The 67010-nt window shown below is 37.5% G+C and overlaps 10 protein-coding genes, 2 long non-coding RNA genes and 1 other non-coding gene across 20 annotated transcripts; 9 read left to right on the forward strand and 4 right to left on the reverse strand.

Moving 5' to 3' along the window:
- The first annotated feature begins 4051 nt into the window (after positions 1-4051).
- On the forward strand, positions 4052-10398 carry LOC9324000 (nucleolar protein 6). Of its 2 annotated transcripts, none has more exons than XM_021035856.1 (27): positions 4052-4161; positions 4267-4445; positions 4539-4700; positions 4789-4954; positions 5036-5152; positions 5247-5380; positions 5451-5601; positions 5693-5760; positions 6114-6212; positions 6328-6443; positions 6768-6942; positions 7027-7137; positions 7203-7281; positions 7370-7513; positions 7616-7729; positions 7853-7974; positions 8070-8152; positions 8238-8362; positions 8451-8571; positions 8649-8786; positions 8892-8988; positions 9076-9201; positions 9296-9388; positions 9481-9586; positions 9673-9815; positions 9917-10000; positions 10078-10398. In XM_021035856.1, the coding sequence occupies exons 2-27, from the start codon at positions 4293-4295 to the stop codon at positions 10198-10200; spliced, it is 3150 nt and encodes a 1049-aa protein (XP_020891515.1). In that variant the 5' UTR covers positions 4052-4161; positions 4267-4292; the 3' UTR covers positions 10201-10398. The 2 variants fall into 2 exon arrangements, with proteins under 2 accessions (XP_020891515.1, XP_020891516.1); XM_021035857.1 differs by having other exon boundaries at positions 4060-4161; positions 4282-4445.
- Positions 10399-11947: 1549 nt separating this feature from the next.
- Positions 11948-13494, forward strand: LOC110230845. Its single transcript, XM_021035031.1, has 2 exons — positions 11948-11954; positions 12779-13494. Exons 1-2 carry the CDS (start codon positions 11948-11950, stop codon positions 13492-13494), a joined length of 723 nt encoding a protein of 240 aa, XP_020890690.1.
- Positions 13495-15560: 2066 nt separating this feature from the next.
- On the forward strand, positions 15561-17301 carry LOC110230677 (putative ribonuclease H protein At1g65750). Its single transcript, XM_021034182.1, has one exon. It carries the CDS (start codon positions 15603-15605, stop codon positions 17172-17174), a length of 1572 nt encoding a protein of 523 aa, XP_020889841.1. The 5' UTR covers positions 15561-15602; the 3' UTR covers positions 17175-17301.
- A 1468-nt stretch (positions 17302-18769) lies between these two features.
- LOC9322450 (ubiquitin-conjugating enzyme E2 5) lies at positions 18770-20256 on the forward strand. Of its 2 annotated transcripts, none has more exons than XM_002886338.2 (6): positions 18770-18885; positions 18994-19073; positions 19327-19441; positions 19528-19580; positions 19672-19800; positions 19882-20256. In XM_002886338.2, exons 1-6 carry the CDS (start codon positions 18842-18844, stop codon positions 20016-20018), a joined length of 558 nt encoding a protein of 185 aa, XP_002886384.1. In that variant the 5' UTR covers positions 18770-18841; the 3' UTR covers positions 20019-20256. The 2 variants fall into 2 exon arrangements, with proteins under 2 accessions (XP_002886384.1, XP_020891288.1); XM_021035629.1 differs by having other exon boundaries at positions 19732-19800.
- Positions 20257-20392: 136 nt separating this feature from the next.
- On the forward strand, positions 20393-20464 carry TRNAT-UGU. The gene has a single exon. It is a non-coding gene; the product is annotated as a tRNA-Thr (tRNA).
- Positions 20429-23378, forward strand: LOC9322451 (U3 small nucleolar ribonucleoprotein protein IMP4). Its single transcript, XM_002886339.2, has 9 exons — positions 20429-20855; positions 20948-21031; positions 21322-21431; positions 21567-21617; positions 22082-22225; positions 22327-22416; positions 22549-22655; positions 22872-22959; positions 23081-23378. Exons 1-9 carry the CDS (start codon positions 20744-20746, stop codon positions 23177-23179), a joined length of 885 nt encoding a protein of 294 aa, XP_002886385.1. The 5' UTR covers positions 20429-20743; the 3' UTR covers positions 23180-23378.
- Positions 23379-23537: 159 nt separating this feature from the next.
- On the forward strand, positions 23538-30766 carry LOC9322452 (puromycin-sensitive aminopeptidase). Of its 3 annotated transcripts, none has more exons than XM_021035626.1 (33): positions 23538-23614; positions 24458-24532; positions 24613-24657; positions 24762-24902; positions 24991-25066; positions 25237-25313; positions 25462-25578; positions 25658-25732; positions 25819-25926; positions 26017-26229; positions 26318-26379; positions 26503-26530; positions 26615-26701; positions 26787-26812; positions 26986-27049; positions 27130-27210; positions 27296-27343; positions 27435-27453; positions 27596-27600; positions 27695-27706; positions 27785-27841; positions 27935-28044; positions 28127-28207; positions 28372-28540; positions 28663-28811; positions 28890-29028; positions 29120-29266; positions 29416-29497; positions 29590-29765; positions 29850-29960; positions 30041-30157; positions 30265-30336; positions 30512-30763. In XM_021035626.1, exons 4-33 carry the CDS (start codon positions 24840-24842, stop codon positions 30590-30592), a joined length of 2652 nt encoding a protein of 883 aa, XP_020891285.1. In that variant the 5' UTR covers positions 23538-23614; positions 24458-24532; positions 24613-24657; positions 24762-24839; the 3' UTR covers positions 30593-30763. The 3 variants fall into 3 exon arrangements, with proteins under 3 accessions (XP_020891285.1, XP_020891284.1, XP_020891286.1); XM_021035625.1 differs by lacking the exon at positions 23538-23614 and adding an exon at positions 23761-24072 and having other exon boundaries at positions 30512-30766; XM_021035627.1 differs by lacking the exons at positions 23538-23614; positions 30265-30336; positions 30512-30763 and adding an exon at positions 23825-24072 and having other exon boundaries at positions 29850-29964; positions 30041-30123.
- On the reverse strand, positions 30687-34571 carry LOC9322453 (disease resistance protein RML1A). Its single transcript, XM_021035624.1, has 4 exons — positions 34007-34571; positions 32812-33916; positions 32395-32694; positions 30687-32305 (listed from the first exon to the last, which is right to left on the reverse strand). The coding sequence occupies exons 1-4, from the start codon at positions 34471-34473 to the stop codon at positions 31025-31027; spliced, it is 3153 nt and encodes a 1050-aa protein (XP_020891283.1). The 5' UTR covers positions 34474-34571; the 3' UTR covers positions 30687-31024.
- Positions 34572-34632: 61 nt separating this feature from the next.
- LOC9324001 (disease resistance protein RML1A) lies at positions 34633-38250 on the reverse strand. Its single transcript, XM_002887892.2, has 4 exons — positions 37679-38250; positions 36352-37447; positions 35928-36227; positions 34633-35830 (listed from the first exon to the last, which is right to left on the reverse strand). The coding sequence occupies exons 1-4, from the start codon at positions 38143-38145 to the stop codon at positions 34796-34798; spliced, it is 2898 nt and encodes a 965-aa protein (XP_002887938.1). The 5' UTR covers positions 38146-38250; the 3' UTR covers positions 34633-34795.
- A 1572-nt stretch (positions 38251-39822) lies between these two features.
- LOC9324002 (zinc finger CCCH domain-containing protein 4) lies at positions 39823-41570 on the reverse strand. Its single transcript, XM_021035998.1, has 3 exons — positions 41347-41570; positions 40864-41072; positions 39823-40623 (listed from the first exon to the last, which is right to left on the reverse strand). Exons 1-3 carry the CDS (start codon positions 41407-41409, stop codon positions 39975-39977), a joined length of 921 nt encoding a protein of 306 aa, XP_020891657.1. The 5' UTR covers positions 41410-41570; the 3' UTR covers positions 39823-39974.
- A 14132-nt stretch (positions 41571-55702) lies between these two features.
- Positions 55703-57729, forward strand: LOC110224264 (pentatricopeptide repeat-containing protein At1g64100). Of its 3 annotated transcripts, none has more exons than XM_021010230.1 (3): positions 56063-56202; positions 56307-57350; positions 57497-57729. In XM_021010230.1, exons 1-3 carry the CDS (start codon positions 56155-56157, stop codon positions 57518-57520), a joined length of 1116 nt encoding a protein of 371 aa, XP_020865889.1. In that variant the 5' UTR covers positions 56063-56154; the 3' UTR covers positions 57521-57729. The 3 variants fall into 3 exon arrangements, with proteins under 3 accessions (XP_020865888.1, XP_020865889.1, XP_020865890.1); XM_021010231.1 differs by having other exon boundaries at positions 56120-56202; positions 56327-57350; XM_021010229.1 differs by having other exon boundaries at positions 55703-57350.
- A 2277-nt stretch (positions 57730-60006) lies between these two features.
- On the reverse strand, positions 60007-60735 carry LOC9324004. The gene is made up of 2 exons (XR_002333780.1): positions 60592-60735; positions 60007-60319 (listed from the first exon to the last, which is right to left on the reverse strand). It is a non-coding gene; the product is annotated as an uncharacterized LOC9324004 (long non-coding RNA).
- A 216-nt stretch (positions 60736-60951) lies between these two features.
- LOC9324005 lies at positions 60952-64548 on the forward strand. Of its 2 annotated transcripts, XR_002334206.1 has the most exons (5): positions 60952-61054; positions 61149-61221; positions 61776-61849; positions 63882-64141; positions 64295-64548. It is a non-coding gene; the product is annotated as an uncharacterized LOC9324005 (long non-coding RNA). The 2 variants fall into 2 exon arrangements; XR_002334205.1 differs by having other exon boundaries at positions 63882-64548.
- Positions 64549-67010: the final 2462 nt, after the last annotated feature.

The raw sequence follows: 67010 nt of genomic DNA on the forward strand, positions 1-67010 counted from the left end.
ACTAGCTGTTTGGCCGACGAATTGGGAGCTCGGCGGTGTTGTGTGGAGCAAAAGATCGTCGTGTACTCTCTATGTTAGCGTTTGGATTCCTGACACAACTTGATATTTTGGTATTTATACCGAGTTGTGTCGGTCCGTCCCTTGATGATTTTCCGAAAGTACCTTTTCTGACCTAATGACGTGGTTCGTCCTATTTTATGGGCTTTCTTTCGAGCTGGATCCAATTATTTTAAATTATGGATTTTTTTAGTTTTGATCATTGATCGGAACTTTATAATACTGACGAGTAACAATACAAAAGTCAAGTCACAAATCAAGTTTAAGCATTTCTCAAATCCGATACCAAAAAACTCAGTTTTGCTTCCTTCACATTCTTAAAAAAATATTTGAAAACCTCAGTTCTAATTCAAAAATCTAAATCCAATATACTTCCTACTCGCGGAATTGAAGGATCCCGTACTTTGGAAGACTCTCAAACTCGAACACGACTCCGCGGTGATGATCAAATCATTCCACCCGATGGTCACCTCCAGGTGACCAAACTCTAGAGGGACTCGGAGAAACAAACGTCCAACGTAGTGGATAGCGAGAAGTGTGGTGGTCTGGCATCTGCAAGAATATGACGCTTTCAACCACAACAGATGCCACTCGCTGTATTCCACGAAAGTCATGGTCGGATTTAAAGTCCTACGCAAATAAAAAAAGCTGTGCTTTTTATATTTTTTTTTGCAAAATTACAAATAATAGTAATAAAAACAAAAACATACTAGAACTTGATAAAACAGTTTTTGAATCCATAAAATTATTTTCTTTCAAATCTATTTTTTAAAACAAAGTCTTCTATTTTGTAGCTAAACTCACGTAACTTAACTACAATGGAATCCAAACAAACGTAAGAGAAAATAACAGTAAAATCAACTAAATTTTTTTATTTGTACAAACGTCTTCTTTTGGTGAATATATTTTAACATTTATACAAAAAGTAAAAAGCAAAATTTTTTGTTTTCGTTTATTTTTTTTTTTCTAAACCAAAATTTTACTAAAAAATCATTTATAAACCCACTTAATTAAATATTTTATTAACTTAAAAGTTTAAAGCTCATGAAATATGGTAAAATAAAAGCCCAATAAAAAATGAATTAATAAAAAAACCGATAATATTTTGTGTTTTTGCATAAAATATAATTTATAAAATATAGCTTTTCTTTTTGGATAACTTGTGATGTGGATCGAACTTATACATATACATGCATGCATATGTAAATGTATATGAATACAAATGATTAAGGCATACCTACATAAAAAAAGGCTATATTTATATAAAAAGGAGAGATGCCTTATGTGGCAAATTAGTTCCAAAACACAACTTTCTCTGAATTGTGACCTCAAGAGGATTTGGTCGTTCTTTACTGCAAATTTTATTTACGCTCATTTGTTCCACTTGGAGAGTCTTCAGTTAGAAGGAGCACATATTAAATTGAGTGTGTGTTTAACAAATCTATATATACATTTTTGAATCACTTTTAACAAATAAATCCTGGACTTGGAACTTATTTACAATACAATGCCATTGGCATTTAATGTTTTAACAAAAAATTTCTCAAATCTAAATATTAATCGATTTTGTTACTAAAATTTAGGAAACTAAAAGAAAAAAATTACAAAAATCATTTAAATTTTTCCTAATTCTTCATTAAAAAAAAAATTTGTTTTAGTTTTATGTTTTATTTTTTATTTTTTCATATGTTTGATTATGTTTTTTGCCAATCATGTTTGTTCAATACAATATCACTCTTCTTGAGAAGATCGAAATTGATTTTATTTTATTTTGAATCACTTTTTGGAGAGTATGATCTTCCTCTTATAGTAGTAGTTCATATGTAGAAGCCATCCATCACAATTTAAAAAAAAAAAAAACACTCCCTAAAACTTTCTTTTCTGATTTTTTAATTCCGGCGTTCTAATTTTGTTTTTCTATATACTTTTTTCTAATTTGCAATTGTACAAAATAATTATCACTCCCTAAAACTTTCTTTTCTGATTTTTTTATTCCGGCGTTCTAATTTTGTTTTTCTATATACTTTTTTCCAATTTGCAATTGTACAAAATAATTATCACTCCCTAAAACTTTCTTTTCTGATTTTTATTAAATTTTGTTCTTTTTCTGGTAAGAATAAATTGTACATGTATTACGTTGATATTGCTAATTCAAATAATGTTAACAAAAATGCCCAAATATAGGCTATATTAAAAGAAAAAACAGTTAGTCAAAAACACAAGTATATCAATCCCAAGTTATGATTAAACTAAATATTTATTTATAATATTTTTTACCCAAAACAATAAATTTATATATACTAAAAAATTTGAAGTACCTTTTTTAAAGTACTTTTGTGTTAGTAAAGTAAGAATTTACAAAGAATGTCATCACATTAAAGTCAAAAAACAATTATTATTTTTGAAATATTATTATTGATATATTTTAAATTTATAAAACATTATTAATTAAAATATCATGAGACGAGTTATATAGCGGGACGGGTTTCGATTAATATAACATGGGTTATATCTATACTTTATTATTTTATCATCACTAATTTTTTTTAGTTACAACATTAATATAAAATTATATAACTTTAATACTAAATTAAAAACCATAAAATTTAATATTTATTATATATATGAATAAAACATTTGCCCCGTGGTGTACCACGGGTTAAATTCTAGTGTTTATTTATAATAACATTATATATTTATAACTCACACGTACATTACCAAATTTGAAACTGAGTTATGACATGATAGCCGTATTGGTACAAATTACTTAAAACAAATATCTTTATTATGAATTCTTAACCAATAATCACTATTAGTTGGTTTTATATACTTGGTTAGGCTATCAATTGTTAAACAAACATCAAATAAATAGCCAAGGTAAAAGCGAATTTATTCTTGCTATTGAAGAACAAAACAAAACTATTTTCTTAGTTAAATGAATCATATACAAGTCTACCTTCTTAAAAGTGCCTTTTTTTGATATTTACTTAATAAAAATAATGATTAATTTCCCAACCAATAAGGAGTTGGCATTTCGAAAGATGATTTGATTTATTATGACTTAATGCATATTTTATTAAATTAATGAATAAGAGTTAGAGCACTTTTGGAAAAGTAGTCAAAATGCTACCTGCTTAATTCTTCGTAGCCTATTAAAAAATAATTTGTACAAAAATATGAATACGAAAATGTAAAACAAATGTTCTTTCAAAATGTGTGACGGAGCTTAGTAATATTGTTTTGCTTATTGATTTGTTTAGCTAATCTCTTATGTTTTTCTTTTCCTATTTAATTTGCGGGGTATCTTACCAACTTCCTCCACAAAGACAAACTAGCTTCAAAAGATAGTGTAGTCTTTTTTTTTTGTCAACCTGGCAAGTACTTTATAAATAAATAACGAACCGTCAAATTGGCGAATCAATATTGAGCATTAGTGTCGACATGAATGTTGTTATTGTACATTATACAAGTTAGAGGATAAACAGTGCATATCCATTGTGCTCGAGCAGGGCTGACTCTAAAATATAGATGGTCCAAGCCAAAAAAAAGAAAGTCTTTTGGATTTTTAGATAGTTTTAAAACAGTGAGAGAACATTTTTAAATATTCAAAAAATTGGGGACTTATTTATAAATAAAAATTGAGAGCCTATTTTAGTATCCGATGGGCTCAAAAAATTTGGGGATTTTAGACCAATATTTTGTATTATGTTGCCTTTGGGCTTGAAACCAAGCAGATTCATATGAAAGAACATTGAATCTAGCTTAGTCCTTTGCCTTTTTGCTTTGAAAAAGTTCTGTTTATTTGGAAACTTTGTGGGCCATATTCTTGAACTTCATCACTATTTGGGCTTTAACAAACTCACGATGGCCCGATGAAATATAGTCTTATTCAACGTATGATATAACCCTTACACGACAGCGTATCAATGAAAAAGAGCAAAAACTGAAAAGAAAAAAAAAAAACAAATAATTTTAAAAAATTCAGACAAGGTTTTAACTTTTAAACTTAAAACCCAACCCTGGTTTCTTCGTCTTCCTCGCGCCGCCGCAAACAAAGCTCCGCCGTCGATTTTCTCAGAAGGAGAAGAAGAAGATAATCTAAACGTAAGTCTTTGTGCCCACATAGGTCTTTGTGCAATTTGAGACGAACCCTTTCTTTCAACGTATAAAAATTGCTTTGCTCTTCTTCTTCTTCTTCTTAAACCCTAGTCCTCGAGAATCCAGTACCAGTAACCATGGAGGCAGATACTAAGACAGACTCTCGTACTCTGAAAGTTAACGACTTGTTAAAAGACGTTCGCTTAGATTACGATTCTCTCAGCAAGCTTGTCGGTGATGCCGTTTCGTCGATTAAAGAAGCTATTGATGGAATCCCTGAAGATTTTAAGGTAGTTTTGTGTGCATCTATATAATGTTAAATGTTCTATGGAAATTGAAAAGTTTGAGCTTTTTCAACAATTGAATAACTGTTTTTGTCTTAGGTTACCTCGGAGTTAGCTCCTAATTTTGTTAAGGATATTGGGGCGGATAAAGTGGACTTCAGTTTTAAGAAGCCAAATGGTTTCAGTCTCTGTGGAAGTTACTCCATTTGTGGCATGGCGAAGCCGGATACTTGTGTTGATCTTCTTGTTCACTTGCCTAAGGTCAGTGTTTATTGCTCATTTCCTAAGTTTTAAATCGAATGTTACGGGTTGGTTTCGAATATGTGTAACTATAGAAAGGTTCTTGCAGGAATGTTTTTATGAGAAGGATTACATGAATCATAGATACCATGCCAAAAGATGTCTTTATCTTTGTGTTATTGAAAAGCATTTGTTGTCGTCATCGTCCATCGAGAAGGTTGTATGGTCAACCTTACAGAACGAAGCCAGAAAGCCAGTCCTAGTTGTTTTTCCAGGTGTGTTCTAGTTTTTTTGCTAAGAGAATTAGTATTTTTTACATTGAAAAGTATTTACGTCGAGAATCTGTGTGTTTGCAGCTAAGAAAGTTGATCAGTTTCCTGGATTTTCCATAAGGATAATCCCTTCAGCAACATCGCTGTTTAGTGTTGCAAAGTTGAGTATGAGCAGAAACAACGTCCGTTCTGTGACTGCAGGTAATGAGGTTTATTTCAAGAATGTTGAACTCTACTTGGATAAATATATTGAGGCATCATTGTATTGACATTCTGATTTGTCTTGATGATAAAGATGGTGTCCCTGAGCCCACACCAACTTACAACTCAAGCATATTGGAGGATATGTTTCTGGAGGAAAATTCTGAGCTTCTCAAGAAAACCTTCTCTGAGTGGAAGGAGTTAGGCGATGCTTTGATTTTACTGAAGGTATGGATAGTTAACAGGTATTGTTAACCTGTGTATATTGGGGTCCTTAAACGTCTCTGGTTGTGTGCAGATATGGGCAAGACAAAGGAGCTCGATATACGTCCATGATTGCCTGAACGGATTTCTAATCTCTGTGATACTTTCATACCTTGCAACCCATGCCAAAATTAACAAGGCACTAAACGCATTGGATATATTCAGAGTGACATTGGATTTCATAGGTATGGTAGTACAGTTTTAGTTTATTCGTTGCATTTGAAGTATTTGATTCTGCAATATGGATAACCAAAATTTGTCAATCCTGTTTGGCAGCCACTTCTAAATTATGGGAGAGGGGTTTATATCTTCCGCCACAGAGTGAAATTCGTGTCTCGAAGGAGGTGTGTTGACTACTTGCTTTTCTGTCTGTTTCATTTTTATGTTTGCGTATCAGTATGACGTGCACCGGTAACTACTGGATTCGTCTGCTGGTGTATACTGTTATTGTAGTATAAAACATGAGACATAAGGCATCTTCTGATAATCCAAAGACTACATATGGAAGTCTTGATACTGTTGAAAAAACCATATGTAGGCACTAGATTTTTCTTGTATGACAGTCAAGCACTATAAGAAAACTTGACTGTCATACACGAAAAATTTAGTATTATATCGAAGAAATTTTCATGTGCGCACACAGTTGTCCTGTTCTCTGCATACTGTTGTTAACTGATCATCAACGTTTAAAATTCAGGAGAAGATGCAGTTCAGAGAGTTGTTCCCTGTTGTTATATGTGATTCATCTACATTTGTGAATTTGGCTTTCCGGATGACCAGTGTTGGATTCCAGGAGGTACCTTAAGCTGGAGGAAAACTCTACACTCAATTTTTTTCGTTTATCTGATATTTCATCAAGGCTGGGGTTGTGTTTGTGACTTTTCATGGAATTTGTTTGTTGGTCAGCACAGCTCCAAGATGAGGCTTCTTTGATGCTTAAATGTATGGAGAAACTCAGAGATGGAGGATTCGAGGAGATTTTTATGACTAAGATTGACTATCCTGTTAAGTATGACCACTGCATAAGGTAAGCTTCGCTTCTCACTTCTCCTGATTGATATGTATTGTATTGTTAAGGATGGAAGTGGCTGGTTATGTTCTTACTTTTGTCAAAGTGTTGTGGAAGTGGCTGGTTATTTCTTACTTTTGTCAAGCCTTTCGTGCATGTGCTAAGTACAAGACTAAAAAGATTAGATAAGAATTTTTTTTTCACATGTTCATACTCACCTCCATGGTTTTAAGATAGGTGGATATTAGAATTATTTGATAGTCTTAATTTAGTTTTTTAGTATTTTTCTGAGCTAGTTTGTTCCCTTTTCAGCTAGCTATCCTAACATATAAGTTCTCTTAGGTTACAGCTCAAAGGGAAAACAGCAGTGTCTATGTCAGGGTTTTGTTTGGACAAGGAGTGTTGGAGACTCTATGAGCAGAAAGTGCATAGCCTGCTGCTAGAAGGACTGGGTGACAGAGCAAAATCAATCCGTGTTGTTTGGAGAAATACCAATCAAGATTGGCATGTAGAGAGTGTAAGTTTTTTCCAATTATGAATCATACTGTTCGTTGCAACTAAGTGGGCTCTTTTCTAATACTCTTAACTGCCATTGAACCAGGGCTTGTCAGTTCTTGACAGAGAACCTCTTTTCATTGGCATATCTGTCAGCTCCACTGAAAAGGCTTATAGAACAGTTGATATTGGGCCAGATGCTGAAAACAAGATAGAGGTATATCCAAAATTTCTGAATCATTGCTGTCTGATTGGGTCGTACTGAGTAATATATTGGTCTAGGCACTTAGATTCCGGAAGTTTTGGGGCGAGAAGTCTGATCTAAGGAGGTTTAAAGATGGAAGAATAGCGGAAAGCACAGGTGTGTTATCAATACATTGCTTGTAGCAGAGTTAACTATGAAGTTTTGAGTTAATGCAAGCTGAATATTGCCTCATTCATTTTCTCAGTTTGGGAGACTCAGCAGTGGACCAAACATCTTATCATGAAACAAATTGTTGAATATATCCTTAAGCGGCATCTTTCCCTGTCATCCGATGACATTGTACAATTAGTGGATCAACTTGATTTCTCTCTAGACTATGGGGGCAAAGGTACTGCTAAACACATAATAAAAAAATCCTCTTTTTCTCAATGCATTGCGCGCTGTCTGCTTATAGTTTCAATCTAATGCAACAACGGTTGTTATGTCTCAGACCCAATATCTTTATCTGGAAATTTGCTTCAAGCCTATGAAGTTTTATCGAAGTGCTTGCGTGAGATTGAAGGAATACCTCTCAAAGTCTCTAGCGTCCAGCCTTTAGATTCAGGTTTGTTTTTCTGTAATTTCCTTTGCAATTAGCTGTTAAAATTTAGAAACTACAAGAGTGTACTGGCACTGATTTTTTCAGTATCTGTAGTTTTTTATTTTTAATCTTCCTCGTGACTTGCAGCTCTAAGGTTCACATCCGTATTCCCTCCTGAACCTCACCCAGTGGCTTGCGAAAAAATCGATTCGCGAAGATTGCAAAAACTTTTGCCATCCTGCATTCCAGCAATGGAGGTCATGATTCAGGTGTGATCAATACACCAGATGGTTACTGACATAGTTACTTTGTCTTAATTAGTTATCTTAACACTCCTGTCATTATTATTCCTTTGCTATCTCAGCTAGAGGGTTCTGGTAACTGGCCCATGGATGATTTGGCAGTTGAGAAAACAAAATCTGCCTTCCTCCTGAAAATTGCAGAGAGGTGGGTGAAGCTATTGTTTGTAACACTTCAAACTATTAAGTCACAGTGTTTTTATCTGAGTACTTACAAACGAAAATACTGACAGCCTTCAGAACGTCAAGGGAATACCATGCACAGCTACTGAGGATAATGTCGATGTTTTCATGGGTGGTTACGCATTTCGCCTGAGAATATTGCATGAAAGAGGCCTGAGCTTGGTGAAGAGAGAAAGTGAGTTTTCTTCTCGTACACACTATCCTCTATTTATGAATAGAAAGCCTATGTGATGCTAACTTCCTCGATTTCTACTGAGTTGCAGTTGGAGTGGACCCGGTGAAGCATGTTTCCTCTACCGATAAAATGCTTTTTATTCGTAGTCAACATGCAAGTATGATCAATGGTTTGCAAGGTCGATTTCCTATATACGCACCAGTTGCCAGGTAAAGTCAATATAATCATGTGTTTACTTTTGTTTGCTTTGAAGTTTCATAACCAAGACCTTGTCTGCTACCTTAAGGCTTGCAAAAAGATGGGTTTCTGCACATCTCTTTTCTGGTTGCCTGGCAGAAGAGGCCATTGAACTTTTGGTTGCTCATGTCTTCCTCACACCTCTCCCACTTGGTGTTCCTTGCTCCCGAATTAATGGATTCTTAAGGTATCTTTCCCCGCTACCATACTTTTGATTTGACGGAAAACAACCAAGCAATACTGTTGCCAACAATCAAAACGTCACATCTTTTTCCGCTGGACCGTGTAACAGGTTCTTGCGATTACTAGCAGACTATGACTGGATGTTCTACCCGTTGATTGTTGACATAAACAATGACTTTGGTAGAAATGACGAGAAAGAGATCAATGTGAGTCCCAAGTTTAATAATGGGTCTAGTGTTGGGCTAGATTTTTAGAACTGTATGTCATTGTAAATTTTTTCTGGTTTTTTCTAGGATAATTTCATGTCAAGTAGAAAAGGCTACGAAGAGGACAGACAAAACATAAGTTCAGCTATGTTCTTGGCTGCTCCTTACGACAAGGCATCAGAGGCATGGACAGCAACTTCACCAAATTTATTGGTTAGTAATTAGAATACGCTTTTGAAATGCATATCTTCCGCCACTCTGTTTTTTTTCTTCATGTCTGAACTCTCTTTTATTAACTCTGTTAAAGGAACAAAAAAGGTTGGTGGCTTATGCTCGAAGCAGTGCAAACGTGTTGAGCAAATTGGTATTGCAAGAACATAACGATTCTGTTCGATGGGAGGTGAGTGAGATGCATTGAAAACCAATTGTATTGAGCTGGTTATTATGAGAACATTATATCGACTAATATTATATGCATATACAACGTTGCAGTGCCTTTTCAGGACACCCTTGCACAACTATGACGCAGTTATTCTTCTCCACAGAGACAAATTACCTTATCCACGTCGTCTTCTGTTTCCATCTGAACTTAACCAAGGTTCCAAACATAGCTCTCTCTGTCTCTGTTTCTTTGTTTATATCGTAACATCCACCATTAAAACTTCTCTCCCAATTATTGAACAGGGAAGCATGTAGCACGGGGAAAAGCGAGTAGATTGTTTAACCCATTTATGCCGCCTGGAGATTTGAAGAGAAGCCATGAAGAGCTTAAGAATAAGCTAATGGTGGACTTTGAGCCGACCAAGTGCTTGTTGAGTGGGTTGCAGGCAAGTGCTGTAATCAGAACATAAACGTTCATATTTATTCAATTTCTTGTTAAAAGAAAGGAAGCTATCACACGATTCTTATCGTATGCGGTTGTTTGCAGGAAGAGTTTGGGACGTTGAAGCCGTGGTATGATCATATAGGAGGTGACGCAATTGGTTTAACATGGAACAAACACAATTCAAAGGTAAGAAATCTTCTTAGTGTTTTACTTCAAACAAAAACGAAAGGAAAAATCATAACAAATGTAATGTTTGATTGCAGAAACGAGAACGAGATGAAGAGGAAGAAGAAAGTAATCCAATGGAGATGTTGAAGGCGGTAGGCGAAATGGGTAAAGGGTTGGTAAGGGATATCTATTTGCTCAAGCCTCCACGCTTTGTCTAAATATCGACCACTCCAGAAGTAAGCTGCGATTAACAACTTGTCTTATTAAAATTAGGTACAATTTTCCTTAAAATTTGTATGTCAATTTTGTTTACTCATCATACTCAAACTGTCTAAAGAGACCAACCAAACACATTACCAGTTTTCCTTCTTCCATTGAGTTTAATGTGAAGCTTAATGGCTTATTTCGTTCTACTATTTTTCTTCTTTTTTTTTTAATCAAAGACATTTATGAAAAACATTTATCTCTAATACCATTTACTTTGGAAATCCTAGATTTTTTACATATATTATAAATGTATAATTTAATTTTCTACAATTCGAAAATTACAACAACGTTTCTTTATATTTGAAAACCAGAAGTGAAAAAATGCCAAATTAATCAGGAACGAAGTGCTAAATTTTACATTTGTGAAGACAGATTGTACTTATGTTTGCCTCTACTGATTCAAAAGACAGAATTTGATATCATATGTTTTTATAATTTTGCAATTTAACGTACAAGTTTCTTTATAATTTACCTCAAAATATTTTATTACCAAAAACATTATATAAAATATAGAAATGTATAATTAAGTTTGTATAATTAAAAGGGAAAAAAACTAGTTTGACCCAAAAATAAGGTTTAATTACTAAAATAACTCATAAAATGTATGAGTTAATCTAGTTATTTTCCGGACCAAAATACCCTTTGTCTCTTTGTTAGGAAAAAAATAAAGTCAATATTACCCTCTGATTTTTCTGGAAACGTGGGTGAAATTTTTTTTTTAAAAAAATCTGCCGTTAAAAGTCTGTGGGCGTCGTTGTGACAGATTTATTTTTTCCGACAGATTTAATAGTCTACGACAGATTTTCTGTGGCAGTTTTTTTTCTCCCACAGACTTATTTGAATATGGTTACGACAGATATTTAATTTGTAGCAGATTTTTTTCCTTTGCCAGACTTATTTTATGATGACGCCTCGGACTTTCGTAATTTTGACAGTTTTATTATAATATGTAGCAGATTTTTGTTTCTAGTGGCGTCAGACTTATTTTTTTTGGAAAAGAACTGTCATAATACAGCAGATTTGTTAATAAAAAATAATTACTAGTTTGACTTTTTAGTGCATACAGATTTGTTTTACGTTATGACAGACTTTTTAATTTTAACAAAAAATCTGGAATGTTATAGCAGATTTGTTTAAAAAAAATTGAAATTGCTAGAATGACATATAGTCACAACCGATATGTTTAACGTTATGACAGATTTTTTTTATGTTATGCCAGATTTATGTTTAATTTACAAAAATCTGGTGTTTCATAGCAGATTTCTTGAATTAAAAATAAATTATTGGAATGACCTATTTAATGATAACAGATTTTTTCATGTTATGACAGATTTTTATTTTATCATGACAGATTTGTCAGATTTTATTACTACAAGATTATGTTTGGCAATTTAAAAAAAATATCTGCAAAATTAGGATACGGCAGACTTTATTTTAATGTAACAGACTTGTTAAAATTAACTGCCATATTTGATTTTTAATTAAAAAAAAACGAATTTAGTTTTTATTTTTAAAGGAAATGGCATAATGAAAGGTTAAATAGTCTTTTTACATAAAATTTGGGTTAGTCTAGTTATCCATTTGGATTGAGAGTCATTCTAGTTATTTTAGCTAAGTTTTGAGTCAAACTGGGTAAATTTAACTAATTAAAACTATAAAACCTGAAAATCAATAGTGAAAAATTAATATTGTACAATTATGTTCGGTTTGTTTTCACAGTTTTGTAATTCAACACTCATGTTTCCTTAAAATTTAGCTCAAAAATTTCTTACCAAAATATTGTAAGTATATAAATGTATAAATGTTAAATTATATAATAAAAACTATAAAACCTGAAAATCAATAGTGAAAACATTTTTTTTGCCAAATTAATGAGTAACTATTAACTAAGTGTTAAATTTTATTGTGTGAAAACATATTGTACTTATGGTACCTCTAATGACTCAAATAAATTTGAACCGGATATCATATGTTCGGTTTGTTTTCACAATTTTGTAATTCAACATTCAAGTTTCCTTAAAATTTAGCTAAAAACATTTTCTTACCAAAATATTGTAAGTATATAAATGTATAAATGTTAAATTATATAATAAAAACTATAAAACCTGAAAATCAATAGTGAAAACATTTTTTTGCCAAATTAATGAGAAACTAAGTGTTAAATTTTATTATGTGAAAACATATTGTACTTATGGTACTTCTAATAACTCAAATAAATTTGAACCGGATACCATATGTTCGGATTGTTTTCACAATTTTGTAATTCAAAACTCAAGTTTCCTTAAAATTTAGCTAAAAATATTTATTGCCAGAAAACATTTTTTTATAAATGTAGAATATAGTTTTGAATAGTTAAAAAACTGACTTATAAACCTGTAAATCAGAAGTGAAAAACATTTGATTGCCAAAACCATTATATATAAATAAATATATACTTGTAAAATCTAGTTTTGTATATTAATCGAGAAAGCTTTTAAACCTCGTATTCGGAAGAATTTGGGTTGAAAATTGTGAAATTCTTCAATGAAGATGGTTTTGTACCTGGTTTTGTACCTGTTAAGCCAGAATTGTCATCGGCTCCAATCTGGCTTGAGCTAAGGAATGTTCCTCTGCAATTCTTCAATGAAGATGGTCTGGAGCATATTGCGGGGCTAGTAGGAGATCCTAAATGTCTTCATCCTTTGACAGCAAGTAAGGCGAACCTCGAGGTTGCGAAAGTTTTTACCATCATTGATCCTCGTAAGCCGCTGCCTGAGGCGGTCAATGTCAAGTTCCAATCTGGGGAGATTAAGAGAGTTCTGGTCTCTAGCCCTTGGATGCCACCCGTGTGTGGGCATTGCAAGGAAATTGGTCACAGTGTGAAACATTGCAAGTTGGCTCCGGTCTCATGTACGGGTTGTAATTCTACTGCTCACTCCCTGCAGAAGTGTCCTAGAGCGAAGAAAAAGAAACAGATGGTTTATCGTGTTAAGCCAGTGCAAGAGGCTGTTCCTGTTTTTCAACCAGCGGTATCCCCTCAGGTCATCACTGCTCAGTTAGAATCAGGAGTCTTGGCTATTTCTGAGTCAAAGCTAACAGGTAAGAAGTTAGCTGGAGAGTCTAGCAATTCAAAGGCTGCCTCCGCGTCTGCTTCTGCGTGCTCTTCTGAAGCTGAGCCAGATTCTTCAGACACGCTTTCTAGCGACAATGGTGGGTACCAAGAGGACGATCACAGAAGTGGTGTCGAAAAAGCATCGCAGAGGTGAACGAGGCAATGGCCTCAAAATCTGATATCTTCAATGTGTGTAGATATTTTTTGTTGGAATGTCCAAGGCTTTAATAAGCTATCTCATCGTACCGGATTTAAGAAGTGGCTTCGAAGAAATAAGCCCATTTAATTGAAACTCATGTGCAGCCGCCAAAGAGAGATAAGTTCATCAATTCCCTTATGCCTGGCTGGCTTTTTGAAGACAACTATGAGTACTCGGATCTAGGCAAGATATGGATCCTCTGGGACCCCTGTGTTAAAGTCTCCATTATCTCTAAATCCTTACAAATGGTTACTTGTGAAGTGGTTTTACCTAACGCAGGTTTTCCAATGGTGGTTTCTTTTGTGTATGCCTCTAATATTGAAGAGGTTAGGAGTTTGCTTTGGGATGAGTTGATCAGTGTTTCTACGTCGCAGGCTGTGGCTGGCAAAGCTTGGACAGTTCTTGGCGATTTTAACCAGACACTGAATCCAAATGAGCACTCGAAATCGGATGGCTTCAGGGTTAACAAAGCTACTAAGGACTTCAGGGACTGTCTTGCTAGTGCAGCTCTCCAGGACCTTACTTTCAGAGGATGTTCTTTTACTTGGTGGAATAAGAGGGAGGCAGATCCCATTGCTAAGAAGCTAGACAGAGTACTAGTAAATGATGCCTGGGCTGTGAGTTTTCCTTTGTCTTTTGGTCTCTTCAGTGAACCGGACTTCTCGGATCATGCTTGTGCTACTGTAAACCTTGCTATTGGTGCTCCTAAGCAGAAAAAGTCCTTCAAATTTTATACTTTTCTCCTACAAAATCAGGACTTTCTCCTTCTCATTGGGTTTCACTGGTTCTCTTTTAACTTTGTGGGATCGGATATGTTCAGAATTTCTCATAAGCTGATTACCCTAAAGAAGATTATCAGAGAGTTTAGCAGAAACAACTACTCAGGTATCGAAAAAAGAGTGCAAGAAGCGCATGACATTCTTATTCAGAGGCAAGGCATCTTCTACTCTGACCCTACTTCTCTAAACGCTGGAATGGTGGTAGAAGCAGAAAGAGTATGGCATGTTCTGGCCTTAGCTGAGGAGCATTTTTACAAGCAAAGGTCAACTATTACTTGGTTAGGTGATGGAGACTGCAACTCTAGATACTTTCATAGGATGGTGAATAGCAGGATTTCCTTGAATCATATTCACTATCTTTTGAATGAGTATGGGGTAAAGGTAGAGACTCCTCAGGGAATTCAAAAAATTTGTGTTGATTTTTTTGAAACGCTGCTCTGTCCAGTTATCTCTCCTCTTTTATTCATTCAGGCAGATATTACCAGGCTGCTGGATTTTAGGTGCTCTCTGGTCCAGCAGAGGTCGTTGATTGCTCCTTTCTCTGATGATGAGATAAAGCAGGCTTTTTTCACATTGCCTAGAAATAAGTCTAGCGGTCCAGATGGTTACCCTGCAGAATTCTACATCAGTCTCTGGAACATTGTTGGTGGTGAGGTCCTTGCTGCAATAAAGGAATTCTTCATCTCGGGAAAGCTGCTGAAGCAATGGAATGCTACTACCCTGGTTTAGATTCCAAAGATCTGCAATGCTGCTTCTCCTTCAGATTTTAGGCCGATATCTTGTCTTAACACTCTTTACAAGGTAGTTTCAAAGCTTCTCGCTAATAGGCTAAAGGCCCTGCTGCCTGATATCATTTCTCCTTCCCAATCTGCATTTATCCCTTGGAGACTATTGTCTGAGAATGTTCTGCTGGCGACCGAGATTGTTCATGGCTACAACAGAAATAATGTGGATCCAAGTGGCATGTTAAAGGTGGACCTACGAAAGGCGTTTGATTTAGTAAGATGGGATTTTATTGCTGAAACTCTAAGAGGAATTCATCTGCCAGAGAGGTTTGTTTTGTGGATTGTTGAGTGTATCTCTACCCCGATCTTCTCTATCTCTGTGAATGGTGCTTCTGGTGGTTATTTCAAGAGTACAAAGGGGCTAAGGCAAGGGGATCCTTTGTCGCCTTACCTCTTTGTGTTGGCTATGGAGGTGTTCTCGAAGCTTCTCTTATCTAGGTACTCCTCATGCTATATCTTCTATCATCCTAAAACATCAAACTTGAATATCTCTCATTTGATGTTTGCGGATGATGTGATGATATTTTTCGATGGCGGCAGCTCTTCCCTTCATGGAATTAATGAGACTTTGGATGATTTTGCGGGTTGGTCAGGGCTGAACATGAATAGAGAAAAAACAGAATTATTCTTGGCTGGAGTAAATGAGGTTGAATCGCAGGCTATTGCAAATTATGGTTTCACACAAGCTTGCCTGCCAATTCGTTACTTGGGGCTGCCTTTAATGTGTAGGAAACTGAAAATTTCAGAGTATTCCCCTCTTGTGGAGAAGATAAAAGGGAAGTTTACTAGTTGGGCAGTGAGGTCGCTCTCTTTCGCTGGCAGGTTACAATTATTATCCTCTGTGATTACTGGCTGTGTTGTCTTCTGGATTACTACTTTCAAGCTTCCAAGTGGCTGCATCAAAGCAATCGAATCCTTGTGCTCCCGTTTTCTTTGGTCTGGAGGTATTGAGAACCACCATAAGGCTAAGGTGGCGTGGGCAACAGTGTGCTTGCCAAAGTCAGAGGGAGGTCTGGGTCTTAGGCGGTTCTCTCAGTGGAACACAACTCTCAGCCTTAAGCTTGTTTGGCGGTTATTCTCTAATGGAGGGTCTCTTTGGGTTGACTGGCACAGGTTTCACAATCTAAAGGTTTCTGGAAGCGATAATATCTCTACCTTCTGGACCATAAAAGAAAAGGCTAATGATTCTTGGAATTGGAAGTGTCTTCTTCGGCTTAGACCATTAGCAGAGCGGTTTCTTCGGTGTGACATTGGCAATGGGCTTTCTGCTAGCTTCTGGAGAGACAATTGGACCCTTTTCGGTCCTTTAATAAAGCACATTGGCGATGGAGGCCCGTTAAGGTTGCGTATTCCTCTTGATGCTACTGTTTCTGTGGCAGCTCAAGGAAATGTTTGGGACCTGCCTATGACACGCTCTTCTCAGGTTCATAGTCTCCATAACCACCTAAATACTATCTCGCTGCCTCTGCGTCCGCTCGTTGAGGATGTTTATGGCTGGTATGTGAATGATGTGGATTGCAATAGTTTCTCTTCCTCGAAGACTTGGCAGGTTATTAGACAACGTGAAGAGAAGAAAGGGTGGGCTGCTGCAATCTGGTTTAAAGGCTCTATTCCTAGAAACGCTTTCAACATGTGGACCACTCATCTTGATAGACTGCCCACACGGGCGAGGCTGCAGGCATGGGGGCTGCCTGTCTCGCCTCTTTGCTGCTTGTGTTCTGCTGAGACAGAAACAAGGGATCATTTAATGCTTCGTTGCGATTTCAGCACCGCTATTTGGAATTTAGTTCAGTCGAGACTTAGGCTGCATTCCTTACGTTTTATGGACTGGGCTGAGCTGTTATCTTGGATCAGAAGGACAAGTCCTACTGCTCCTTCTACATTGAGGAAGCTGATTACTCAAGCCGTTGTTTACGCAACCTGGAAGCAGAGGAATAACATGTTGCACAATTCGAATCACATTGCACCTGCTGCGGCCTTCATGATCATCGATAGGGAAGTCATCAACTCTATAAATGCTCGGAGGCACCGACGAAAGTTCCGTAATCTTATGAGCCTATGGCTCATATAATGCTCCTACTTTGAAGATCTGTTTCTTCTTTGTTTACTTCCTTGTTTTTTATCCTAATTTTTGCCAAGGAACTAAACCTTAGGTATTGCACATGTAATTCCAAACTTTTTCATTTTATATGATATTTACCCACTTAAAAAAAAAAAAAAAAAAAAAAAGAATTTGGGTTGAAGCTGCAAAGGCACAGTCCACTAAATCGTTGTTATCCTCTTGGTTCCTTCCTGCAATAAATATAGATGGTGAGGACGTAGATCTGAATATAGCCAATGTACTAGATAGAGTCTAGAGCACATACAACTTTCAAGAAACAATTAAAGAAAACACAAGTTTCAGTATAATATTTAATGATAATTCCTTTTCATGTCCTATGGAAACTTGTTTTGATTAATCTGGTGGTGATGAGCTCTATATTGAATGATTGGCAGGGACTTAGCAATTCTCTTAAGTTCCTAAAATATCGATAGTGAATTAAAAAAGTAACTGAAAGAAACACACACTTTTTTGTTGTTGTTGTTGTTGTAATGGACCAATGCTTTATAAATTACGATCAGGACATGAAAGTTGTTTGAGTATGCAAAAAGATTCAATCTTTAGTATAGAATGTTTGAAATATACCTGATAATTCTGATAAGTTAATAGAAGTTCTTGCACAGTACGCTTTGTAACAAGTTGCTACATACCTCCTTAACAGTCTGCAAAATCGTACATGATCTTTCTTCATCAAAACAAAACAGAGCTATGGACTGATCGTTCATGCGTAGAGAAAAATCAAAAGTATATAACATGTCGGAAAAATGGGGAATACGACTTACCATAGGAGAAGAAACGAGAGATTTGACGGCGGAAGTAACTACAGAACCACCGGAAAATTAAACTCTGTTTCTGTTACCATCTCTCTATATCTCTTCTCGTTCTTTCTTCAAAACAAAATCGACCCTTTCGAAATCACTGGCTTCCTTTTATCAGAATTCAGAACGTGTATTTTTTGTTTCTTCACTTGTATGAAATTTCTGTGACCACTGTGTAATAACGGCTCTATCACGCAAACCCATTTTTTTAAAATTTATTAATTAATTATTTACCCGTTTTATTTATTTTATTAATTAACTAACCTAATCGTTTTATTTTATTTTTCTCTGAAAACAATTTAAATTACGATCGTTGATTTATGAAGTCACTCACAAGTTTTTATTTCACTCATAAATTTCCATTATTTTAACCAACACAAAAAATACTCTCTTTTACAGTAACAGTTTACAGATAAGATTAGTTACATGCTTTAACAAAAAAAAAAAAGATTAGTTACATGATCCCAAATATTTCGATTTAATACTTTGATGGTTTTTATTTGATTTGCAAATAGCTTCATGTACATAAAATTTGAATTCTATATTTATGCGTAATTATTCAATTTGAGTTACTACTACATCTACGAGCCACAGTTTTTTTTTTCCCAATACTTTGCCGTCGAAACTTGGAATTTGAAAACTTTATTTTTTGTCAACACGGCAATAAATTTATCTAATTTGGAACATCTCACATCATCATCATCATCATCGATATCTGTAATAAAAATAGTATTTAAAGATTCTCTCACTTTCTCCTTTTCTCTCCACTCGATTCCCGGAAAAAAAAAAAAATCAGCAAAAAAGAAGAAGAGAGAAACCATGTCTTCGCCGAGCAAGCGTAGAGAAATGGATTTGATGAAACTGTATTTTTTTTTAATTCTTATTATCGAATCGGTTTATTCTTGATTTTGAGCTCGGATTTTGTTTGGTGATTTGATTCGAAATTTTTGCTGATTGATGTGAGAGTTTAGGATGATGAGTGACTACAAGGTGGAGATGATCAATGATGGCATGCAAGAGTTCTATGTTGAATTCAACGGACCTAAAGACAGTAAGTAACTCTATTCTTCTTTGACTATAAATCATAGAGAATTGGTTCCTGGTACTGATGATGATGATCATAGGGTTTTGCATCGTTTATATTTTAGGGAAATCAGATTATTTGGTGTTTTTTCTTAGTATCAATTTTGATTATGAAGTCATTTAAAGATTTGGTTCTGCTACTGTTGCTGATAATTATATCAGGTTTTGCATCATTTTTAGTAACAAAGAATTTGTTCATTTGGTGTTTCGACTATGGACAGGTATATATGAGGGAGGTGTGTGGAAGATAAGAGTTGAACTTCCTGATGCTTATCCTTATAAATCTCCATCTGTTGGTTTCATTACCAAAATATACCACCCGAATGTCGATGAAATGTGAGTTTAGGAATCGGTGATTATGTTCCTTATCCAAATCTTGAGTGGTGCTTATTTGTTATGCTTCTTTGTTTGCGATTGTGCAGGTCGGGTTCTGTGTGTTTAGATGTTATTAACCAGACCTGGAGCCCCATGTTCGGTATGATCATAACAAATGAACAATATACAAGATAGTTTTAACTCTTGTTAGTTTTTGTTATGTTAATTGTGATATGGATTTAGTTATTCAGACCTGGTGAATGTGTTTGAGACATTTCTTCCTCAACTTCTTCTGTATCCGAATCCGTCAGATCCATTGAATGGAGAAGCAGCTGCATTGATGATGCGTGATCGTCCTACCTATGAACAGAGAGTTAAAGGTTGGATATTGAGTTGCTTTAGATTCTTGTTTTTACTCATTCACAAACCTTACATTTTCTTATCTTCTTGCGCGGTTTCAGAGTATTGCGAGAAATACGCAAAGCCAAGGGCGGATACTGAGGAAATGTCTAGTGATGATGAAATGAGTGAAGACGAATATGCCTCAGACTGTGATGATGAAGATGATGTTGCAATCGCAGGTAAACTTGATCCTTAATCCGCATTGGTCTTGGTATGAATCATGTGGCTGGCTTAATGGCTAAACCGGGGTGACAAAAAGAAGCCGGTGACTTTGTACATATGTATATGAATAATCAATGAATGTTTAAAGTTCCATCTTTAAATTGAACTCTAAAATCTCTCTCATTCTCTTGTTGTTTACTTTGTGCCTTTTTATCAAACATGTAAAATATTGAAGCTCCTTTTATCTTCATGTTATTGTGCACCTCTGATTATGTGGTTAGATTGTTTGGGTCTCATAAGCAATTTCAAAGTTTAGTTTGTTGTTAATCATGAATCTGCCTTTGAATTTTGGTTTAACAGAGTTATAGAATAAAATAATAAATTTACAGTAGTATTTATGACAGAAATGCCCTTATAGCTCAGTGGTAGAGCGTTAGTCTTGTAAACTGAAGGTCCGTAGTTCGATCCTGCGTGAGGGCACCTTTTTACCGTTTTTCCTAGTTTTGTTATTCCTTTGGGCTTCTTTAGGCTCAGATAATAAATAAACGGCCCAAAATAGCTTGCTGTCCTCCGTTTCACGTATTCAAAGACAAACACCTTGCCGTTTTTATAACTTCTCAACATATTCGCTATCTTTCAGTCGCCTTCTTCTTCCTGCTTTCTCTCGAAACCCTTACCTAAAACCCTAATCCGCCACTACCAAACAAGTTCGTCTCTTAGCCTCTCTCTCTCTCTCTGAATCACTCACGACGAATCACGATGTTGCGCAGAAACGTAAGGTTAAGAAAAGAGTATCTCTACAGGAAAAACTTGGAAGGTGACGAGCGTTTGGTCTATGAGAAGAAGCGGAAGATAAGAGAAGCCCTTCAAGGTCTAGTGATTTTTTTTCCGTACCTGTCGAAACAATCATTGATTCGATGTTTATTTTTCGTTGTTGTGATTTGGGTTTTTATGGTTTAACAGAAGGAAGGCCGATTCCTACTGAGCTCCGTAACGAGGAGGCCAGGCTTCGACAAGAAATTGATCTTGAAGACCAAAACACAGCTGGTAAGAATTCGGGAGCTAAACTTTTCCGATTGGTTTGATCAATTGATATATTGTAATTGTATGCATTTACATTAGAAGCACAGTCGTGTAACTTATGTTTTTGTTATATTGATACTGAATTAGTGTAAGCATTTTTCGGGAATTCATTTATATATTTTGGGGTTCATTGAAAGAAGACGAATTCGTTCTTATCTTTGTATTCAAAAGCTATGGTTTGAACCTGTGGTATGGGGATATAAATGGTTTGTGGCATCAGCTAATGGTTATCTTTCTAATCATGTTGTTAATAGTTCCGCGGAGTCATATCGACGATGAATATGCAAATGCTACGGAAGCAGATCCTAAGATTTTGTTGACAACGTCTAGGAATCCAAGTGCTCCCCTCATCCGATTCACAAAGGTATTGTTTAGTTTAGTTTCGGTCGTTGAAGATGCTGACATTATTGTCTGGCTTGTTTTCTTCCGGGTTTGTTTTTGGCTAGTGATTTGTGCCTTTTCTTTGATTTATCCTTTGATTGTGTAATTTCTGTAACAGGAATTGAAGTTTGTGTTTCCTAACTCTCAGAGAATAAATCGTGGTGGTCAGGTATGTGTGTTGTTCTGGCTTCTGTACTTTAACTCATTTGGAAATATCCAATCCTCTTTTTCTGTAACCTGGTTTTGTTTTACTTGGTCACTGCTTGTGGTTTCTTATTGATGTTGTTAAATTGATTGCTAATGGTATTAGCTCCCTTCAAAACATTTTGTTTCCTGGGTATAACTATTGCATGTGCATATACTTGAATCAGATCAGTGTTGAACTTATGTGCAACACCGGTCCTATCAGTGAACTGCATATCAAATCAAGCTTCATAATTTAAAAAGTAGTTGAGTCTGTCCAATTCTGCAGAATCTAGATTTCAAATCGAAGCTTGACTAATATAAACCATCATTTGGGCTGGAGTTGTATTGACACTTATATACAACACAATACCTCTCTATGTTAGTGGAACATGTAAACTATGTTGCATTCAAATCGTAATATCTAAGTTTTCCCATTGTTATTTGCAGGTCATTTCTGAGATCATTGAAACTGCCCGTTCGCATGATTTTACTGATGTTATATTGGTTCATGAGCACCGTGGTGTGCCTGATGGTCTCATTATCTCTCATCTCCCATTTGGACCAACTGCATACTTTGGATTACTTAATGTGGTAAGTAACTCATTGTAGAACTGATTTTTTTTTTCCAAAACTTTCTTCTTTTCAACTCCTAGTTTAGCCTTTTTAGTAAATCCAAAGTTCCCTCTGTTTAGGTAACAAGACATGATATCTCAGACAAGAAAGCCATTGGAAAAATGCCTGAGCAATATCCTCATCTCATTTTTAACAACTTTACTACTCAGGTATATTCGTAGAACCAATTCACTTTTTTCTTACTGCAATTTGGTTTCATTGCGTCTCATAGATTGATCGTTCTGATTTTTTCATTTCTAATGTAAACATAATTTTAAATTTGATTTCCTTTTGTTTCGTAGATGGGTCAAAGAGTTGCAAACATCTTAAAACATATCTTCCCTGCTCCAAAACTGGATGCAAGACGTATAGTTACTTTTGCTAATCAATCTGATTATATTTCATTCAGGTAAATTTTTCTACTAAACTTTATTGGTAACATCGTTTATAGTTTTCAAAGCCAAAACCCTAAAGCTTATGTTGGTAGTTGGTAGTCTGATTCTGTTCCTCTTGGTGAAGCACGTCAAACACCAAGCAATGACACATTTATGAATTGAACAGACAGATTATACTTTATTTGTTTTCTCCGTTGATTCTTCTTTGAAAATCTTGTTGGAATATATAGGAATCATGTCTATGATAAAGGAGAGGGAGGTCCGAAATCGATTGAGCTTAAAGAAATTGGTCCTCGATTTGAGTTGCGGCTCTACCAGGTATGCATTCAGCTTAACCGAATCAAAACTGTTTTCCTCGAGTAAAATAATGGTTTGATAAAGAATCAATCAAGTTCCTTAGTAACAATGCTGTTTCTTTGTAACGCAAATTTTTTTGCAGGTGAAATTAGGAACCGTGGAACAAAATGAAGCAGAGATCGAGTGGGTTATTAGACCGTACATGAACACCGCTAAAAAGCGCCAGTTCATCGGTGAATGATGACTAAACGAAACTGTCATCTAGATTTTTTTTTACCTATCAATTTGTTGGAAGATTTTTGTGTCGTTAGAGAAAATTGCGATTTTGGTTATTCGATGACTGGAAAATTAGCATCGATTTTGTTGTAACGTTTCGCTTCTAAAACAAAACCTTCTTGTCTTAAAATAGTATCTTCAACCATATACTGTTTGCATGAGTCGATCAAAAATTTGTTAGTACTTAGTGGTATTTTTAATTCAAACAAAAATTATCTGAGCAGCATCGAAGTGCTAAAAAGGTATTGGAAAATGGATAATTACAAACTATCATCATTGTGTTAATTTTTTTTTTTTAATAATTATTATAAATATCTACATCGTGTTGCATATATATCAGTACCAGGTTTCGTCTCATAGTTTCAGTTGTCTCTCTTTCATTTGATCATCAGATCTCTCGGTAATTTACTTCTTCGTCTTCCTCCGATCGATTTCCCCAGATTTGATCTCTGTTGAAATCGCGAAATCGAATTTTAATTTCGTGTAATCATTTGCTTGCTTCACAATTTTTTTTTTTGTTTTTTGTTATTATTAAATCGAATTTTCTCGGCCATAATTTTTTCATTTTAAAGTCTATCCATTTACTCATCTTTATAAAAGTCCATAGCCCTAACTTACCGCTCTGTGTTTTCTCTTTGATTCTTCTCTGTGTAGAGTGAGTAGAGAGAGTTTATCTAGGGTTTATAGATTGGAGAATTTAGCCGCAACAAGGAGCAAGTGTTTTAATTTAATTTTATAGTTATTGTTGGTTTAGGGATTCTGGAATTGGGTATTTTTTAAATGGCTCGGTTGATAATTCCTTGTCGAAGTTCGTCTCTGGCGAGAGTCAATCTTCTGGGTTTGCTCTCTCGTGCTCCTGTGATTACCCTTTTAACTCTTTTGTTTTTTTTTGGTTTGGTTATAGATATAGAAACTTGTATTTTGGATTGATTCTGAACAATGGAAATGAAATAAGTAAAATGATGAATTTCTTGAGTTCTGTTCGAATTATATGATTTGTTGAGGGTTTAGTTTTTACATGTTTTACTTTGAATCGGTTGTGTGCACAAACCTTAGAAAGAACTTGTGTAAGAATAAGAAATTGTTCTTGATTCTTGTATTCCTATCTATGATTTCTGTTTTCTTTTACTCAAACCATTTCCTATCATTATTTTGTAGTAAGCGTTCTCGTTTCCTTAGTTTGTATTCATTTCCGTTGACTTACCCCTTTATATGTTTTGATTATTTTAAACTTTCTCTACAGGTTCCTGTTAGAAGCAGTTGTCTTCGTAGTTCGGCAAAGAGACTTACTCAATACAGACCGTTTCTTACTTCCGAGGTTTGTGTTTCTTTGTTTCTACTACAAGTGCCACGCTATTTGAAATAGAAAATGATCTTTACTATAATTCTTTGTTTCAGGCCATTTGTTTGAGGAAGAATCGGTTTCTACCCCATTCTGTTGATGTAACATGCTCTGTCCTTCCCTTATGTGATAGAATCCAAAATTAATTAGTTTAGTGCCGTATTTGTGTAGCAAAAATAAACGTATATTCTGTTTTATATGTCAGAGACAGAAGCAAAACAGCAGGAGGCTCATTTGTTCTGTTGCCACAGAATCAGTTCCGGATAAAGCTGAAGAATCCAAAATGGATGCACCAAAAGAAATATTTCTCAAGAACTACACAAAGCCTGATTACTACTTTGAAACTGTATGCTAGCCTTCTTTTAATTCCAATTGAGCATATGACTAGAATCATTTTGTTGTTATTTGAAGCCTTTTTTTTTTTGTTTGTTTAGGTGGATCTGAGCTTTTCTCTAGGTGAAGAGAAAACAATTGTTAGCTCTAAAATCAAGGTTTCCCCTCGAGTTAAAGGTACAAAAGTCTAGTACATTACTGTTTTTTAAAATCAATAGTGTCTTTAAGCTGAACGAACATTCAAGTTTAGTTTCTTTTGCATGCACTGTTTGCATGGCTCCAGGATAGAGTTTTGCTTTTTTTTCCTTTTTCTCACATCACATCTGAACAAGTATCATGTTGGCCAGGATCTTCCGCTGCATTGGTCTTGGATGGACATGACTTGAAGCTACTTTCAGTTAAGGTTGAGGGGAAGCTTCTAAAGGTATCCATTCAATACTTGTCCTTCTGGAAAATCTATGTATCTCTAGGCTCACTCTGTTATTCTTAATATAGACTTTTCTCTAAGACAAGCAACTCAGTTTCCTCTGTTTACTTGGTCTCTCTTTTCATATGTCGTTCACTTTGGCCAGGAAGGGGATTACCAGTTGGACTCTCGTCATCTCACTCTTCCTTCGGTTCCAGCTGAGGAGTCCTTTGTTTTGGAAATTGATACTGAGATATACCCCCACAAGAATACTTCACTTGAGGTGAACTTACTTTGCTTTCTTTTTAAACTCTCAATGATGTAAATGTTCTCTTCTAACTTTTTTAGTTTTCTTCTGTTAGGGGCTTTACAAGTCTTCTGGGAATTTTTGCACACAGTGCGAAGCAGAAGGTTTCCGCAAAATTACATTTTACCAGGTTGATTGCGACTTGTTGATAAGATGACTGGTTGTTAGATAGTATAAATGATGTTCTTACATGGTATTCTTATTATGCAATGACAGGATCGTCCTGACATAATGGCAAAGTACACGTGTCGTGTGGAAGCTGACAAGACACTTTATCCTGTGTTATTGTCCAATGGAAACCTCATTTCTCAAGGAGATGTAGAGGTTAGCAAAATAATGCCTTCTTTTTTTTGGTTTGCCAAGTGTCTCTCGGCTTGGTCTTTACTGAAAGCAGAATTGTTTATTGTAATGTAGGGTGGTCGGCACTATGCCTTATGGGAGGATCCATTCAAGAAACCGTGCTATCTATTTGCTCTGGTGGCTGGGCAGCTAGTGAGTAGAGATGATACATTTACCACACGTTCTGGTAGGCAGGTTTCCCTGAAAATCTGGACTCCTGCAGAAGATCTACCAAAGACTGCCCATGCCATGTATTCCTTAAAAGCGGCAATGAAGTGGGATGAGGATGTAAGCACTTGCATTTTTTTAATTGTAGTTGTTACTTGTTAGGTTACTGAATCTGATTATTTATTTATGTGTACCCTTTTTTCACTAGGTGTTTGGGCTTGAGTATGACCTGGATCTCTTCAACATTGTTGCTGTTCCAGATTTTAACATGTATGACCAAATGGTGGATTCTGTTACACTTATAGTATTAATCCATTTGCAAATATATTCAATCCTTTTTCTTTTTCTTATTGTCGATACCAGACAAACTGATTGGTTTTGCTCGATTTGCAGGGGAGCCATGGAAAACAAGAGTTTGAATGTAACCCTACCTTGCTTTATAAGAAATCATGTAATTGTAAACATATTATATTTTGATGGTAATCCATGAGCTTCTACCTTACAGATTTTTAATTCCAAGCTTGTCCTAGCATCTCCAGAAACTGCAACAGATGCGGATTACGCTGCAATTTTGGGTGTTATTGGTCATGAGGTATGTAATCATATCATATGTTGTTTGTTGAAATATCTTCTGGTGTTTCAGTTAATTTTCAATAAACACATCTTTCTTTGTGCAGTACTTTCACAATTGGACAGGGAACAGGTCAGCCTCATCTCTCCTTCCCTTTGCTACAATTGATTGATTCTTGATTATTGAATCTTCTAATTTTGTTTGTCTGGTATAAGATAGATGCTTGTCTGTGCAGTATATTTTATATAAGAAACGTTGTTAGTACATGGCCTAATTTATGACTAAAAGTCTACTTGTAAAAACAGGGTGACATGCCGTGACTGGTTCCAACTCAGTCTAAAGGAAGGACTTACTGTTTTCCGTGACCAGGTATATTTTATCCTTTTGCTATTTGAAGATGGTTATGGGAATTTTTCCTTATAATGATAAAATTTGCAAAATCTATACAGGAGTTTTCATCTGACATGGGAAGCCGAACTGTAAAGCGTATTGCTGATGTTTCAAAGCTTCGGATCTATCAATTTCCGCAGGTACCTTATTTTGTACTCCTTTCAGGGCCCTTCATGGGATTGTTTCATCTTCTCATGCCAAATTATCTGTCCTCTAATTTATCAGGATGCTGGTCCTATGGCACATCCTGTTCGCCCACATTCATACATCAAGGTCAGAGATTCTCTTATTTTGCCTTGGAAATGTTGATGTAACATGTTATTATAAGTGTTGCTAAATGTGGCTCTTTTCCTTTCTCTGGCAGATGGACAACTTCTACACAGGCAAGTTTCTGTTCACAAGAAGGAATTCCATTAAAACATTTTATTATGTTAATCTCAGCATTGTTTTCCAATCTAACGTGCTTGTGCTTTTGTAATCTGTTCGAACCTGCATTACATCTCTGGCCATCACCTACTCTCTCAGTGACGGTAGGGACTTGAAAATTCCTTTTTATTCATAGTTTCATTTCCTATCAATCATATTATTTTTAACAGAATGATTTGGTTTCTGTTGTTGTTTCAGGTTTATGAAAAGGTTTGGCTCGTTACCAATAGTGTTTCTGTTATATGCAGTAAGCAAGAAACTTTATTTGACTCAATAATGTTTTCCTAGGGAGCTGAGGTTGTTAGGATGTACAAAACTCTACTAGGAACTCAGGGGTTCCGAAAGGTTGCTTCCAACGCTACATTTTTTGTGTGGATCCAGTGGCAAAAATTTCCTTCTAACACGTTCTAATCATCTTTATTTGTCCATATGTTACAGGGAATTGATCTCTATTTTGAAAGACATGATGAGCAAGCAGTGACTTGTGAAGACTTCTTTGCTGCTATGCGTGATGCAAACAAAGCAGATTTTGCTAATTTCTTGCAATGGTTAGTCAGATTATTATTGTGGATTTCGTGTGAAGATTCTTGTTTTCATACTTTTAAGTATATACCATATACAACATCTTAGGTACTCTCAAGCTGGAACGCCAGTTGTCAAAGTGGTTTCCTCTTACGATGCTGAAGCTCGTACTTTCTCTTTAAAATTTAGGTTCGGTTCTTCTCATATCTAACTCTCTTTTTTTTTCCCAAATTCGCGCGGAATTGATTGTTTGTACACCTGCCCTGTATTTGAAATTGAACCTTTATGGATCTTACCTCTATTGAATTTGTTGTTGATACATTGGCTTTCTTTGTAATTGATCACCTTCCCAGTCAGGAGATACCTCCGACTCCAGGCCAGCCAACAAAAGAACCTACATTTATACCAGTGGTTGTAGGTCTTCTGGACTCGAGTGGTAAAGACATCACACTCTCCTCTGTTCATCATGATGGTACAGTGCAGACCATTTCAAGCAGCAGCACAATACTTCGAGTGACTAAGGTTAGCTGAGAATTCCTTCTCTAAACACCCTCCGCTCTTTTCTCGCATCCAGTGTTTTCAATTTTTATACCTTTTGTCCTGATCTTCCTCATTTATCTTTTCCTGACCTTGTTAATGTACAGAAAGAAGAAGAGTTTGTGTTTTCTGATATATCAGAAAGACCTGTTCCTTCCCTATTTAGGGGATTCAGTGCCCCAGTTCGTGTTGAGACTGATCTCTCTAATGATGACTTGTTCTTCCTCCTAGCTCATGATTCAGATGAATTCAATCGGTATGTGCCTTTCTACAACATATTAGTTCTTCTCTATGCTCTTTCCGCATTTCGATCATTTATCTTTCTGTGTTTTAGGTGGGAGGCCGGTCAAGTTCTGGCAAGGAAGCTGATGTTGAACTTAGTTTCTGATTTCCAGCAAAATAAACCGTTGGTTCTAAACCCAAAATTTGTGCAAGGTCTCGGCAGTGTTCTTTCTGACTCAAGCTTGGACAAGGTATGGCTCTACATTCCCTTATCTCCCGCGTAAGCATACATGTAAGTGTAGGATAGGACTTTCAAATCTGTTTTCTTTATCTATTGTGTAGGAATTTATAGCCAAAGCAATAACACTGCCTGGGGAGGGAGAGATAATGGACATGATGGCCGTGGCGGATCCTGATGCTGTTCATGCTGTTAGAAAGTTTGTAAGAAAGCAGCTTGCATCAGAACTTAAAGCTGAGCTTCTAAAGATAGTATGTCTTCTTCTCTCTACATAGTGAATCTTTCAGGATTGGGGACTATAGTCGTACTGTACTCCCCACTGAAGCGAAGACGTTCATGTCATTATATAAAATTGTTTGCTGCTTATTAACTGAAACTTTTTAATTGTTTTTTTGTGCAGGTCGAGAACAATAGGAGCACAGAAGCTTATGTCTTTGACCACCCAAACATGGCGAGGCGTGCTTTGAAGAACACAGCTCTAGGTTTGTGTTGCAGAGCCATTCTTCAATAGAAGGAGATGCTCCCCGATCTAGACGCTAACTTGACTATGTTTTGCTTTGTTGAAATACTCCAGCTTATCTTGCATCTCTCGAGGATCCAGCATATATGGAACTTGCACTGAACGAATACAAGATGGCCACCAATTTGACCGACCAATTTGCTGCTTTGGCAGCTCTTGCCCAGAACCCTGGTAAAACCCGTGACGACATTCTTGCCGACTTCTATAACAAGTGGCAGGATGATTACTTGGTATGGATCTTAATATCATAAGTTACATTCTTCTGCCTCCAGGATTAATATACCATACTAAGATTTATCGGCTTCTGATCTCAGGTTGTTAATAAATGGTTCCTCCTTCAATCAACATCCGACATTCCTGGCAATGTAGAGAATGTCAAGAAGCTTTTGGATCACCCAGCTTTCGATCTGCGCAACCCAAACAAGGCAAGTGAATTCTCAAAACCCTCATTCCGCAACATTTTCACAGTTGTATGCTTACGACGAAACCGATAACAATCTTTCAGGTTTACTCGCTTATTGGAGGGTTCTGCGGTTCCCCAGTGAATTTCCATGCCAAGGATGGATCAGGTTACAAGTTCTTGGGTGACATTGTTGTCCAGTTAGACAAATTGAACCCTCAGGTTAAACTCTCATCTGAACTTGTGTCTTTGCAATTACTTACCTAATGTAACTATCCTGGCAACAACAAGAAGCTTAACGACCTACTTTTTATTTGGTCTGATTATAGGTTGCTTCTCGTATGGTGTCTGCCTTTTCGAGGTGGAAGCGGTACGATGAAACCCGTCAAGGTCTAGCCAAGGTATATCGTCCGGACATTAAATGCAAACAAGTCTTGAATTTTTCCTTAAGCATTTCATGGTTCTTTTGCCTCATTTAACCACTTTGTCCAGTCTCGAAATCTGTATCCATGATTCGTTTTATAGCCTGAGAAGATCATTAGATTAAGCTGTTGTGTTTGTGTGTTGTTTTTGCAGGCACAACTGGAGATGATAATGTCTGCAAATGGGCTGTCTGAGAATGTCTTTGAGATTGCCTCCAAGAGTTTGGCTGCTTGAGGGACACTTTAAGAGAATCCTTCAAAAACTTCTACTCGAAACTGTTTAGCTACTGAAAATTAGCAGTGGAATATATTAAAATGATCACAGATTGTTTTGCCTCTGCATATGAGTTTTACTATTACACAATAAACGCTTGCATTATATATTACAGACAATGTTATTTACTCATAAGCTGTCATTTGCTTTGTCTACATTGAGGAACTTGGTTTCTAGCCCAATGTTGTCACACTTAACAAGCTGCTTCACGTGCTTTGTATCGAAATGTCTCAAAAATGTGATTTAAGATGCAGTAGCTAGACATTAGGAGAGGACTTTCACACTGAGGATGCAATGCAATCTGCCTCTGAATCGCAGCACTATTCAACATCCACGATAAGACTACCATGGCTAGGCCATTTCTGAGAAATTTCATGAACGGCTGCCACATTGTCAGGCCATAAAACATCTCAAGAAGCCATGAAAAATTCCACAGAAACCCCACCTGGACAAGGACTTTTGTTCATGGAACTCAAGTCTCCTATCAGAGTGATATCCGTCGTCGTCTTCATTGCTTCCCTGACTGCTTATGCTTCCGTCATAGAGAGATTCATCTTCGTATTCAGAGACTTGCTCTGACCTGGATTCATAGCTTTCATAGCTGCTTATGTTTCTGTTGGTTTCGCCTGTCAATATCTGGATACCACATTCAATAATGTCTAGTTCCTGGGATGAGGTCGTGAATTTGAACAATACCTCGTTGTCCTGTTCCAGCCATCCGTCTTCCTCAAGGAATTCAAATTGAAATATAAACAGATGTTCCGCTTGGACTTTACGGAGCCGTGCCTTAAATAAGTTATCGCCATTGGGGCAACCGTTTATGCGTTTGCGACACATTAAATCAACATATTCTTCTTTCATCCCTGATTTAGGGGAAACAACGACGCAAATCCTAAATATGGAGCAGAAAGATGAACGGATGGTCAAGGAATCTCCTATAGCTCGGTGCACGAACTCCGCAGGTACTTCTCTTCCTGGTAAGTATGCTAGCATCTGACCTGCTTTCTGTGTAATCACTCTCCGTGCTTCTACACCCAATTCGAAGCAGTTGGGGAAACTGAAACTCACAATTGGAGAATCAATAGGAAAAGATACGGTCTCGAGTGATTCACAAGTTTCTACTGTTAGTCTTCTGAGTGAGCCAGGGAGCTCTGGCAGTGATACAAGTTTTGGACAGCCACCTATATAAAGCGATTTTAACGCAGGGAGATCTTTGATGCAATAAGGAATCCTCTCTATATCTGTGCCCATTTTCTCTATTAAAGTTACTGCCCAAAAATTATGTGTAATGACACTGCCATATATACTGAGAGTTTCAAGGCAAGACCAAAGCGTAATTGATTCAAGCATTTCTTCTAACATTGCGTCTCCGATTACGAGTGATGTGATGTTCGTAGAAATACCTGGAAATTTCCTCAATTGCCAGCATCCCAACATTCTGAGTGATATAAGAGATGCCAAGTTGAAGTGAGTCGGAACAACTTGAAGCTGTAAACATAAATTCATCTCCAACTCTTCTAGTTTATGAAGATTTTCAACAGAGGAAGGAATCTCTACCAAACTCCAGCAACCAGTTAGATCTAGTCTCTTGAGATTTGTGGCATTTGAAAGATCTGGGAGTTCCTTCAATCGTAAGGACCCACACAATTCTAACTTGTTGAGATTTGTAAGAGGCTGAATACAACAAAGGAAAGATCATCAACATACGAAAGTACATACATACTTCAAATATTTTAAATAAGCAAATATATATAAAAACCAACCTGTGTTCCTTCCCAAAGCTTCTCTAGCTTGTTATTCTGCAAGTTGAGTTCCACAAGATATTCTGGCCTAAATGTAGAAGGAAGACACTTTCCTGGATATACCTCCCAATGTAAAAACCTTAGCCGATGTGGGAAATTCATGTTCTCGGGTACATTCACTCTAAGGTTTATATCACGTCTTGTCTCGTAGATGCTTAGAAATCGAAGATTACGCATATTTTGAAAAGCTTTTGCGCTTATATGCACGCCATTCGGGATTGTAGATACATTAAAAGATATGCCCATCACATTTGCACAACCCTAATCAGTACCAAATAACGTAAAAGTTAGCACAATAAGGTAAGAGTCTTGTGAGTCTTTTCCATATGACTCGGTTTAATGCATATATTCAAACGAAAAAAAAAAAAAAGAACTTACAGAATCAGTTTCAAGGACATCACAAATCTCATGAGCATCAATTAAGATTTGGCGTTTCCAAGGCTCTTGTCTTTGAACCGCTTCTCTACCCACTTGTTGTAGTAACTTGTGCATCACTATATTTCCTCCGGACGATTTTTGTATAAGAGATTTATACTCGAGGGTTTTCAAACCGAGTCTGACATTCAAGTTATTGTCAGCAAGCATTGCTTTCACATGATCTTCGTCTTTGTAGTTGAAGAAGAATGCAATGAGGAGAAATAACAATTGATTCTTCTCATGTAAACCGTCATATCCGACTCTTAGTACTCTCTCGATACCTCGATCAACTGGATCAAAGCTACTTTCTAGCCTATACAGTATATCTTCCCAGTCATCTTCTGTCTTTCTTAGTAAATATGAACCCATGACACGAAGACCTAGTGGAAGTCTGCTGCAAAGCTTTGTAACTCTTTCAGAAAGATTTTCGAAACCATCTTGTGGAGTGCTCTGTTTAAAAGCATATCTACAAAAGATCTCACGAGCTTCTTTTTGAGTCGGAAAATCCACATGGTATGTATTCTTGATACCATGTTGCTTCAAAAGCTCTTGATTTTCTGTGGTTACTACAATCCTACTTCCAGGACCAAACCACTTAGTGTCATTAGCCAAAGCTTCAAGTTGCTTCAGATCGTCCACTTCATCAAGAATGATAAGCACTTTTTGGTCGCATAGCCTTTCATGTATCGCACCCAAATGGTATATCCTCATACCATTTTGGTTTAAAATCTTGGAAAGAAGTTGTTCTTGTAATTGCAGCTTCAAACCATGCTCGTCAAGACTACTATTATAGCTTCCCCTAAGATTCTCCATAAAACAAGTACGCCGAAAACTGCAAGTGAGTCGGCTATGTAAAGCTCTAGCGATGGTAGTCTTACCAATACCTGCAGGGCCACAGATTCCAACAATAATAACTTCATCTTCATTATCTAAATGTAACAAAGACTGTATTTTCTCCAGGTGTGTCTCAAGTCCCACCATGTCTTCAAAATCCTTAGAGACTGTAGTGTTTAGTTTGTTTGAAACATCTCTACCAATCTTCTCAATCATCTTCGATTCATTGTCCCTAACAACAGAGAGAAATCACCATGTCCATCAAATAGTTATGTGAAATTGAATTGCAGATGCACTAAGATAATCCCAGATTCAAACTAACCAGTTTAGGAAGTGTTCTCCGGCTATGTTCCCCGCATCGTTCAAAGCTTGGCTCCATTTTCGCCTCTTCTCCTCCGTTTTACCACCACATGTTTTCTTGAAAACTTTCCAGATATCTCCGGTTTGTTTGCGCACATCAGATGGATCTACTCCGTAGAAGACAGTCATCACTATTTGACCAATATCTTCCTTGCACTTCAAAATCTCCAACAGCTCATCCAAACACCAACTCGATGAAGCATAGTTCTTCGAGAGCACTACGATCGAGATCCTCGATTCCCTAATCCCTCGTGTGAGTTCTGGGGAAATGGTTTGACCTCTCTCGATACCTTGATCATCGAACATGGTGATCCCATTGCAGATAAACTGTTTGCGTAAGTGACTGAGAAAGGTTTTACGGACATCAGGTCCATGGAAGCTCGTGAAGACGCGATATCTCCAGGTGCGAGGTAAAGAAGAAGAAGCCATGAGATTAGAGTAGTGAGAAATTCAAGTTCACATACACAAAAAATGTTTGTGGATCAGTGGATGAGCCATAAACGATGGAGAAATTGGAAAAGGCGTATTCACCGTTGACTTTCGATTTTTGACTTTTGACTTTTGAAAAGGAGAGAGCTGGAAAGGGAATGAAGTCATAAGTCGTCGAAATGATTAATGGTTTAATTGTTGCTTAGCACCAATTACTGTATTAATGGTTTAATTGATACTAAACCGGTTTAATTGATACTATACCGGTTTAATTGATACTAAACCAGCGTAGCACCAATTATCTTTAGCTCTTCTGCTTCTTCTATCGATAGTGTCCGTGAAAGATCTGAATACCGCATTCAATAATGGCGATGTCCTTGGATGAGGTGCTGAATTCCAACAATACCCCACTGTCCAGTTTATCAGAAAGAGTAAAGTGGCCTATAAATAGATGTTCAGCTTGGACCTTGGGGAGAAGCTGAAGTCTTTTTTGGCCAGTGGAGATACCGTTTTTGCGTTGACGACACAACAAGTCAAAATATTCTACCATTTTCTGTTTAGGAGAAATCACGACGCAGATCCTGCATTCGTATGTATCTGAAGGGATGGTTAAGGAATTTCCAACAGCTCGGTGATGAAACTCCGCTGGTACATTTCTTCCGGGTAGCCATGCGTCCCTAGATTGCTTGGTAATGACTCTACGTGCTTCTTGACCCAATTTGAAGCAGTTGGAGAAATAGAGATCTTCAATTGCAGACTCGAAAGGGAAAGGTACTAGTGTCTCCAGTGATTCACAAGTGTCTACTATTAGTCTTTTTAGCGAGCTAGGGAGCTCTGGCAGTGATGCGATTTTTGGACAGCCATATATATGAAGCTCCTTTAACCCATCAAGATCTTTGATGCAATATGGAATTTTTTCAATATCTGCGCCTCTTCCCTCTAGATAAATTTCTGCAGTGGCATGATATATATTGACACTGCCATATATATCGAGAACCTGAAGGCCAGACCAGAGCCTAATTGATTCAGTCAAATCTTCTAACATTGTGTCTGTCATTGAGAGTGTTGTAATATTCGTAGAAATATCCGGAATTTTTTTCAATTGCCAGCATCCCATCATCCCCAGTGATTCAAGAGATGCCAAGTTGAAGTGAGTCGGAACAACTTTTAGCTTTCTACAGAAATCCATAATCAACTTCTCTAGCTTATGAAGATTTCCAAAAGAAGGAGGAATCTCTACCAAACTCTCGCAACGAGCCAGATTCAATACCTCAAGATTTGTAGCATCTGAAAGATCTGGGAGTTCCTTTAAATGACAGGACCGTAACAATTCCATCTTCTTGAGATTTGTTAGGGGCTGAATGCAAAACAGCACAAAAAAGAGGAAAGATCATCAGCACCTGGTGACAAGTAGTTACTTCAACTATTCGGAGAGAACAAAAATATATACCAACCTGGATTCCTTCCCAAAGCTTCTCGAGCTGGTTATCTCGCAAATTAAGCTCCACAAGATATTCCGGCCTAAATGTATGAGGAAGACACTTTCCTGGATATACCTCCCAATGTAATAACCTTAGTTGAGGTGGAAAAACCATGTCCTCGGATAGATGCAGTCTAACATTTGTATCAAATCTTGTCTTGTAAATGCTGAGAAATTGAAGATTACGGATCCTTTTAAAAGCTTCTGCGCTTATATACACATCGTTTAAGAGTGTGGATATATCAAAAGATATACCCATCACATTTCTACTACCCTAAACAAATTTCAAAATAAAAGAAAATGTTAGCACCATTAATAAGATATGTAGAGTATTTTCCAAATGACCTGGTTAAACAGAGATTAAAAAAATAAAAAGAACAAATCGAAGAAGAACTTACAGAATCATTTTCGAGGACATCACAAATCTCATCAGTGTCTATTAGGATTTGGCGTTTCCCATTATCTTGTCTTTGAACCGCTTCTTTACCCACTTGTTGTAGTAACTTATGCATCATTATCTCTCCTTTGATAGATATTTGTATGAGAGATTTATATGTGAGGGTTTTCAACCCGTATCTGACATCCAAATTACTGCCACCAAGCATTGCTTTCACATGATCATTGTCTTGGTTGTTGAAGAAGAATGCAATCAGGAGAAAAAGAAATTGATCGTTCTTATGTAAATTATCGTATCCGACTCTAAGTACTCCCTCGATCTTTCGATCAAGGCTATTTTCTAGCCTATGCAATATACTTTCCCAGTCGTCTTCTTTCTTTCTTCGTAATGATGAACCCATGACACGGAGACCCAACGGAAGGTTACTGCAAAGTTTTATTACTCGTTCGACAAGCTTTTCAAAACCATATGGTGCAGAACTCTGTCTAAAAGCAGATCTACAAAAGATCTTACGAGCTTCTTTTGTAGTTGGGAAATCCACATGGTATGTATTGTTGATATCATGTTGCTCCAGAAGCTCTTGATCTTCCGTGGTTACAATAATCCTGCTTCCAGGACCAAACCAACTAGTTTCATTAGCCAAAGCCTCAAGTTGCTGCAGATCGTCCACATCAGCAAGAATGATAAGAACTTTTTGGTCGCACAGCCTTTCCGGTATCGCACCTAAATGGAATATCCTCAAATCATTTTGGTTTAAAATCTTTGAAAGAAGCTGCTGTTGCAGACACAACTTCAATCCATACTCATCAAGACCACTATTAGAGCTTCCCTTAAGATTCTCCATAAAACAAGTAAGCTGAAAACTGCTAGAGAGTCGGCTATGTAAAGCCCTTGCAATGGTAGTCTTACCAATGCCGGAAGGACCACAAATTCCAACAATGATAGCTCCATCTTCATTATCTAAATGTAACAAAGACTGCATTTTCTGCAAGTGTGCTTCAATACCCACCATATCTTCAAAATCCTTAGAGATTGTAGTGTTTAGTTTGTTTGATACATCTCTAGCAATCTTCTCGACCATCTTCGATTCCTTGTCCCTAACAAGAACGGAAAATTCATAGTGTTTATCAAATAGTCATGTGAAATCTGAACCTATCTTTATTATGCATAGTTAGCTGAAATATTGTTTTGCACATGAAAGACATGAGTCTTATGTTGCTAATAAAGTAATTCATGAACCTATGAGATCTTTTAGATTCACAAAGGAGATGTCCCTAATCGGATTGAGAAACATGAATTCCGAATTAATTGAACGAAATTAAACTAACCAGTTTAGGAAGTGTTCTCCGGCTATGTTTCCCACATCGTTCAAAGCTTGGCTCCATCTTCGCCTCTCCTCCTCCGTTTTACCATCACAAGTTTCACTTAATCGGATCCCGAATTCTCCGGTTTGTTTCCGAACATGAGAAGGATAAACTCCGTAGAAGATCGTCATCACTATTTGTCCAATATCTTCTTTGCACTTTAAAATCTCTAACAGCTCATCCAAACACCAGCTCGATGAAGCATAGTTCTTCGAGAGCACTACAATCGAGATCCTCGATTCCCTAATCCCTCGTGTGAGTTCTGGGGAAATGGTTTGACCTCTCTCGATCCCTTGATCATCGAACATGGTGATCCCATTGCAGATAAACTGTTTGCGTAAATGACTGAGAAAGGTTTTACGGACATCAGGTCCATGGAAGCTCGTGAAGACTCGGTATCTCCAGGTGCGAGGTGAAGAAGAAGAAGCCATGAGATTAGAGTAGCGAGAAATTCAAGTTCACATATGATCAGTGGATGAGCCATAAACAATGGAGAAATTGGAAAAGGCGTTTTCACCATTGACTTTTGAATTTGAAGAAAAATTGAACTCACTAGAAATACAAAAATAGTCCAAGTTAGGACAATTCAAAAATTAAGTCTTTATTTTAGTTTTTTTTTGGTGAATAGATGGTTTTATATATTTACTGTTTCATCTTTATACTATTAAAAGAGAAGTACAAATGAAAATGGGTCGGGTTAAAATCAGAAAATTGACCCGAAATTCTGAAATCGGATCTTTGAATTTTTTTTGGAATATAAATTCGAATTAATAATGAAAAATCGAATGAAAAATGAAATATTTATGGAAATCAAATAAAATCTGATTGTACTTATGGCAACTAATTATAAAAGCATATTCCGAACAATATTATACATTAATTACGTATAATAAATTTTTTCATATATTTTTGGAACTAATTCGATAACAATCAACGTTTTTATCATTAATTTCGCTCATTTTAGCCAATTATCATTAATTGAAAGATATCTTACTTGCTTCTAAAGATTTCTAGAAAATTTATCACACATAAGTAATACCCCATATGTTTTATAAATTAAATATATATTTTTATTTTGGTCGTGTACATTAAATAGATATAAACTCCATATAACTAATTTTAATTTAATTAGATTAAATCGAAATTATGGTATTTTCATACCTATAGCTTACCAAAGAAGTTTAATTTTCAATTTATAAAGATTTATTGAATATGATTTTAGAATTATTCAACAAGATGATAAGTATTTATTAAATTTTGTGAATCATGAAAAATAATAACTAATTTTTAATCATTATATTTCATCTTTCAATCTCTCACCTAAGAAATAAGAATATAAGATACATATTCTATTATTCTTATGTCCAAACTTTATTTTGTTGTATGACTAAATAATATTCTCATTAGAGCTGTCAAAGCGAGTTGATTCGTCCCGTTAAGCCCGTTTGCGATAGGCAAAAAATATTTTGACTTGTAGTTGTCGGTCCGCACGATCCGCGGGTAACATATATGAAATACAAACCCGTTCCGCGAATGTATGCGGATTTGCGGGATTGTCCATGGATTTTGTTTAAATAGTTTTAAAGTAACCAAAATTTAAAATACTACTAAAATAAATAAATAAATAAAAATACTATTATAGTTTGTTTAAATTACCACATGTTGAATAAATTATAATTTTATCCATAAATACTAACATGCGGGCTGATCCACCAATCCGCGGATGAAAACCGATTAAACCTATGACCCACTGCAAATTAATCCATGTGGCTCGCTTATTTGCGTGTTTAATATATTTTCCCAAATCTACCCCATAGTAAGATGATTTGGGCTCGACCCGCGGTTTTTGACCTATTTTGACTGTTCTAATTCCTATGAATCGTCTAATTTTAGAATTTTAAAACACAAAATTCTATTTTGTAAATCATAATTAATACGATGGGTTTATTTATAAATTTTTTTAACATTTTCTCAACAATTCGTTATTATGAATATTTATAAGTATACTACATGATTCGCTCTACTAAAAACACACAATATTAAATTCAACGTATCTAAACCAATATTCCCCCGCGGTGGACCGCGGGTCCGACCTAGTAGACAATGAAAATCTAAAACACTAAAACTAGCTTCTTAATTCCATCCTTCTGCATAATTAAGATTTGTTACTACAGTCGTAAAAAAAACACCAACACCATTATAGTCTAATTAACGAGAAAATAATTAGAAAATATGGTTATGATTCATAAGATCGAAGTTATTAAATCTTGCTTCTTCTAAGACTAGTCCGATACTCATCTTCGGATGGTAGTGGCAGCTGTGGAGGCCTCTCGTAAGAAGAAGAAGAAGAAGAAGCTTCGTTGCAGGCGTGCTCCATTTCTCTTGTCCACCAGGCGCGGTCCCTTTCTACCACTCGGCAATATTCGCAGATGATTGGAATATTGGACGAAGAAGCTTCGTTGGGCTCACTGGTGCTTGAACCACCAACCTCTTGGGTTGAAGTGACTGCGCCAAGGTCCATAGCTGAGGGTCGATTCTGCTGCTGTGATAGTAAACCACTATCAGCCACAGTGCCCTGTTGGTTCAAACTATCTTGATCAGTTTCGTGGTCCTGAGGCCTTCCCCATGCAAGTTTTAGCCTCTGACCATTGATGAGTAGCCACTTGGAGAGGCCTTGAGTGGCCTTCTCTGCTCCTTCTCGGTCTGTGTATGTGACTAACGCACGACCTTCCCTGGCAAAGAATCTGATAGATTTGATCACTCCATAAGCAGAAAATTTGTCTAGTATGGTCTGCTCGAGGATTCTCGAGTTAAATCCACACACGACAAGTGTTTTGATGCTTTTGTCCACTGGTGGTTCCAGAGTTGCAATTACCCCTGCCAAATGTTGAACCTCTAAAGTGCTGTGACTGTGTAAAAAGAAGATGAGAATCAGAAACTCAATCTGAGTGTTTCGAGATGCAAAACTAGTAACGCATAAGAGAACATAAATTCGAAAGGAGCGTAAATATATAACAAGACTAACATAGCATAAGCTCAGCACAAGATGATAAAGATCACAATTCATATCTGTCAGTGGTGTATGAGCTGATCAGTGAGAAAAGAAACCATAGCAAGAGACTCAAGCACTACAGAAGAAAACAGCTTACCCATAACAATGAGTACTTATGTTCTGGCTGGGGAATGGACACTTGGCACCACTTGCCAACAGATCATTGTGCCAGGCGCGATCCTCTCTTGCCCTTTCTCTTGCCAACCGATCATCAGCCCAGTCGTGCTCGCTTTCAGATATTTGAAGCGTTAAGTTTGGTGTTGTTCTTCGAATAGTATCAGATTCATCATCCACTACAAATCCGATCTGCATATCAGAACAACAATCAATATTACAAGCCATCAGAATCAGCCGCTATAATGACTTTAAAGACGGATTTGGATCTAGACATATGCACCAAAGTTCCTACGAATCCTAAACCTAGAAGATTTACCAATTTAAACACTCCAAACAGGACATCAACGAGCAAGAGACTAAATAAGAGATGAGATCTGAAAATCTTCTTCATGAGCCATTGAAACACAAAAAAGATAAAAGCAACAGGAAAAATCAAAGATTGTTTGAGAGACAAGGAATCTACCACTCGCACGCCGCAACAAGAGCAGATTACCGCTTGACGATACCTCAGATCTCTGTGATCCATTATTCTCTTCTCCTCAGATTTGTCAATAAAGAAAAAAGATTACTCTGATGTCAATCACCAAGGCCAACGGCGGATTTATGCATGCTTAGGGCAAAGTCGGTGGATTTGTGTCTCTTATATATTTTTATGGGTTTGTAAAATAAACCCCAAGCTTTCGACAAAATGCGAGATCAACTTATTATTTTTCATAACTACAAATTCCAAGACCAAGACAATAATAAGAGACCTAAATATCTTCTAAATTCTAATCATGTTTTACAAATATGTTTCAGAGTTAAAAATAAATTTCTTTTATCTTCTAAGTTCTAATCATGTTTGGCTTTGGAAATCGTGAAATAAATTATTAACCTACGACCAAAATTTTAGTGCAATAAAATCCTAGAGCTATACGCTTTAAGGGATAGTAGGATATGATTGATCAAATCACAAAGTTTAGTTAGGAGAAGAATCTGTTGGTCATTAATTTTCTTTATTTCTTTGAAAGATCCAAACAATAGAATCTTGGTTCTCGAATCAATGGTTCTAATACATCTCAGATTGCGTTTAATTATATACCATAAAAATTAATTAACAAAGAGATTTAATTTACTCTTGTCTCCCAAAGTTATCACACATATAAAATTGAACAATCTCTTCATTTTTTTTTGGGTACAAGGTTAACAATCACTTCATGTTATTTCCGATTCTTTTAAGTCTATGCATTGGCTTAAGCAATGGTGCCCCCTTGATAGGAGCAATCAAAGTCACTGTAAGCAACCAATTGCAGCACAACAAGCTTCTTAAAGGTTCATTGTCGTTCTGAAGACGATGATCTTGGAGAGAAAGTCGGCGAAGACTACGAGTTTACTTTTGGTGATAACATTTGGCAAACGACTAAGTTCTCATGTCAAATGAATCAAGGTCCAAATTTTAAGCATCACCAAGAGTTTGTGGCTTATGAGACTTCGTGGAGCAAAGAACTTGAGGTTAAGTGTTTGTGGATTCCTAAAGAAGAAGGACTCTTTTTCTTCTCTAGATGGACAGCCTCAGGCTATAAAATATCTTTGGGATGCTCTGTAAGTGAAAACTTACATAAACCCCAAGATCTTTAAACATCTGAGTTAATCACTGTGGATGTCGGATTTACACACTCAAGTATTTTATTAAGTAGGAAAGATTACTCTTGAGGGACAAAAATAAATATGTAAAAAGCTTAAGAATTGCCACAAAAATTGCTATAGTATTTCTTGCTCCAGAGAAAGATCCCCCATACATGGCCATTAGCCTTTATATTTATACATAGAAAAACGACATTTAAGTGGCTAATTAAGTACAATTATTCTCTCTTAAATGTGTCCGTTTTGATCTTTGCTTTTAATGCTTAACGTTTGAATTTGAGTTGATTCTGATCTTCATGGGCCTCGCCTTTTGGCCCAAATGTCCTTGGACTGACTTAACCATGACTTCGTCTCCGGACTCGTGTCGAGGTGCAGTCACTTCGGATTCTTCTTATGGTGAAAACCACTTCGACTGTTCTTTTGACTTGTGGGTATAATTGCTTTATCCTTTATGGGCCGTTACCCTGACTACGTGGCAATCTTTGGTTGGTCCTGGACCTTTGGTGCGGGATCCGACACCAACAATTAGCCCCCCAAGTTCTTCGAAGTGCCATTCCAATTCGGAGGACTTTAAATGCTTAAGTGACCAAAGATTGCGCTCGAGAATCTTTCTGATTTCCCGCCGAAAATCTCATCACTCCTTTAATTTCGGCACTAGCCATTTTTAACCGAGTGACATTTGTCATCATTATGACCGTATATTAATTAATTACTATTAAAACGGGAAAAAACCTTCCCACTCCCCACACAACTTTCGAGGCGGTTCCATCATTTAGTTTGTGTAAGGTAACTTCTTTTCATCATCATTTTCTACTTTTACGCTTTAATCGAAACTCCTCTCTTCTCTTTCCTCGCCGATTTTCTCTTTGCCGAAACTTGAATTTTTCATTCCTCCCGATGACTTCTGATTCCGATAGACCCGAGTCTCCGTCTTTCGATGAGAGGCGTTCTAGTAATGACGAGTGCACCCGCCCTAATGATATTGCTGGTCCGCACTTCAGAACCACCTGCACCCTTCAATCTCTCGAACGATTGAGGGAGCTCTGCCGAATTCCATCGGGAATTATGGCGGAGGCGCAGATAGTCGATCCCACGGAGTCCCCAGAAAGCCACCGCGACGGCTATTTCTGTGTATATGAGATCTATTTTAAAGGTCGCATCTTCCAAACAAGGATGAAAATTGGCACCATCCTTGGTTTCTGATTAAGAAAACTCCCGCTTCGATTGGAAATCTTGCAGATTTACTCCCTTCGAAGTGGTCTGCGAAACCTGGTAGAGATTAGGTCGCCCATATCTTTCCCGGTTGTTTTATTATCTTTATTGACTAAAACCGTTGTTTCATTTCACAGCTTTCGTCGCTCCGACTCTCCCATCTGAAGCATTAATTAAATTCTTCAAAATAATTCTCGAAGGGGAAACCCTTTGGAATTCTTTTACTCTTGAACGATTTTTAGAAGCCAACCACAGGCTCAGGATGAGTCCCCCAGGTCAACTTCATCAACTTCCGCCTCCTTCCTCAACTCAGGGGATGTCATCTCGGGCCCTTCCGGCCAAGCGTAAGGTGCTCTCCAAGCCGATAGCTGAGGCTTGTGAGGAGAAGAAAGAGTTTCTTGCGGCTTCTATAGATAAGAAGGACTACAGTAGGACCCTGCTGGTTGATGATGGCAGCACCGAAGGGGCCAGATCAGTTGCTGCTTTCAGATCGACACCTCGTCGCGAACGTCGTGGTGACCGTTCTCCTCGGAGGGCCCGATCTCCTCGCCGTGATTCACCTCGTCCTTCCCGAGATGATTTTAGCAATGAACCACTTAAGAACTTGGTTCGCAGGAAGAGAGACAAGTCCTCTCGTGGTGATTCTTCTCCGCGAAGGGAGAAGTCAAGGGCCCGGACTGACCGTTCACCTCGATCATCCCCTCCTACTGAACCAATGGGTCCTCCTCGACCTGTGGATATGTCTTCCTCTTCCCAGCCCGACAGCGAAAAGACTGTTCGGAGCGCATCTCCTAAAAAGGGAGATTTTGAATCTCGAGATGCTTCCTCGAGGTTAAAGCCTGCTCTTGTCCCTCAAGTCAAATCGCTTTCAGGTTTGGTGATTTACACATACTTAAAAGTTTTTGTCTCTATTCAGATTCTAATTTTTACAACTCTTCCTCCTTCGCAGCTATGGAGAAAGAAGGCAGCGTCTTCCGATGCTTCAAGATCCGATCGGGTTCGATCTTGCCAGACTTCGACAAGTGGCGCCATGCGATTCGTGAACGCTATTTGCTTCATGTTCATCATTCATCTCGGGTTAGTTCCGCTTTATTTTTTCGATAGTGCTGTCGTTCTTCGAAATGACTCACCATCCCGGTTTTTTGCATAATGCCAGGCTAACGGTGAGCTTAATGACATGATTGAACATTACGAGGGGCTGGTCCTTGGTCGGGAAAAGGAGATTGACGCGTGGAAGAAAAAACTTTCTGCTATTGAGGCTGAACTAAGCTCTTCTACCGGCTCCAAGCACGATCTGGAGGACAAGGTCGACAGCCTAACATCCGAGCTTGCGAAGATAAAGGGGGAGCTACAGGACCAGTACGACCAGAATTACAAACTCCAGGATGAGCTTTCTGGTGTTCAGAGTAGGCTTCACTAATCCGAATCAACCGCTGATACCCTGAACAACCAACTTATTGAGCTTAACGCGAAGTACAAGGCGATCACCAAGTTACGTGACTCCGAATTGGCAAGGTCGGCATCGAAAGCCAGAAAAGAGGTTAAGGGACGCGGGATGGAGTTGATCCAGGGGGCCATCCGTTTCATTCAAACCGAGAAAGCTAGGACAGATTTGGAATCAGACATCAAGGAGCACGAGAGCAACCTGATTCTGTTGGATCAAATCCATGACACAGATTTCTCCGAGGTGCGAGAGAGGACCGAATTGTCGGCTAATCTATCTGAAAAGCGGAGTCGCTTGGCAGCTCTTCCCACTTCGACCTTCAACCCGCAGGACTTCGAGGAATTCTTCACTGAATCGCCTCCTATAAGTGAATCAGGTCTAGACTGGGCAGGTAACGTTTGGCTCCTGACACTTACTACCTTTTTCTCACCTTATGTTTGTTTTTTTTTTTTAAATTGACTGGAACTGTCCTTCCCAGGCTCAAGTGAGACGGAAGATGTCGTCCCACCCGAAGTTCCTGCGGCACCGGAGGTCACCCCGGAGGATGGTTGTACTGTGGAGGGCGGACCAGGAGTTTCATCTGACCAAGCACCAGCCAAGGAGGCGAATGAAGATTCGACAGCCGAGCCGGAGTCCGAGGTGGCTGTTGATCCGTAGTGGCTGTGCCCACTTTAAATTGGGGATTGTCCCATTTATTTTGAAACTTAATTTCGAACTTGTTTTTGCCTAAGGAGGCTTTATCATTTCTTTTGAACAAGATATTTGCCTGAAGAGGCTTTTAAACCTTTCTAGGTTATGACCCCAAGGGGGTTTGGTTAAAATTATGTGCGGGTTTGCAAAGTCCGCTTTTAACCTTTTGTGGCCTTGTGGTTATGCTTTCGAGATTTTTAGGCTGATCAGACCTTTCTCTTTAGAATGCGAGAACTGAGCTCGGCTTAACGCGAGTTCCCCACTTTGGGTTAGTCAACTCGGTAAATTTGTTGGGCTTGGGCCTTAGAAACTTTTGTAGTTAATGCGACGGTTGCTCTTTCCCTTCTTATTTCTTGAAAGTAGGAAAAGCGGCTCGTCTTTAATGCAATAATTGCCTTTTCTTGATTTCCAAAAATGGTTTAAACCACTAGGGCACGCCACCAGTATTGAATTTTCATTCCCAAGATAAACCTTAACCCTATTATAAATAGGAGTTTGTCCGGCTTTGATCTTTCCTCAAGAAACTTCATAACACCACATTAATGGAAAACGAAAACATAGCCCCCATTGATCCCGGCAGCCCACTTTTCTTGTCCGGCGACGGCTTTGAACCGGCCGGCGTTCTTTTCCCTCACACCGTCTTTCACTTTCCTTCAAAGGAGAAGAAAGAGGCTTGCGAATTTATTGACAAGGTTAATATCTGTCGTCTTTGATTAAAAACTTTTTGTCTCATCTTATTCATTCATCTTTATGCTAGGTCGCCGACAAACACCGTCGCTTGTGTGAAGAGAGACAGCGGCTAGGCCTCAAAAGGCAAACACTCGAGGCTCGCATCGCTCGGGTGGAGAGGAAGATACGGGCTTTGGAAAGTGACCCCTTTCAATGGGAATGGCGGAACTTTGATTATGTCGCTGAGATCCCGAAGATGCTCCGGATGTATCTCCGTGCTAAAGGAGTTCCGGGTCCCGTGAATGCTCCGGTTCATACCGTTCCATCCGATAGCGAGGAAGAAGACGAGGAGGAGACCAGTACCAGTCGAAAACGCGTTCGGGATCATCCCGAAGTGGATGCTAAGAACAAGGCGTCCACTTCGAAAACTAAACCGGCGATGAAGGAGCCTGTTCCTGAGCCTCTTCCATAAATGTTCTCTAACTTCTTCACTTATTTTGAACTCGTAATGGGCTTCGGCCCCTTTTTATTTATGGAAACATTTGCAATTTTCCTTACTCTTCAAATATTCTCGGAGATGCGTCTTTTAATGCAGGATCGGTTCAAGGGCATAAATCTCTTCGCGAATCACTCCATTCCTAGGATAGAATCCGCAGCTTACTTAGGAATATGACATTCCTATAAATTATAGTCTCAACTTCTCTTTTCTCCTCACCACTCTTTTTCATTTTAGCAGGTATGGAGTTCAACCTTCGATGTTCAGAATCTATGCCCGATTTCTCCAGGATTGGAATGATAAGCGAAGATGCTCCAAATGAGCCAAATAGGGGCCTCTTCTACCTCGCGGCTTCTTCAGATCCCAGATCCGAGCTCCATGTGCTTTGATCAGGGATCTCCCAATCAGAGACCAAGGAACAGCGATGGCATTCATAGAGGCACTTGTGCTTCAACATCGGAAGCTTACGTTGGAAAAGAGGAGACTCCGGAAGAGGATTAACCGGATGCAACGCAGGCTTACTACGGTATCAAGAGATCTTCACGTCCTTGAATCTCACCCTGGAGAATGGATCGAGCTTGGAATCTCTGACTTCGCTCGAATTCCGGACTGTATGATGCCAATCCTCGACCTTGCTGGTCAAGGAGTTGAAGTGTTCTGCTCGTCAACAAGATCTCCATAACCCGAAGTGTACGATGAGGGACATTCCATCTTTTTTGTTTTAATAAACGTTCTATTTCCAATCTCTTGTATGTTCGCATAGCCGAACCTTTATTTGCTTCACTTGTTCGCAAAGTCGAACCTTTCCCTTTAATACAGAAATAAAACAAATATTTATTAATAGCTGAACTTGTTTCCGAGCTGCCTACGTACCCATTTCGGGATCAAGCCACACCGTAGTTCATGTACATATAAAATGCGTGTAGCTTTAAACATAAAATTTCTTTAGGTTGATCACATTCCAAGGTCGCTTGACTGGCATGTCTTCTAAGTCTTTCAGCCTATAAACACCGTTTCGAACCACTTCGGTAACAATGTAAGGTCCTTCCCAATTAATACCGAGTTTACCGGCGCCTTCTTCTTTTTTATTGTCAAAAACGCGCCTTAACACATAATCTCCCACGAAGAACGGCCTACTTTTGACTTTAGAGTTGTAATATCGAGCTGCTGCCTGCTGGTAATTCTGGATCCGAATCAAAGCTTGATCACGCCTTTCATTTATGGTATCTAGTGAATCATTAAGCATTGCTGAATTTTCTTCCTCATTTAATGGTGCTTCTGTTCGGCGAAGTCCGGGCACGTTGAGTTCAGCTGGTACTACTGCCTCCATGCCATAAACCAAAGAGAATGGAGTTTCTCCGGTAGGTCGCCTAGGGGTTGTACGATAGGCCCATAGGACGGGTTGGAGTTCTTCATACCATCCTCCCTTTAGATGATTCAAACGTTTCTTGAGATTGCTCAGTATCGTCTTGTTCGTGGCTTCAGCTTGACCGTTTCCTTGCGGATATCGTGGAGTAAAGTAACTGACTTTGATTCCCCAGTCCGCACAAAAGGCATCAAACTCTTGTGAAATGAATTGTGGCCCGTTATCAGTGACTATTTCGTACAGAACTCCATGTCGACATATAATATTCTTCCAAATGAAAGTCTTCACCGCCGAATCCTTGATGCCAACATATGCCTCAGCTTCAATCCACTTCGAAAAGTAGTCCGTCAAGACCAAAACGTATTATACACCTCAAGTTGACCTGTGCAATGGTCCGATGATGTCCATTGACTATCTCATAAACGGGTATCGGGCGGAGATGGAAGAGAATAACTCCGAAGGTTGATGGATCGATGGTGCATGGAGTTGGCAGCGCTTACATCTTTGGGCGAATTTAACACAATCCGTGATCATAGTGGGCTAGTAGTATCCCATTCTTTTAACTTTAAAAGCCATAGCTCTTCCTGATGAATGACTACCGCATAACCCTTCATGCACTTCGCACATGACGATTTCGACTTCGGGCCCAAAAATGCATAATAGGTAAGGGTCACTGACACCTCGTCTATATAATGCATCCTTTGATAGACAAAATTTCGCGCTAACGATTTTCATTTTCCTGGCCTGCCACTTATTCTTTGGGAGCTCGCCTGTCATGATGTAGCGCTTTATTGGCTCCCTCCAGTCAGCCCCCCAGTCTTTAGCCGGAATTTGGTCGACCTTGTGAAATACTCGTGGCTCTGGTTCGGGATGCTCGTTTGGTTCGAGAACATCCTCCTCGATTAATGGCTCGGTCTCTAATATTGTTTCTGGAATCGCATCTCCTGCTAAGACAACGGGTTCCTTGTTAGATGTGTTTGATCCCTTTGACTTCCTCCGTTTGTTGGGTGGCGGTTTGATCTCTGGTTCGCCACGGTCACGTGCCGCTGCTCGAGACCTTGTAACGACGAAGGTTTCTTTGTTGTCTTGAATGCTTTGCTCCGAAATGCATTCCACTAGAATAACTCTTTTTAACTCAGGATCTGATGTTGATGCCAATGCGGCAAGTGCGTCCGCAGTTGTATTCTCCCCCCGAGGTATGCGAATTAAATCGAATTTCGAGAAATTTTTAGATAGATCCTTCACCACTTCGAGGTATGCTTCCATTCTTGAATCCTTGGCCTCGTAGTCTCCATTAAACTGGTTAACCACTAATTGCGAATCGCAATAGGCGACTATTTCCTTAGCTCCAACTCCTTGTGCCAATCGAAGTCCGGCAATTAGGGCTTCGTATTCTGCCTCATTGTTGGAAGCATTAAATAATAATCGGAATGATTGTTCTAGAATTTCCGATGTTGGAGACTCCAACTTGATTCCCACTCCGGATCCTTGTTTTCTTGAAGACCCATCTACATGTAATTTCCAAGTTTGGTTCTCCGATTGCTCTATCGTTCCAGGTATTGGTAGCTCGGTCAGGAAGTCTGCTAAAACATGAGCCTTCATACTGATCCGGCTTTTGAATTCTATATCGTACTCGCTTAATTCCACCGCCCATTTCGCCAAACGTCGAGACTGACTTGGACTATGAAGTATTGTTCGGAGTGGCTGGTTGGTTAACACTTCAACCGAATGGGCGCAGCTTCCGAGCCGAGGTCACCACCGCGAGTGCAAGTTTTTCCATCATTGTATATCTGGTTTCCGGATCCGTCATTGACTTACTTACGTAGTAAATCGGCTTCTGTTCCCCGCAGTCTTCCCGAACCAAGACTCCACTAACCGCATGGTTTGAAACCGATACGTACAAATAAAGTTTTTCATCCACCTCTGGTTTGGACAGTATAGGTGGAGTGGTTAAGTATGCGTTAAGCTGCCCAAAAGCTTCTTCACACTTCTCATCCCACAAGAATCCTTTGTTTTCTTTTAGAATTTGGTAGAAAGGTAACGACTTATCTGTTGATCTCGAGATAAAACGATTCAAAGCCGCAATCTGCCTAGTCAACCGTTGTACTTCCTTGAAGTTTCTTGGAGATGACATGTTTAGAAAGGTGTTAATTTGATTTGGATTGGCTTCAATCCCTCTTTCTGTCACAATATAGCCAAGAAACTCTCCGGATGGGACTCCGAATGTGCACTTCGCCGGGTTCAGCTTCATTTGATATTTATTGAGAATATCAAAACATTCCTCTAAATGCTTAACGTGATCTTCTTTCTTTAACAATTTAACCAACATATCATCTATGTAGACTTCCATTGTTTTCCCGAGATGATGGTGGAACATTTTATTAACCAACCGTTGATAAGTTGCCCCTGCATTTTTCAAACCGAAAGGCATTACCTTATAACAATAGATACCTCTATCAGTGATAAATGACATTTTTTCTTGGTCTTCGGGGTTCATCATTATTTGATTATAACCCGAGAAGGCGTCCATGAATGTTAACAGCTCATTCCCAGCGGTGGATTCTACAAGTCGATCTATATGCGGGAGCGGGAAACTGTCTTTGGGACATGCTTTATTGAGGTCTGTGAAGTCGATGCAAACCCTATCTTTCCCATTCTTCTTCTTGACAACGATAGTGTTTGCTACCCACTCCGGGTATTGCACTTCTCTTATGGACCCTATTTTCAAAAGTTTATCCACTTCGTCATTTACTATTTTTGCTCGCTCCACTCCGAGCTTTCTTCTTTTTTGTTTCACCGGCTTGAAGCTTGGATCCACGTTTAGTTCATGACAAATTATGCTTGGATCTATGCCGGGCATATCTGCCGCTGACCATGCGAATGATGTTATGTTTTTTCTCAAAAGTTCGATCAAAGCTTCTTTTATTTGGCCAGTCAAAGTTGCCCCAATTCGAATTTTCCGGTCCGGTTTGTCTTCTTCCAACACCACTTCGATTATAACATCATCTTTTTTCTGCCCGCTAGGAAATTTTGTTCTTAGTCCCTCTTTTGCGGGCTTCGTTAATTGCTATTGAATCTTCATACGGTGGCTAGCTAGATAACACGTCCGTGAAGCTTCTTGATCTCCCCGAATTGTTTCCACTCCTCTTGATGTTGGAAATTTGATACATTGATGATATGTAGAGGGGACTGCTTTCATTTGATAAATCCAGGGAGTCCCGAGGATGATGTTGTAAGCCGCGGGCTTATCGAAGACAACGAAATCCACGATCTTTGACACCCGTTTAGCAAGGACTGGTAGTTTGATTGTTCCGAGGGACATGGCTGATTCACTTGTGAATGCCACTAACGGAGATGGAGGCCCTATAATGTCTGCCCGACTAAATCCCATCCTTTCCAAAGTACTTAGAAAGATTAGATCGACCGAACTGCCCGTATCGATAAGTATCCTTGATACTTCGAAGTTAGCAACATCCAGGGTAATGACTAATGCATCATCATGAGGTCTTTCGAGGTGCCGCGTTTCTTCTTCGTCAAATGATATCGATGCACCTTGAAAATCGACTTCTTCACTCAAACTTGCTTTGAGTAAAACATTTCGCCTATGTTTTTTGATGGAACTTATCGAATCTCGACAAAATTTGGAACCTCCTAGAATAACATTGATCTTACCCTTCGAACTCCTTGGTTCTTCCTTGTTGGCTAACCTTGGTCTTTTGGACTCCTGATCTTTGGAATTTTCTTTTGCTCCGTGGTATTCCTTCACAAAATCTTTTATATCAAATTTGGAAAGATCTCCACTAGCCCAAAGCTCCGCGAGGTGCCTTTTGAGGACACTACAATCCTTGGTTAAATGTCCAGTTACTTTATGAATGTCGCAATATAAACTTTCATCACGGACCCAAGTGTTTGACCTTCCTTTCCCTTGGAATTGCTTTCCGACGGCACCGTTAAAGGGTTGCGACCCAAATTTCCTTGGTCCTTTGCTTTCCCTAGGCTCGAACTTCTTGGTAGGGATGGTAATTGCCGGCTTTTCTTGCTTATTTCTTTTGGCGAAATTTTCTTTTTCGTCCTCTACTTCCATCCAGTTGTTTGCGCGGAAGAGTGCATCTTGAATTTTGTCTGGTTTATGAAGTATTAAATCTTCTTTAAACCTTGAATCATGTCGCAGTCCTTTTCGTAAAGCAGATAAGGCTGACTGCTGCGAGATTCTTGGGAGCTTTGACAGCACTCCTTTGAACTTGGTGATGAAAACTCGAAGTGACTCATTTGACCCTTGTGACAGGTTCCAAAGATCGGCATCCGAAACACTTTTGTCCATAAGGATGGAATATTGTTTTAAGAACACAGCTGATAGTTCGTCGAAATTGCTGATCGAACCCGGCTCGAATTGGGTGAACCACATTAGAGCTTGGCCACATAGATTTTCCGAAAAGAGCTTGCAGTACCCTGCATCCTCATCAGCTTCATCCAATTCGACTCTTCCGGCAGCTATTAGGAAAGCTGCGAGATAGCTCTTCGGATCCTCTAATCCGCTGTAAGGGTCCAACTTGAGCTTCCGAGAATCTTTGATTCTTAAACTTGCGATTCGCAGAACGAAAGGTGTTTGCCTAGCTTCTTCAATGACCCGATTGATATCTTGGCTAACCTTCCTTATAGTCTCGAACTGGTCGAGGTTTTCCTGCTCGTATTGATCTGCAAGTTGAACTTCATCTTCAAGCTGTGTCTCCTCCTCCAATGGCTGAACTACATTATTAGTAGCACCAGGAGTTGTTTGTCCGCTGGTTTCATTTTGCGCAGCGGAACTTGGCGAGTTGAGTATCCTTCTTCGGATACCCACAGGGTTTCCTGCACTTAAAGAACGAACACGAGTTTGTATAGTACTGATGTTTTAACTAAGAGATACCTGGGATATTTGTAATGTGTCGACGGCCTTTTCCACATCCGAGAACTTTTGTGATATGTCCGACATGGTTTGCTGCATAGCTTTGAGGGTCTCAGCCAATGATGACTCAACGGCGTCTCCTCCGGACATTGCTGCTTATCTCGGAAATGTAGTAAGGAAAAGTCTGACCACTCAAGAATCCTCTCTCCCCACAGACGGCGCCAAAATGTGGATGTCGGATTTACACACTCAAGTATTTTATTAAGTAGGAAAGATTACTCTTGAGGGACAAAAATAAATATGTAAAAAGCTTAAGAATTGCCACAAAAATTGCTATAGTATTTCTTACTCCAGAGAAAGATCCCCCATACATGGCCATTAGCCTTTATATTTATACATAGAAAAACAATATTTAAGTGGCTAATTAAGTACAATTATTCTCTCTTAAATGTGTCTGTTTTGATCTTTGCTTTTAATGCTTAACGTTTGAATTTGAGTTGATTCTGATCTTCATGGGCCTCGCCTTTTGGCCCAAATGTCCTTGGACTGACTTAACCATGACTTCGTCTCCGGACTCGTGTCGAGGTGCAGTCACTTCGGATTCTTCTTATGGTGAAAACCACTTCGACTGTTCTTTTGACTTGTGGGTATAATTGCTTTATCCTTTATGGGCCGTTACCCTGACTACGTGGCAATCTTTTGTTGGTCCTGGACCTTTGGTGCGGGATCCGACACCAACAATCACTTAATAGAAATATAAAGAGGGTTAGCAGAATACCTCCTTTCATTGCAGCGGAAAAGTCTTCCTGAACGGTTTCCTGAATGGAAGACGGAAGCTTTAAACTTAAGGTCGGAGTCTCGGTTTCTCTCCCCTGGCCTACAAACGTTTTCTCTAAGTGTTGAAGATTTTTGGAACTACCTTTATGATGGACTAAAGGCTTGTATTTATAGGTGGAGAGAGGACCAAGATCCGCTTTTAGGGTTTTCTCCGGATTGATCTCGACCGTCCATCAAAGTAGAGCCGGAGGCATGTGTGACAAGTGGAAGCGTAGGAGTTCGACACATGTCGTAATCGTGACACTTGTCACTCATGCGCATCTTAACCGTGACACTTGTCACGCATGCGCATCGTAATCGTGACACTTGTCACGCATGCGCATCGTAATCGTGACACTTGTCACGCATGCACATCGAAATCGTGACACTTGTCACGCATGCAAAAATTAATGCGACATTTGTCGCCATTCCACGACACTTGTCGTCAGTATGCGACACTTGTCGCGACTCCTTGACATTTGTCGCCTTTACGCGACACTTGCCACCGTTCCGCGACACTTGTCGCCGTTATGCGACGCATGTCGCCATTCTGTGACATTTGTCGTTCGCCTTTAATGCGTATGCTCTTGCATATTCGCCACTTGTCCATGAGCGGAAAACTCGTTTAGGTTACCAATTATACATTACGGAATAACAATTCTTATAGAAAACCAACTACGACTATACGACCACATAATAGAGAAATGAAATATTTCTTACATTATGAAATATTTCTTACATGCTCCTCCCCAGTTCATGAAAAATCAAGGTTGTAACAAGTGAGATCTGATGTGTGTTTTATTTTTGTTATAGCAGTTTCTGTATACCTTGTTTGCAGATGGCATTGTGGCTTGATCAGTTTCGAATTTACTTGGCTTCAAAGATTGAAGTTTTGCTCATAGAAAGTAGGTAAACCATTGTCTTACATTATTATATGTCTGAATTAAAATAAAATTTGTTTCGAAGAGAAGATTATCCGTGAACACGCGGAAAATCATATAAAAAGGAATTTGAAGAAATAAGTACGGATTTAGTTTTTATATTGAAATATGTATGTTGGTCAGTCACACAAACCAAATTGGTTTGTCTTGAATTGATCATTATTTAAATAAAAGTATTATCCAAAAGGATCAAAACAAAAGAAAATAGAAATTGATGAAAATAAAAGCAGGATTGTTGAGTCAAATGGAAATATGCAGCATATTGGTTTAAGGAGTTTTCGCCGGTGTTTATCCCCTCTTCACACGGAGTTTGAATCCTTACTTTGGGCAATGAGGTCGCTTACTACTCTCTTTATTCTTGATGCTGTCTTTGAAACAGATTGCTTGGAGTTAACTCAAGTCTTAGACACTCCCGATGAGTGGCCTGTTTTTGTCTCGGAGTTAGAAGATTTTAGCTCGTTGAAGTCTCTTTTTCCCTCTTTTATGTTATCTTTTATCCCACGTAGCAACAATATCCGTGCTGACTATCTCGCAAAAAAGGCACGATCACGCGGATTTATCTTTTCATGTAAGCTCTTCTCTACCGGACTGGTTTTCTCAAGAAGAAAACGTCCGTTTCTAGCTTGAATGGATGAACTTATTTTGCTGTCAAAAAAAAAAAAAAAAAAGCAGGAAAACGACGTCGTCGCCTAGTCCAGTCCACTACATTGGTCTCCTGGCTCGAGACATGAGAGTTCATTGAACCGGTCGGTCTTCTTCTGTTTGATTTTTTTTGTTGCGAGTTAGGGTTTATATAATCACTCTTCACCATATCTGAGTCAGAGGTCGAGGCGAAGCAGAATGTTGGCTCGTATTTGGAGATCTGAATCTTCTGCTAGATTGATGAGTACGAGGTTGATTCACGGTCGTGTCTACAAGAAAAGTACAACTTCATCAAAGAGTCTACCTTCTTTGAGCCGAGGAACATCATTTGAAGGAGAGGAATTGAAATTGAAAAGTGGGTTTCATTATCTTAAAAGCTTAGATGATGCGATCGATTTGTTCGATGAAATGGTTAGATCTCGTCCCTTGTATCCGGCAGTTGATTTCAATAAAGTAATTGGTGTCATCGTGAGAATGAAACGACCCGATGTTGCGATTTCTCTCTATCAAAAGATGGAAATGCGCCGGATTCCAGGTAATATCTACAGCTTCAATATTCTCATAAAGTGTTTCTGCGACTGTTATAAGTTGTCATTTACTTTGTCTACATTCGGGAAGATCACTAAACTTGGTTTCCAGCCCGATGTTGTTACGTTTAGTACGCTGCTCCACGGATTATGTCTGGAAGATAAGATCTCTGAAGCGGTTGCTTTATTTGATCATATGGTTGACACTGGATTAACACCCAACGTCGTAACGTTTACAACACTGATGAACGGTCTTTGCCGTGAGGGTCGAGTTCTTGAAGCACTAGCTCTTGTTGATCGGATGGTAGAAGAAGGTCATCAACCTAACCAGGTTACTTACGGAACAATTGTCAATGGAATGTGTAAGATGGGTAACACTGTGTTGGCCTTGAATCTGCTTAGGAAGATGGAAGAAAACCACGTCACAGCTGATGTTGTGATCTATAGTGCCATCATTGATCGCCTTTGCAAAGACGGAAGTTATATCGATGCTCAAAATCTTTTCACTGAAATGCATGACAAAGGAATTTTTCCCAATGTTCTTACCTACAACTGTATGATAGACGCTTTTTGTAGCTCTGGTAGATGGAGTGATGCCAAGCAATTGTTGCGTGATATGATTGAAAGGCAAGTAAATCCTGATGTTGTAACTTTCAGTGCATTGATCAACGCATTTGTCAAAGAAGGGAAGCTCGTTGAGGCTGAAAAATTATACGAGGAGATGCTTCGTAGGGGTATATTTCCTAATACAATCACTTATACCTCAATGATCGATGGATTTTGCAAACTGAATCGTCTAGATGATGCAAAGCGTATGTTTGATTCGATAGCTAGCAAGGGCTGCTCTCCGGACGTAGTTACTTGTAGTACCCTAATTAATGGCTATTGTAAGGCTAAAAGGGTTGACGATGGAATGGAGATTTTCTGCGAGATGCATCGAAGAGGAATAGTTGCTACTACAGTTACTTACAATACTTTGATTCATGGGTTTTGTCTAATAGGTGATCTTAATGCCGCTCAAAACCTTCTCAATGAGATGATTTCTAGTGGTGTGGCTCCAGATTACATCACTTTCCACAGTATGCTGGCCGGCTTATGTAGGAAGAAAGACCTACGAAAGGCAGTGGCAATGTTGGTGGATCTGCAGGAGAGCGTGGTATGTCCTCGACACATTTTTATTAAGTGTTCACTTCCCAATGCCTTTGGGTGCAGCTTCTGCTGTAGCATCCGGGGAAGTTTGCTACTGAATGTCCAAGTCAGATGAAAGTTCCCTCTGACTGTTTTTGTGTGTTTGCTTTGCAGGATCATCAATTGGAGGATGAATGAAAGAATGGAAGATCATTCATATTTATATCTTTAGCAGTAGAGCTCCAATGCTAAATTTTTTGCTGGATCAATTTCATTTCTGATGTCCCACAAATTCGATACACTTGTTAACTTCTCTGTTATCATGTTATCTATGTGGTACTCTTAAAATGAGTTGTGTTGTCTGAAGGCCAATTGGACAAAATCTTGTTAGATATGCTTTTCGATCATGTTTGTTTTGTTCATAGTATGATTATGGTTTGATGTTTCTTGTGAGATCTTGGTCTCTTAGTGAAGACTGTTTCTTACTTTTGTTGCAGCTGCTGCCGAATCGGGTACGTTTGTCTTCTCATTCATAACAATTTATATCTTTGTAAACATATAGATTGGAGTAATTAGTTGCAGATTAGGACTATATATAACAATACTACATTGCTCTGATTGATTAATTCGAGGATTATGGCAAAAGAAACCGTAAATACAAAACCGAAACAATGTTCTTGGTAAGTGTATGTGTTGTAAATATGTCTTCAAAACTGCACTACTATTGTGTTTTAAATTTTGGTCTCTTTAGATCTTCTTCCCATGAAACTCTTTTTCAATTGTATAACATGATCTCCTCTGGTTCTTTGATCAGGTTTGGTAATAAAAATGAAATATGTTTTCTTTATGCATTGTATTTGAATTATATTAGCCAAAACAATAACATTGCCAGATTATGCTGCTTGTATCTGACTTAAAGCTGAGCTACTAAAGAGAGTGTAGTATGTCTTCTTCTCTCTACTCTACATATAGAATGTTTCTGGAGCGCAGTCTTTCCTTGATTAGGATATTAAAATTCAGAATCCATATGGTTGTGAAGTTTTAAGTGGTGTCAAAACATGTCTTACGATAAAAATGGTAAAATAGAACCATTTTTATCCTGAGGTTAGATCGTCTACCTTTGTCTTCTTCTTTTCCCTCTCATCTTCTCCACGTTTCTAAAAATAGGACCAGTGATTGTAATTTAACACCAAGCTTAAGCCATGTATTCACCGACACTTATAGAGGGTTTGATACAGTTCCAAGCATTTGGATAGTTAAGTGTGTTCATCGTTACAGATACTTTAATGCTTCAACGCTTGAATCTGCTCCATTTAAACTCTACATTTTTTTTTTTTTCAAACAATTGTTTTGAATTGCTTGGTAGTATTTACTGATTCTATTATTGTAGTCATTTTCAGCTTTATATCAAGCTTTAATTTAGTTATGTAGTATTACTGATTAACATTCACCAGACTTTAAGTCAAGTATCCACAAACACGTTTAGAAGGTGTTGATAGGGTTACAAGTCTGGGAAACTAAATTGAGTCCTTCATTACAAATGCTTTATTGCTTGAATGCTTGCATCTGCTCCATATGGACTCTATATATCCCTTTGTCTGTTTTCCAGGTTGATGCACTGCCTGTGTTTGAACCAGATGGTTAGAGCCAGCAGATGCATGTACTTGAATACTTGCATTGCCTAGAGCTTGTTAGCAAGACATTTTCATGAAAAGCTGCGTCAGAACTACTCAAATCCCCCATAGTAGCAACTTGATGCCTCCATTTGATCAGGCGCCCCTTTCCTCTTCTCAGCAACCAGAGGCTTGGAAACAATTACTTCACCATCATCATCCTCCTCACCCCAACAAATCTGCTCATCTTGTTGCATCACTGGCGAGTTAAGATTCAGAATTGCTTTGGTTATCTCGCAAAGCGTTGTCAGCTCCGGATGAGAATCCAACAAAGTCATCTGACGGTTTTGCACCAACAAGTTTCTTCTTTGAATCAAAATACACATTATTCTGATGAACTTTCTATTAGTCTTGTGGTTGTCGTCTTCTTTTAACCCTCTCTTGTATCCAACTGAGATTTTTCAACGTGATACAATACCGTTATTAGACATGTTTATTACAACAACATGATTAAACTAGGAATCGTGCAACTAAGACATACCAAATCGCAAACACACAAAACAAACAACCAAGTTCATAATCCTCCTCATTACCCTAGTACTTGAGTGCATACAGAACAATAAACATCACGAATGAGCCTTATGTACGGATATGGTTACAAACATGAAATCCGATAAACTCTTCGGCGGGACTTTCAATAGTATCCTCTCTACAAAATGGACACTCCATCCCAGGATTCTCGGGAAGAATGTTAGCACGCCACTCTCAGACAATCCAGTTATCGGCACCCCTCCTAGAGCATAGAACCAGGGCCGGCCCATGGGTAAAGCCCATGAAGCAAGGGTTTTAGGCATCAAATAATTATAAGTAGTTTTAAGGGCATCAATTTTTAAAATGTTATTGTGGTCTAGTGGTTAGGTTGAAGTCTTTTGTTGTACAGGTCATGGTTTCGAATCCCATACATGTTAAAACTTATTTTTTTTTTATAACAGCTTTTGTTAATGGGCCAAAAAAATTTTTGCTTTAGGCACTCAAATAGTTTGGGCCGGCCCTGCATAGAACACCCAAATGTTCTTCAAATTCGATAATGGAAGTCTAGCCGAAACGATTGTCTCATGTGAAGAAAAACATACATAATAGAATCACGTGAATGTTAGTTACATCATCTAAGGTTACAACATAAATTGAAAACTTGTTTTAAATTTTTAATAAATACTCATGAGCTTCTTCTTCGTTGTTCTCTTCTCTCTCACCTTTTTTTGACAATTTTGGAACTTAGAAGAACCAACAACATCCTGAGATCTCTGCCCTTCAGCTGTAACCAAACGTGTATTTCTTGAAGCTTGTCGTTGTGGAGGCCCGATAGTGGTCGTCTGCATTTTACCTGAAAAAAAAAGAGCTATAAGAGATCCATTGAAACTCACTCTCAAGTAAAGAGCTATAAGAGATACCAATAAGAACAATGGGCATCCTCAAAATCGTGAGTTCTTATCCATAATCAAAAAGTTTAACAAGCTTATCTTATCACTCACACGGTCACACCACAAATCCCAAAAACTCAGTAAACCATTATAAAAAGCCCTAAATCGTCAAAAGAGATGAGAAAAATGCTAAAACCCAAAGAAGCCCTAAATTAGTCAAATGGGACCGACGAACCAGACTCTTCGGAGGTTTATCCGGTTGAACCGGAAGGTTAGCCTTCCTGTCCATGGCTAAATCTCAACTGCATCTCCGACTTGCTACACCGTTGATTTTCCGAAACGAGAAACCACCACAGAGACGCCGCAGCAGAATTCAAAATTCGAACTCTTTATTGCCGCTTCTCCTTCTTTCTTAAAAATTCAAACCGAATTTACTAGCCACTGGGCCTTCGTCTGTTAAGCGGTGAAATGTTTGGGCTAATAATGGGCCTTATAATGCTCTTGTCTTGGCCTGGTTTAGTTTGTTTTCTTTCAGAAAACTCATCTCTTCCTTCTCTTTCAAATTTCAATTATTATTCTGCTCAGAGAACGAGAGTGAGAGAGAGAGAGACATCAACCTCACCACGTCGTCCACGTTTCTCTCCATCTTCTTTCACTATGATAAGTCACGACCATGCTCTGCTCGAACCATCAATCAGGTTAAACACCGCTGAATTAGCAAAATTTTCTTTTCATCTTTTTTAAGGTTTCTTAGTTTCAGTTAATGATGAATCGCTTTCGTCTCTTTTGCAGTTATTTTTCCCGGAGCACTGGAGATCCTGTTTCAGATTATAGCGACCCTACTCTGAATCACAAACCCAACTCTGTATGATCTGTTCCCATCTCTTTTCTCTCGATATAATCTTCATGTTTTCGTTAGTGATTCTCAGTTTCTTCTACGTTTTAGATTTGTGATTTCATTTTTTTACGTTTATTGCTTGCTATTTATAGTTTACGTTTGTCGTCTATATCTAGAATTAGCTACTTCCACTTGTTGATGCTTTTGTTTCCACAAATGCTCTCTGTTTTGCTCCTCTGTTTATGCCTTTATGGCCGAGACAGTGTGTATACTTTTTTCATTCGATTTTGTTCAAGACTAAACGCTTCTTCATTTTGTTCAAGAAATATCGTTTTGTTGACTTAATCAGAATTGTGTCTGCGATTTACTCATGGGAAATATTGACTACAAAGTTAGACTTAGTTATGGAATTTTAAAAAAATTTCCTTAATTCTCTGTCAGTTTTCATTTATTCCGGCATAGGTTTTTTTTACCAACTTTCTTTTTTCTTTGTTTAAAATTTACCCACTTTCTTTAACGTATGAACAAAAAACATGTGGAAATTCTGTTAGTAACATGTGCAATTTGATTTTTGATTATAGGAGAATTTTGATAATCAATACGGCGAAGAGATTTGCGACTTACGAGGATTATACTGATAACAAAATAAATCCAGGTAATGGAAACTCTCTTTTTACAAGGATTGTGAGCATATAATTTAATAATAATTTAGCGTTCATGAAATGTTTTCTTAGAACCTCCTGCACCTACACAGCTTGCAAATGAATTGACTTTCTTGTAATTTGAGTCTTCTTTGCTACCAAATCCATGCTATACTTTCTTCGTATTTTTTTTTCTTTTCTTTAAAAATTATTTTAAGTAAAACTAAAATTAAATAGTTTAAAACTTTTCAGTAAAAACATTTAAATAAATAAAACTTATTTTAAAAAAAAATAGATTAAATTGTAGTGATTTTCACTAAAGTTTTAAACAATTGAATACTTAAAATTTAAGAAAATAATTTTGTACCAAAAACCATGTTATTGTTTAAGTGTTAAATTTTAAACATGTTGAAAACTAACCGCGCCTAGGCATCCTGTCCTTTGGTCCGTAAGCTTGGTGTTCGAAGTTCGGCATATTTTCACGTGATATAGATTTAATACTTAAACCCATTTTCTAAAAATAATAGTGATATTGACTAAAATTTAAAACAAATTTAACACTTAAACTTTAAGAAACATAACATTTTTAAAACCAAAACCATGTCAATTTCACTAAAATTTTTCAAAAATTTAACACTTTTGCCTAGGCGTATTCATTTTCAAAAATTGAAACTCATTTTCTAAAAATAATAGTGATTTTGACTAAAACTAAAATTTAAAACAAATTTAACACTTAAACTTTACGAAAAATAACGTTTTTAAACCAAAACAAAAACCATATCAATTTCACTAAAAAATTTTAGAAGTTTAAGTGTTAAATTTTAAACACGTCGAAGCGCCTATGCATGTGTCCTTAGTTGGTCCGTAAGCTTTGGTGTTTGAAGTTCAGCATGTTTTCACGTGATATAGAATTTAACATTTAAACATTTTTAAAAAATAATAGTAATTTTTTAAAACAAATTTAACACTTAAACTTTAAGAAAATAATAGTAATTTTTTAAAACAAATTTAACACTTAAACTTTAAGAAAAACGACATATTAATTTTTAAAAATTAGTTTAAGTGTTAAATTTTAAACACGTCGCGCCTAGGCATTCTGTCTTTAGTTGGTCCGTAAGCTGGTGTTCGAAGTTCGGCATGTTTTCACGTGATATAGATTTAAGATTTAACACTTAAACTTAATTCTAAAAATAATAAAACAAATGTAAGAAAATAAGGTCATTTTTTAACTAAAACCATGTTAATTTCACTAAATATTTTTAAAAATTAGTTTAAGTGTTAAATTTTAAACACGTCAAAATTAACTGCACCTAGGCATCATGTCCTTAGTTGGTCCGTAAGCTTTGGTGTTCGAAGTTCGCATGTTTTTATGTGAAAACTTTACACTTAAACTCATTTTTTAAAATATAGTGATTTTGACTCAAATCTGAAACAAATCTAACACATGAACTTTAAGAAATATAACGTTTTTTAAACTAAAACTATGTCAATTTCACTTAAATTTTAAACACGTTGAAAACTAACCGCGCTTAAACATCCTGTCCTTAGTTGGTCCATAAGTTTTGGTGTTTGAAGTTCGGCATGTTTTCACGTGATATAGATTTAAGTCATTTAACACTTAAACTCATTTTCTAAAAATAATAGTGATTTTGACTAAAATTTAGAAGAAATTTAACACTTAAACTTTAAGAAAAATAACGTTTTTAAACTAAATCCATGTCAATTTCACTAGAAAAATTTGAAAATTTAAGTGTTAAATTTTAAACACGTCGAAACTAACCGCACCTAGGCATCATGTCCTTAATTGGTCCGTAAGCTTTGGTGTTCGAAGTTCGGCATATTTTCACGTGATATAGAATTTAGCACTTAAACTCGTTTTTTTAAAATAATAATGATTTTGACAAAAATTTAAAACAAAATTTAACACACTTAAATTTTAAGAAAATAACGTTTTTTAAACTAAAAACCATATCATTAATTTAAAAATTAGTTTAAGTGGGTGTTGTTATGTTGAGTCAGAGTCTTGATGCTAATAGTTTGACACAGGATACAAGCAACACGTGTTGCTGGAGAATCTATAGAGAATGCGTCCATTACGCCATATTCAGTAATGATTGCTTTTAGTTTTCATTCTGAGATCCAATATCTAGATTGCTTTCGGTCTGTCTGATTGTCAGATTAATAATATGTTTGGTCAAAGTTTCAACCAATCAGACAGATAGAAAGCAATCTGGATATTGGATCTCAGAATGAAAATGACCAGAGAGAGTTCCAATCTCTCATTGGCAGCACCCTCACATCTCAAGGTAATGCCCAAATTTGTTTGCTTTGCTTTTGCAATATTGGAAAAGCTGAACCAGGGGGATATTAAAGACTACTCGGCACGTTTAACCACTCTCATATGTTTACGGTTGGTTTGTTGAGCTGATAATCTTACTTGAACTCATTTGTCCTGGCAGATATGGAATGGGATGTAGCAAATCACATCTTGGTGCTTGTATTGGATCAAAACGTCAGAATCTCCAGTCTGTTGATTCTGAGAGCAGTTTAAAATCTGAATACAAAGTTTTATCTTCACTGGCAAAGATCCAGGGTCAGCTGGGAGAATTTCACATTTTCTTGAACCAGCATAAAACTCAGTGCTCCTTGACCCATTATTCTCATCTCCTCTGATGTTACCTTTGTTCTCTCCATCACCTTCCCATCTTTCTCTCTTATAATCTCTTGTGCATGGTTAATCAAAGATGAGATTCCAACAAAATAAACCCCAAGCTTTCCACAAAATGCGAAATCAACTTATTCTTTTTATAACTACAAATCAGCCCCCCTTTAACCCGAGTCAAGACCAAGACAATAATATAAGAGACCTAAATTCAAAAAAGTATACCCAACAAAGAGATTTACTCTATCTCCCAAAGTATCACACACACAAAAATGAACAATCTCTTCATGTTATTTCCGACTCTTTTAAGCCTATGAATTAAGCAATGGTGCCCCCTTGATAGGAGCAGTCAAAGTCACTTTAAGCAACCAGTTGCAACACAACAAGCTTCTTAACGGTTCATTGTCGTTCTGAAGACGACGATCTTGGACAGAAAATCCTGAAAATCGGCGAAAACTACTAGTTTACTTTCGGTGATAACATTTGGCAAACGATTAAGTCTCGTGTCAAATGAATCAAGGTCCAAATTTTAAGCATCACCTCATATGTTCCCTTTTTATCGTAAAACATCAAACAGCTCCCTGAGATGACCTAACGCAGTCGCGTCACTTTTTGATCGCCAACGCAGCTACCAACAATCGCGATTGCATTAGACGAAAAACACACGTTTAACATTTGAACTCACAAAAGTACAACTTCATTGCTGGCATTGTAGCCGTTTCCTCCCATTGTGGTCCTTAAGGCATTTTTAACTTTGGTTTAATCTACATCAACCTTCGTTGGAACTTGAGTTGAGTCAAGGTGTGCTTATCTTGTTGCCCCATAACTTGGTCATCAAGGTTTCATCTTCACAACCTGGCAATATTTGAGGATCTGCACAAGAGTTTGGTATGTCCAGTTTATATTTCTTCCCTTTTGGGTTTTGGGGAAGAACGTATACATATATTTATACAGGCCGTTGGCTGCAGCTTCTGCTGTAGCATCCGGGAAGTTTACTACTGAATGTCCAAGTCAAATTTATGTAATTTTCTTTTCTTTTCTTGTTTTATTTTGTGTAATAAATTTGCTTAATGTAATATTGTTATTGTGTAATATTTGTTTTTAATGTTATGTAATATTTTATATTATTTTAAAGTGTTTCTTTATTTTTATATGAAAAATTAACTTTCTATGTATAAAACATAAACATTTATGGACTAATATGATAAAATAATAAATTAGTAAAAGTATTTCTAAGATATAAATAATTATGAGGACCAAAATGCAAATAAAAAAAGATGAAATCTCAAATTTGAGGTTTTGAGGTTGTCTTTGGAGAACCAAAAACCTTATATTTGAATATTTGAGGTTGCCTTTGGAGATGCTCTTATAAAGCTGATAGTAATGGATTTTTTTCTGATAAGTTCGAATCTTAAAGTAGATTTATATAATCTGACTTTTATTATTCTATATTGTCTTTGGTATGGCTTTTACTTTAGAAGAAATCTCACGTAAACTTGTTGTTCCTTTTTCATCCAGCTTTGATGCACGTGAAATCTGGTGTCATGTTATTATCTCCACGAATACATATAATTTATCTGCGTTGTAAAATTTTAATTAGAGGATAACAGCTAATTTTCTCACTTTAAAATCCTCATTTCATAATTAGTCTTGAAAATTTGTTTTTTTTTAGATTTGTTAGGAAAATACTAAATCTATGAGTGCAAAGTTGGTTGGTTACACGTGTCAAAAGCATGAGTTCGGAAGTGGGGTTGATGACCTAACTCATTGAACTTCCGACAGGTCCTAATAATCCAAGTTATGATTTCATAAAAAAATTATATTTTCTTAAACGGACAATAATGTGTTTTTAACTTTTAACGACGTGACTCTTTTGTTTTCATTTCAGAAAACGACTTTAATCTTATTCCCAAAGTTCAGTTTCACTTTCCTAATATAACTACGAACTAAATAATTTGTGTTTTGTTTATAAAAAGATTGTTATTTAGTAAAAGTAGACTTCTAGTATGAACTATGAACTTTCTTTCGAAGGTCTAGATTTCCTTAGAAGAATTAACAATTTATTAATATCGAAAACAAAGATGACATATTGACATATATTTAGGATAAATTGGTGTCTTATGTTGGAACTAGACCCTGTTCTAAAAATCCCCGCCTAGGCCCGATTACTCCCGCTTAATCGCTAGGTCCATCCTATCCGCTTTGATTAATGACTAATTTCCTAAAAAATCAGTTACCCGATTACTCTCCGCCTAATCTGATTACTTCCCGCCTAATCCGATTACTCTCCGCCTAATTTACATATCTCGATTATTTTTAGATTGCAAGTATAAAAAACTTTTTATTTTTGTTATTCAATTATTTAAATTGGGAGTTTGTGATGTTTTACAATAATTTATGTTCAAATTTTAATAAAAATCATAAATTTGTAATAAAAATCATAAAAATTTATCTCAAAAATACAGTTTTATGTGTTTACTGCAATTTTGAAAACAATATTTGATTAATATGTT

This window comes from Arabidopsis lyrata, assembly GCF_000004255.2.
Source record: "Arabidopsis lyrata subsp. lyrata unplaced genomic scaffold ARALYscaffold_2, whole genome shotgun sequence".
NCBI lineage: Eukaryota > Viridiplantae > Streptophyta > Magnoliopsida > Brassicales > Brassicaceae > Arabidopsis > Arabidopsis lyrata.

Coding starts and splice junctions, on each gene's coding strand:
- LOC9324002 (XM_021035998.1), bottom strand. CDS start 41,409: ATGGATCACAGAGATCTGAGGTATCGTCAAGCGGTAATCTGCTCTTGT. Junction 41,073..41,346: donor CTTGTTGCGGCGTGCGAGTG/GTAGATTCCTTG, acceptor TCTGATATGCAG/ATCGGATTTGTAGTGGATGA. Junction 40,624..40,863: donor ATAAGTACTCATTGTTATGG/GTAAGCTGTTTT, acceptor CTTTTTACACAG/TCACAGCACTTTAGAGGTTC.
- LOC110224264 (XM_021010229.1), top strand. CDS start 55,866: ATGTTGGCTCGTATTTGGAGATCTGAATCTTCTGCTAGATTGATGAGT. Junction 57,351..57,496: donor TGGATCTGCAGGAGAGCGTG/GTATGTCCTCGA, acceptor TTTGCTTTGCAG/GATCATCAATTGGAGGATGA.
- LOC9324001 (XM_002887892.2), bottom strand. CDS start 38,145: ATGGCTTCTTCTTCTTCACCTCGCACCTGGAGATACCGAGTCTTCACG. Junction 37,448..37,678: donor GGAGAACACTTCCTAAACTG/GTTAGTTTAATT, acceptor CGTTCTTGTTAG/GGACAAGGAATCGAAGATGG. Junction 35,831..35,927: donor AGCTTTGGGAAGGAATCCAG/GTTGGTATATAT, acceptor TTTTGCATTCAG/CCCCTAACAAATCTCAAGAA.
- LOC9322453 (XM_021035624.1), bottom strand. CDS start 34,473: ATGGCTTCTTCTTCTTTACCTCGCACCTGGAGATATCGCGTCTTCACG. Junction 33,917..34,006: donor GGAGAACACTTCCTAAACTG/GTTAGTTTGAAT, acceptor CTCTGTTGTTAG/GGACAATGAATCGAAGATGA. Junction 32,306..32,394: donor AGCTTTGGGAAGGAACACAG/GTTGGTTTTTAT, acceptor TGTTGTATTCAG/CCTCTTACAAATCTCAACAA.
- LOC9322451 (XM_002886339.2), top strand. CDS start 20,744: ATGTTGCGCAGAAACGTAAGGTTAAGAAAAGAGTATCTCTACAGGAAA. Junction 21,432..21,566: donor CCCTCATCCGATTCACAAAG/GTATTGTTTAGT, acceptor TTTCTGTAACAG/GAATTGAAGTTTGTGTTTCC. Junction 22,417..22,548: donor TTAACAACTTTACTACTCAG/GTATATTCGTAG, acceptor TTTGTTTCGTAG/ATGGGTCAAAGAGTTGCAAA.
- LOC110230677 (XM_021034182.1), top strand. CDS start 15,603: ATGTTTGCGGATGATGTGATGATATTTTTCGATGGCGGCAGCTCTTCC.
- LOC9324000 (XM_021035856.1), top strand. CDS start 4,293: ATGGAGGCAGATACTAAGACAGACTCTCGTACTCTGAAAGTTAACGAC. Junction 7,514..7,615: donor TCTAGACTATGGGGGCAAAG/GTACTGCTAAAC, acceptor GTTATGTCTCAG/ACCCAATATCTTTATCTGGA. Junction 7,975..8,069: donor CAATGGAGGTCATGATTCAG/GTGTGATCAATA, acceptor TTGCTATCTCAG/CTAGAGGGTTCTGGTAACTG.
- LOC9322452 (XM_021035625.1), top strand. CDS start 23,995: ATGGCTCGGTTGATAATTCCTTGTCGAAGTTCGTCTCTGGCGAGAGTC. Junction 25,067..25,236: donor GGTTTCCCCTCGAGTTAAAG/GTACAAAAGTCT, acceptor CATGTTGGCCAG/GATCTTCCGCTGCATTGGTC. Junction 27,211..27,295: donor GGATCTATCAATTTCCGCAG/GTACCTTATTTT, acceptor CTAATTTATCAG/GATGCTGGTCCTATGGCACA.
- LOC9322450 (XM_002886338.2), top strand. CDS start 18,842: ATGTCTTCGCCGAGCAAGCGTAGAGAAATGGATTTGATGAAACT. Junction 19,074..19,326: donor ATTCAACGGACCTAAAGACA/GTAAGTAACTCT, acceptor GACTATGGACAG/GTATATATGAGGGAGGTGTG. Junction 19,581..19,671: donor GACCTGGAGCCCCATGTTCG/GTATGATCATAA, acceptor TTAGTTATTCAG/ACCTGGTGAATGTGTTTGAG.